This window comes from Labeo rohita, chromosome 2, assembly GCF_022985175.1.
Source record: "Labeo rohita strain BAU-BD-2019 chromosome 2, IGBB_LRoh.1.0, whole genome shotgun sequence".
Classification (NCBI taxonomy): Eukaryota; Metazoa; Chordata; class Actinopteri; order Cypriniformes; family Cyprinidae; genus Labeo; species Labeo rohita.
In genome coordinates, this window is record NC_066870.1 from 26,527,690 (window position 1) to 26,588,364 (window position 60,675).

General features: G+C 35.8%; 7 protein-coding genes across 8 annotated transcripts; 4 read left to right on the plus strand and 3 right to left on the minus strand.

Moving 5' to 3' along the window:
* The first annotated feature begins 6,362 nt into the window (after positions 1-6,362).
* Positions 6,363-16,454, plus strand: slc1a8b (solute carrier family 1 member 8b). Its single transcript, XM_051130584.1, has 12 exons — positions 6,363-6,690; positions 7,465-7,544; positions 8,105-8,320; positions 9,609-9,651; positions 9,735-9,945; positions 11,201-11,300; positions 11,695-11,928; positions 12,129-12,323; positions 14,534-14,668; positions 14,759-14,876; positions 15,368-15,475; positions 16,320-16,454. The coding sequence occupies exons 1-12, from the start codon at positions 6,523-6,525 to the stop codon at positions 16,443-16,445; spliced, it is 1,734 nt and encodes a 577-aa protein (XP_050986541.1). The 5' UTR covers positions 6,363-6,522; the 3' UTR covers positions 16,446-16,454.
* A 2,480-nt stretch (positions 16,455-18,934) lies between these two features.
* elavl1a (ELAV like RNA binding protein 1a) lies at positions 18,935-26,191 on the minus strand. Its single transcript, XM_051130597.1, is given in 7 exon segments — positions 18,935-20,253; positions 21,624-21,658; positions 21,660-21,850; positions 21,935-22,088; positions 22,577-22,680; positions 23,101-23,278; positions 26,060-26,191. Coding segments are annotated over 6 exon segments (975 nt in total). The 5' UTR covers positions 23,267-23,278; positions 26,060-26,191; the 3' UTR covers positions 18,935-19,928.
* A 74-nt stretch (positions 26,192-26,265) lies between these two features.
* Positions 26,266-29,387, minus strand: tspan37 (tetraspanin 37). Its single transcript, XM_051125044.1, has 7 exons — positions 29,160-29,387; positions 28,495-28,683; positions 28,332-28,406; positions 28,160-28,258; positions 27,936-28,088; positions 26,662-26,745; positions 26,266-26,574 (listed from the first exon to the last, which is right to left on the minus strand). The coding sequence occupies exons 1-7, from the start codon at positions 29,217-29,219 to the stop codon at positions 26,497-26,499; spliced, it is 738 nt and encodes a 245-aa protein (XP_050981001.1). The 5' UTR covers positions 29,220-29,387; the 3' UTR covers positions 26,266-26,496.
* Positions 29,388-29,909: 522 nt separating this feature from the next.
* Positions 29,910-33,605, plus strand: pex19 (peroxisomal biogenesis factor 19). Its single transcript, XM_051095235.1, has 8 exons — positions 29,910-29,990; positions 30,414-30,505; positions 30,650-30,812; positions 30,901-30,986; positions 31,325-31,495; positions 31,647-31,805; positions 32,043-32,087; positions 32,174-33,605. The coding sequence occupies exons 1-8, from the start codon at positions 29,930-29,932 to the stop codon at positions 32,258-32,260; spliced, it is 864 nt and encodes a 287-aa protein (XP_050951192.1). The 5' UTR covers positions 29,910-29,929; the 3' UTR covers positions 32,261-33,605.
* Positions 33,606-34,885: 1,280 nt separating this feature from the next.
* Positions 34,886-48,273, plus strand: copa (COPI coat complex subunit alpha). Its single transcript, XM_051134102.1, has 29 exons — positions 34,886-35,114; positions 35,561-35,674; positions 35,754-35,827; positions 36,193-36,273; positions 36,363-36,439; positions 36,629-36,738; positions 39,788-39,897; positions 40,033-40,132; positions 40,368-40,586; positions 40,671-40,821; positions 40,913-40,979; positions 41,064-41,139; positions 41,221-41,303; positions 41,818-42,043; positions 42,168-42,306; positions 42,390-42,552; positions 43,261-43,407; positions 43,496-43,685; positions 44,061-44,156; positions 44,240-44,328; positions 44,409-44,532; positions 44,625-44,714; positions 44,827-44,933; positions 45,035-45,184; positions 45,291-45,614; positions 46,916-47,026; positions 47,158-47,319; positions 47,633-47,827; positions 47,912-48,273. The coding sequence occupies exons 1-29, from the start codon at positions 35,075-35,077 to the stop codon at positions 47,969-47,971; spliced, it is 3,675 nt and encodes a 1,224-aa protein (XP_050990059.1). The 5' UTR covers positions 34,886-35,074; the 3' UTR covers positions 47,972-48,273.
* Positions 48,274-49,903: 1,630 nt separating this feature from the next.
* Positions 49,904-51,248, minus strand: apoda.1 (apolipoprotein Da, duplicate 1). The gene is made up of 5 exons (XM_051092296.1): positions 51,030-51,248; positions 50,761-50,886; positions 50,551-50,672; positions 50,373-50,458; positions 49,904-50,254 (listed from the first exon to the last, which is right to left on the minus strand). The coding sequence occupies exons 2-5, from the start codon at positions 50,869-50,871 to the stop codon at positions 50,019-50,021; spliced, it is 555 nt and encodes a 184-aa protein (XP_050948253.1). The 5' UTR covers positions 50,872-50,886; positions 51,030-51,248; the 3' UTR covers positions 49,904-50,018.
* A 1,582-nt stretch (positions 51,249-52,830) lies between these two features.
* On the plus strand, positions 52,831-54,852 carry apoda.2 (apolipoprotein Da, duplicate 2). Of its 2 annotated transcripts, XM_051093657.1 has the most exons (5): positions 53,167-53,192; positions 53,279-53,413; positions 53,621-53,739; positions 53,937-54,025; positions 54,426-54,852. In XM_051093657.1, exons 2-5 carry the CDS (start codon positions 53,294-53,296, stop codon positions 54,665-54,667), a joined length of 570 nt encoding a protein of 189 aa, XP_050949614.1. In that variant the 5' UTR covers positions 53,167-53,192; positions 53,279-53,293; the 3' UTR covers positions 54,668-54,852. The 2 variants fall into 2 exon arrangements, with proteins under 2 accessions (XP_050949610.1, XP_050949614.1); XM_051093653.1 differs by having other exon boundaries at positions 52,831-53,413.
* Positions 54,853-60,675: the final 5,823 nt, after the last annotated feature.

Consider the following 60,675-nt stretch of genomic DNA (forward strand, 5'->3'; position numbering starts at 1 on the left):
CTGGGATGCTGGTTTAAGCTGGTCCTTTGCTGGTTTTTGCTGGTCATGTTGCTGGTCAAGGACCAGCATGAACCAGCAAAGGGCCAGCATAAACCAGCTAAGGACCAGCATAAACCAGCAAAGGACCAGCTCAAACCAGCATCAAAACCTACCTAACCAGCATCCCAGCATCAAAACATACCTACCAGCATATGCTGGTATTTTCACCAGGGTGGTAGGCATGTTTTGATGCTGGGATGCTGTTTAGGTATGTTTTGGTGCTGGTTTAAGCTGGTCCTTAGCTGGTTTATGCTGCTCCTTTGCTGGTTGATACTGATTCTTGACCAGCAACATGACCAGCATAAACCAGCTAAGGACCAGCTTAAACCAGCATCAAAACATACCTAACCAGCATCCCAGCATCAAAACATACCTACCAGCATATGCTGGTTTTTTCACCAGGGTATGTAACATTATATTGATTTTACTCATAAATTCAAAACCTCCATCATAAAAACCCATAGAAAATTAAAAGAGAACCCATGGCTCTGAGGCTGATATCTTAGGCCTAGCCTATTTGTAGCTCTGACAGGCTCTGTAAGATGAAACTGTTTTACACAATCATAATCTGTCAGTATGTTACTAATCTTCAGTTTCAATCAAAACACATGCTTAATGGGTTTCACAAAATGTCTTATATACTCGGTTTAGCTGTTTATTTCAAACCTATCTGGCATTTTTAAAATTTGCCAGGGGAGGGAGCTCTCCTCTTCGTTGATAATGTCCCTATTCATCTCGTTTACAACAGCTGTCTGTGTTGGTCTCATTTTAACAATGTTGTACTTTGCTCTTTTAGCCCTGGTGAAAATGCCAGCATATGCTGGTAGGTATGTTTTGATGCTGGGATGTTGGTTAGGTATGTTTTGATGCTGGTTTAAGCTGGTCCTTTGCTGGTTTATGCTAGTCCTTGACTAGCAATATGACCAGCTAAGGACCAGCATAAACCAGCTAAGGACCAGCATAAACCAGCTAAGGTCCAGCATAAACCAGCTAAGGTCTAGCATAAACCAGCTAAGGACCAGCATAAACCAGCTAAGGTCCAGCATAAACCAGCTAAGGTCTAGCATAAACCAGCAAAGGACCAGCTTGAACCAGCATCCAAACATACCTACCAGCATATGCTGTTTTTTTCACCAGGGAGGTGCTGGACTGTTTTGACTGAACTTTGCAACGTTCATTTATAAAATTAGTTCACCGAAGAGAGGACATCAGGTAATATGACACACATGAGAGGTTTCATGATTGATTGCCCTTTAACAATAAAATGAATCAGCCATTAATAATTGCCATAAGAGTATGTCATTCAGAAAATATTTTCATTTGCCTGACTGACATCTTTGTAATACAAGTCTTTATTGAGAATATGAGTCACCTTATAAAATCTTTTTTTTTTTTTTAAAGATTACTAAAAAACAAAATTCAGTATTTTGGAATTCTATATTGTAGATCCATATTATTTCAAAATGACTTAATTTTTTTTAAAATATTTGAAAGACACTAATTTGGAAACACATTTGACCATTTTCACTCATATCAACAAGCTGTATAGCTGCTTCTATCATAAATCAAGGTTATGAATACATTATTCATAAAATACCTGTTTGACAAATTATGGAATAGATAATTTAATGAATTTTAAAAAAATACTGCTGCTTAGACAAGTATATAAGATGATTAGTACCAGTAAACATAGTCTGTGATCACCAGACATCTTATATATGACAAGCAATCAGCTTATTACTCTTTCCATATATTGCTGCGAGGAGTCAAGGTGGATAGATATCCACAAATATGCTGAAAAACAGATTTCAACTGCCAATAAGATTACATGCACTAATAAAATTATACTAATACCTTTGGGTAGATTATCATCATGGGTTTTAGCAGCACTGAAAGCTTTTGTGGTGAATTAGGATGTAGTAATATGAAATCCAGATATTAATCTCTTAAGCCACTTATACACCTGACTGACTAGCACCGTTGTTTGTTAAAATAGATAAACAAGCATAAAAAATGTAACTGATTTATTGTGGTTTAATGTAAATCATTAGTCATAACACATATTCAGGTGTGATTATTCTTATTAAAATTTTCAATACATAGGAAATACTGATTCTTCACTGGAAATGCTGTTGTGCTTTTTTTTAAGCGGTTGCACCTTTTGTTGTTATTAGGCCAGCATTAATCCATTTAATACTCCGCCCAGTATTAAAACACCTCTGGTACACGCACACCCCTGAATTTAGTTGATCTATAATAGCAGAGAGTCTGAGTTAAATGAGGCTATCATGTGTTTGCACATCTTCAGACTACCCACAGTGCCAACAATGTCACTAAACGGGACAGGCTTGTGTACCCTAACTCTTAAAAACTCATCAGACCAAATTACAATTGTTGTGCCTGCAAAGGATGTGCTAATTGTCCAGAGGACTTAATCCTCTTTTCACAGAATTGCGGAAGACTTTTTTTATCTGATCATTAGCACCACCATTGCCTGTACTTCTGTATGTCAATCTGTGCCTCATTACTGTTTAATTATTCTGTATATCTCTGAAAAGATTTAAAGCATATGTGTACATTATGATCTGAAAAGTATATAGAGTTTTTTTGACTGAGTACCTACTACTACCAGAGTGTGTTTATATAGACTCTAAGTTGTCCTTCACCTATCTAATCAAGTGACACACAGTCAGTGACTAATGATTTTTGTGTCTCCATTCCTGCGCTTTACGCAGGGTAAAATAGTGTGACGTCAAAGCAGTTCGTAGTGGATATTTAGGTTGACGATGCAGTCAGTGAATATATCCACTCCTAGTAAATGGATTAGTGTTTGATCGCACCCGAGATGCCGCTGTCGTCACCTGTGATGGTCGACGTTACATTTGGAAAAATTCCAGCCTCTGAAGTCTACTCTGATTTCCAAATGTAGTGGGTGACTTGGCTTCCTATCGAGAAGTGAATGATTTTTGCATCTACACAATAAAATAATCTATCCACCTTATTTTTGCCATCAGAGTGGGTACGGCCATTTATACATTTTATGGGTCTGGCTTCCGGTCTCATCTGCATACAAAACAGCTTGTTTTGCTGCTTGATATTGGACATTGGTGTGTCTTACCATAATAATGCATTATCTTAATTATGAACACACTGGTTTGTAATGTAAAGAGTTTTAGCGTGTACTGCACGTTGTTATTATTCTCGTTATTTTTGATTGATTATTATTGATAGTTTGTTACACTTCTCTATGCACTGTTGAGGTCTTAAGTGTTGATTTTGCATAGAGCCATTTTAAATTGATACAACTTAAAAATCAGCTTAGAATTACTATTTGCTTGTTCCGTAGTCTATCATTCATATCCTGTTTTCCATTCATATAAAAACCATGTTATTTCTACCCTTCAGAACCCAAACAAACATTCATTTCATGGACTGGAGTCCTTCTAGTGCTGTCTGGTAATTAAATCAATACCCGCAGTACACGCCAATGTCGGAAATGCCTGTAGACTGCAGCGGCAGAAATCCCATTAAGGCATGACGTTCAAACTAATAAGGGGCATGTCCTTTATCTCCGAATAGCCTCCACCCCATGTGTTCTGAGTAAAAGTAGTACAGCCATAAAAAGCTGTCAAAACTAAAGAACATCCTTTGTCCATGTGAGCCAGAAGTGCTGTAGGAAAAGGACAAATTGACAGTATTATAACTCACTCTTCTGAACTGCTCCTCTCCTTTATATGGTGTGATTATATATTGTTAAATGACAGGATGATTTAATTGTGGCTCTATTAAAGTAACATGAACTGTTGTTTTCGAGATTCTCAGTTTTGCTAGATGGACATGGGTATTATATACTACTGACTCTTTAAACTGCTTACATAAATTTGGTTTGATTACATACAACTATGTTTTAGTTTATGTTTCAAATCTTTTTAAACTCAAAAACTAATTGAAGCTGTGGTTTAGTGTTTAGTGCATATAGGTTCCAGATGTTCAGCTGCTCATATGGATTTGAGCCTGGCCTGTCATATTCCCAACACACTCTTCCCCCAGATGGCCATGTCATAATTTTATTCAGGGTCAGAAATTAACAAGAGCTTGTGGCAAAAATGCCACCAAAATGAACAAACATGCCCCATAAATTCAACACAAAGGGGCAAAAAATGCCCCTGCACAATTAAACAACATATTACGGCTATTGCGATTAAAAGAAAATGTGAAAATGAATTAAATGTGTCAATTCGTTACACTTAGATTCACTCACACTGCATCATATTGCTTTTACACTCTGTTTTGTGCAGCGTTATAGAGCCTTATAACCAATCAAAAGCGTTTCTGTTGAATTTGGGAATGCACTGGCCAGTAAGAGGCAATTAGATTAGTCAGCGCTGAAAATGCTAGAGTGGTTGATTAGTATGCAAGCTCGTGAATTCCCTCAACATAAACAACACGGTGCAGATACAATGTAAATAAAAGATTCATTTCGGAGCTTCAGTGATTATAACCGGAGTGTTTGCATAATTTGTGTTGGTTTTGGCTTACTTCATGGACCAACATGTTTGTCTATGAAGCCGGAATGTGACATGTCCAAAACGAAACAAAAACATTTGATATTTTCTATATCAGTATTAATAATCTACAGTAATAATTTTTGTCATAATATTGCAGCCCTACACTCTAAATACTGCTGGGTTATTTTTTTAACCCAAATGCTGGGTTCAACTTGTTGGGTCATTTTATTGGATTGTTTTTAATATTTTTACCCAGGTGCTGGGTTATTCTTTTTTTTTTTTTTTTTTAACCTAAATGTTGGGTTGAACTTGTTCGGTCATTTTATTGGGTTGTTTTTAATATTTTTACCCAGGTGCTGGGTAGTTTGTCTGTAACTAAGCTGCTGGGTCATTTTAAAAGCTGGGTTATTTTTTTCTACTCAGCCGCTGGGTTGAGCCTGTCTCTGACGAAACAGCCCAGCTGCTGAGGTACACTTTTTGAGTCCTCTACTGGAGAGACCGGTTCTCAGCACCGCCAATTTGGCGCACTTCTTAAGCAAATAAAGGTTTGTATACATTTTATTTCATTTATGAAGTCTTTACTGTGCTTTAAATTGTATTTTACGCAACGCAACACAAGGATGAGATGTCAGTCAGCTGCCGTCACTTCATATGATAGAAACGCCCTTTGCCTTGCATAAAATAAAAAGATTTTGTTCGTTATAGTACTGAGTTTAATTTAATTTGATGTTAAAATATGTTCTCTAATGTCAGTACTGTTTGTTTATGGGCAAGTTTTGGAGTCAGTCACGGCATCTTTCAGCTACGAGTGAAAGGCGAGGCCGTGGTCTGAAGTTTGCAGTTACCCCGGCAAACAGCAGCCCTTCACCGGCTCAGATTTCAGCAACACACCATCAAGAGAATTAGATTTCAGCAACACACCATACACTAAAATTAAAATGCTACTTTTAAATGTTACTTTTTATGTCTAAAATGCTTGTTCAACGAGTTTAAATGTCTGTAATACTGTAACTATGCTGTACATACCCAGATAAATTCAATTTGTCTTGTATTTTGTCCATGTGTTGTTGCTTAATAATAAATGTTCATCTTTTGATTATTGCTGTTGCCTCTAGTAATTCTGTGGGGGTTTTTAATTTTTTTATAAGTTCCAGCCCATTTTAAGCCAGCAATATAATAATCCTTAAAAAAAGTTGACTTAAATAAAATAACCCACCATGTTTGGTAAAAATATTTAACCCAACCAGCTGAGTCAAAATAACCCAGCATGTGTTCTGTCCAATATTTACCCAGCGGTGGGTTGCCAAATATCCTAAGTTGGGTGACATTAACCCAGCATTTTTTTGTGCTAAGAGCTCCTGTTTTATTTCATGTATAATTTAGATACAATTTAAAAACAACAGTTTAGAATGTTGATTAAAGTAATTGGGTAACTTTAATTATTTGACAATAAAGACAACGGTTGTTAATGGTTTTTATTACAATAAAGTGATGATAAAAATTGTCCTCACAAATTAAAAAAAATGCCCTTTTGAGAAATGGAAATCAATTTTGTCCCTTAATGGAATAGTTAATTTCTGACCCTGCTTTCATTGTTCTTGCAATGTAACCTTTTTTCAAAATAAACTGTGACTTTTTAAACTCGTGTTGTTTTGATACTGACCCCACACTGACCTTGGCCTTGTATTCTGGGATTAATGCTTCACCACTTTATCTTTCCACAGTCAGTGGCCTCCAGACTTTGACTAGGTTCTTTTAATACCCTTATTCCTTGTAATCGCTTCTGACTGCGCTGTCGTGGAGGCAGTGGTTTGGATCTATACTTGATTGCTTAATCTGTTGTTAGAAAAGGTTTACACAGAAAGACTCTCACAACACTTCCTGCCCACACAGGTCTTAGGATGGATGAGAACCGGAGCAGCTCGGGCCGGCGTCTTCCCAGTGCCATTCCCCTCCTCTGAGCCCCTTCAGAAGCATGGTGGAATATTTCAAGAACCTTATCAAGAACTCAGTATCTCCAAAGTTTCGAGAATGGGTAAAGGACTACTGCAGAAGGAACGGCTTGCTCACCTTATCAGTGTTAGCAGTTATGTCGGGCTGTGTGGTGGGATTCACGTTAAGAAGCTTGAATTTGTCAACACAGGTAATGTGGAACATAAAGCTTCAAATCTGTTATTGAAAAATCTGTTTCAATGGACAGATGTTAGTTTTTTTTTTAAAATAGATTTTTCGAAACAAAAAAATGCTTTTTTTAAAAGGTTTAAAAGGTTGCTCATTTAAAATTTAAATTGTGTGTGGCTTATAAAAATGAAGGCGCCAGCAACTTAACATTAAGTTCAGCCATTATAGTAATTAAATAAAAGAATGTTCCGGTTCAAAACAAGTCCAACTCTATTGGCACATTTGCACAGACAATAATTTAGACCCATCACTAAATAATGAAAAGGCTGAGTTTACAGTAGTGCACTTATAATGAAAATCTATGGCACAAAGCAGTGCACATGCAGGACAAATACACATTGTAGCCATAAAACCTTAACATTATTCATGTCTAGAATGAGAAAATCACTTATTAACCTTGTGTGTGCAATTATATCCATTTTTTTACAATATACTCAAGAGTACCTTCAGGGACCTTTGTACTTGAAGCCTGATTAAAATATAATATATTGCCCAGCCTACTGTATATGCTTCTTGAGGATGTGACATCTGACTTTTGTTATCCATAAATAAACTCCAAACAGCTTACAGCTAAGGAGAAAAACACATTAGAAAAATAAATTGACGTAACTCTCCAGGGATATTACAGAAATAGTATATATTGAAATTTTGGATGAAGTAGTAGAGTTAAAATGTTTGAAATTAATTTAAATCAATAGCAAAGTCACTAAACACCACGTTTTCTCATTTCCCTCAGGCAAAAATCTACTTTTCTTTTCCTGGAGAACTTCTAATGAGAATGTTGAAAATGTTGATTCTTCCTCTCATCACATCCAGGTAACTACGCACCATGTCACTGCTTTTTAGTTTTTCAAATCAATTCAAGACGTCTGCATTTTTTAAACCAAACATATGGACTGTATTTGACATATTTGAGAAAAAAGCTTGATCAGGAGAAATGCTTCATTTCTGACATTTAAAAACTTTTTAATAAACTGTGCGATAGTTGATTGTTATAGAAGATATGTATTATAGAGTCTAAAAAAAACCCCACTGGAAACTTATTTTTCCCCCGTAGGAATGGGCACGGCCATTTGTAAAATTTATAGGTCTGGCTTCCAGCCTTATCCGCGTCCAACAATTTTTAGCTGTACAAAACAACGTTTTGCTGCTTGATATTGCAAATCAGTGTGTCGTACCGAATTTAATGTAGTATTGTAATTATGAACACACTGGTTTGTAGTGTAAATAGTTTTACCATTTACTGTGCATTGTTATAATTTATTCCTCTCATTATTTCCCTATAGAAGCTAATGAACTGGAAGTCTTGCATTGAATAAGGTGAATATGTGAGAATATTTAAAATAATGATTGAAACACCAACACTTTCCTTACAGTTTGATGTCTGGCTTGTCTGCTATGGACACCAAGGCCAGTGGACGCCTGGGCCTTCTCACCATTACATATTACCTGTGGACTACCTTCATTGCTGTAATTGTCGGGATTATTCTGGTACTGATCATTCATCCAGGAACCGGCACTGAAAAAGAGGGACATAAAGCCTCAGGAGGGCCAGTGATGACATCTGCCGATGCCTTGCTTGATTTGATCAGGTAATTTTACAATAATAACAGAACCTACCTCTTGGTTTTTGGCAGAAACAGAATTAGGAGAAGGAGACAGACCACTATGAACAGGATATGGCAGCAGTAGGAAGTCCCGACCTTCAATTATAAAACAGCCAGTTTTCAACTGTACTTTCGCCCTCAGTTGTCCTTGGCGAGGCAGGAAAGTAATGTTTTTGAACATTTCTTCTCTACATTTTCAACCAAGCACCTTAAGTCAGTCCAACATATGTCTTGGCTGTCAAGTGGACTGGCTTATCTCAAAAGGGACTTTGTTGAAGTGTGATGTTGAAAAAAATGTAGAAAAACAAGCTTTATGTCTTGCCATTATGATTATTTCTTTAAAGCGGCCGTTGGTTTATGCTGGTCCTTTGCTGGTTCATGCTGGTCCTTGACCAGCAACATGACCAGCAAAAACCAGCAAAGGACCATCTTAAACCAGCATAAACCAGCAAAGGACCAGCTTAAACCAGCATCAAAACCTACCTAACCAGCATTCCAGCATCAAAACATACCTACCAGCATATGCTGTTTTTTTCACCAGGGTAGACACGGTGTTGATAGAAATATAACGTTAGTGAATACAGTGTTAACTAATTGACAAAAAACTGTAGACACTGTTTTAGCAAACTAGCATTAGCATTCTGTTATATAACATTTACTTCACAAAATCCAGTCAGTTCCCCTTAGTTAAAATCCAAGTTCTGCCCTGCATTATTTTTTAAATTTAATGTCTTGTATAAAACATATCTGTATTTTATTTAGTATCCCATTCAAAAAAACAAACTAAGCAGTTCATTTCTGTTTTATTGATTAGACTAAGAAGCACCTTGAACTTACATAACGGCTTTCGAGCTGTAGTCAAGCTTTCGAGGCTTAAGCTTCCCATTTGCTCTATCCTGTCACTGGACAGAAGGATTGGAATTAGGTATATTTAGAGAGCCACCCAAGAGGATGTGAATGACACGGCTTTTCCAGAGTGCGAAAGATGCTCCTGAGCCTCAGACCAGATTTAATTGGATTGTAGTCAGGGACACGGCAGTAGAATTGGTACTTTATAAATAAAGCATTAGCCGATAGTCTCTGTCCTCCAAGTCTTCAGGCTGAGATAAATCACACCTAGCAGGCTGTGACACAGCCTTGTACAATACGAAATTGATTCTAAAACAAACAATGTGTCATTGGCCTTAGAAAACATTCTGTACTCAGGTAAGTATATACTTAGGACTTTAAATTTGTGGCCTTATGTATGACAGGTTTTGTGTTTGTCCAACAGGAACATGATTCCATCCAATCTGATTGAAGCCACATTTCAGCAGGTGAGAGAAACACATGAAGAACAGAGGAATTAATTCATCATCTACACTGTTTTGTATCTAATCCTTGTGCTCTTCTGTTCCAGTATAAAACAGAGCTTGTGCCCAATTTTAAAAACAGCGCAAAATCATCACAAGCCAACTTTGTGTACATCATGCCAGACTATGAAAACCCCAACATGGGTCACCCAGTGTTTCTTGAACTCACTCCTCCTCCTGAAATCCACTACAAGATCGTACCAGGGAAAAGCAATGGGATGAACGTGCTAGGAATCGTCATTTTCTCTGCCACTATGGGTGTGTATACATATATATATGCTGGTTACTGATGATTTGGGCTCATGGTCAAGAAGTGCACAATAAAAATAGCTGTTTATCACTGGTTAAACTATAAATGGTGACCATTAGTGTTGATTTTTTTAGGCAAGCAGTAAGGAAACAAGATTTATTGTACAAATTAAACTGTTTAGAGTTTTTGCAACTCACTTGCTAAAACAGGATATTTCACAAGAATACATGGAGCTGGACCTGAATGATTAGTTCACTTCCAGAACAAAAATTTACAGATAATTTACTCATTCCCTTCATCCAAGATGTTCGTGTCTTTCTTTCTTCAGTCGTAAAGAAATTATGTTTTCCTCAGAAAACATTTTAGGAATTTTCTCCATATTGTGGACTTCTGCATTGCCCATGAGTTTGAACTGCAGTTTAAATGCAGCTTCAAAGGGCTCTAAACAATCCCAGCCATGGAAGAAGAGTCTTATCTAGCAAAATGATTGGTTATTTTCTAAAAAATGTAGAATTTATACACTTTTTAACCACAAATGCTCATCTTGTCTAGCTGTGCGATGCGCATGTGTACTCTGTCCTCTCCGGTTCAGTACAGTTAGGGTATGTTGACAAACTCCCATTTGATTTTCCATTTGAAGCTGCATTTAAGTTGCATTTTGTAAGTTCAAACTCACGCACACCATAGATGTCCACTATAAGGAGAAAACTCCTGAAATGTTTTCCTCAAAAAACATAATTTCTTAATGACTGAAGAGAGAAGAGCATTTGGATTGGAAAATCTTGGATGACAAGGGGGTGAATATTATCTGTAAATTTTTGTTTTGGAAGAGAATCCTTTAATCCATTGCATCAGGAATTGTGAAAAAGTGGTGTCTATCAAAGGTGGCTGAAAGATAGAGGGATTGAAAAAGAAGAGGGATTTGTGCTTTACATATATAGAAAGACTCTAAATACCATTCAAAGGTTTGGAGTAGGTCAAAAATGTAATTTGCATTTTAAATAAGTCTCTTATTCTCAACAAGTCTGCATGTATTTGGTCAAAATAGGCATTTATTTAATAAAAAAATATGATTACAATTTAAAACAGGCATTTTCTATTGTAATATATTTTAAAATGTAATTTATTGCTGTAACGGCAAAGCTGATTTTAGCAGTTATTACTCCTGTCTTCAGTGTCACGTTATTTTTCCGAAATCATTATAATATGCTGATTTGCTGCTCAGGAAACATTTCTTACTCCATTTTTTTGGTGCCTCCCTAGGTCTTCTGCTTGGCAGAATGGGATCCAGAGGTTCACCCCTAGTGAATGTGTGTCTTTGTATTAATGAATGTGTCATGAAGATCATCAATGCTGCTATGTGGTGAGTAGAATTGGATCAGTTCACCCAAAACTACTTGTGACTAGAGATTTGTAATTTAAACTATGAACTATTATAACATAACTGCAAGGAGTCATCGCATTTTGTCACGCAAGAAAGTGCATGTGACGGGCTAACAAATCAGAATCTCACACCAAAACAAAAGAAGAGCCAGCTGTCTCTTTAATACACACTAAAATACATCAGCGTTGTAGTTTAAAAACAACTCTAAGCCTCCTCATTGGCAGTGGAAAGGTGTTCTGGTCTGTAAGAGTCAGGCCAGCTGAAAAGCTGATTTAGTCCGTCAGTAATGCATTAATACTCTGTCAAGTGCATGCATCTGTAATAAGCAAGTTGTAAATATAAATTGTTTTAACACTCCAGTCTCTTTGTGCAGGTACTTCCCTTTTGGAATCGTATTTCTGGTTGCTGGGAAGATCCTGGACATGCATGATCCTGCAGTTCTTGCAGAGAAGTTAGGGATGTACTTCATGACTGTTCTGGCAGGACTGTTCGTCCACGGTGTGATTTTACTGCCGATGTTCTTCTTCCTGTTCACCAGGAAAAACCCCTTCAGTTATATTCGTGGCCTCCTCCAGGCTTTGGTTATCGCTTTGGCAACTTCATCCAGGTAAGGAAGCCAGTCTGGACAGCCTTTCAGCTCAATGCAACATAAACAAGATGTTAATCCATGATCTATTTCAGGGAATAGTTCGGCTGAATCACAATTTGAATTTGAAATTCAATACAAATACAATTTAAAGTTAGCAACCCATGGTTTTGTTCCTTATAAAGTAATTTGTATATTTAAATAATCCTTTTTTTCTCCAGTTCAGCTACTCTGCCCATTACAATGAAGTGCTTATTGGAAAACTGCCACGTGGATCGGAAAATCGCTCGATTTGTACTTCCTGTGGGTGCTACTATCAATATGGATGGCACAGCACTATACGAAGCAGTGGCTGCCATCTTCATTGCCCAGGTCAATGAGTACGAGCTTGACTTTGGACAACTTGTTACTATTAGGTAAATTATTTCAGTTACATTCAAAATAATATACAATACAGTCAAAAGTTTGAAATGATTAATTTTAATGTGTTTTCAAAAACTCTAGAATAAAAATGTCATCCAAGATGTTCATCTCTTTCCTTCTTCAGTCGAAAAGAAATTAGGGGTTTTGATGAAAACATTTTTAGGATTTTTTTCATATAGGGGAACTTTAAATGAGAAGTCCAATTCCAGAACAACAGTTTACAGATAGTGTACTCACCCCCTTGTCATCCAAGATGTTCAAGTCTTTCTTTCTTCAGTCGTAAAGAAATTATGCTTTCTGAGGAAAACATTTCAGGATTTTTCTCCATATAATGGACTGATATGGTGCCCCGAGTTTGAACTTCCAAAAGGCAGTTTAAATGCGGCTTCAAACGATCCCAGCTGAGGAAGAAGGGTCTTATCTAGCAAAACGGTCGTTTTTTTTTTTTTTTTTTTTTCATTAAAAAAAAAAAAAAAACATTTTAAATACTTTTTAATCTCGAACACTCGTCTTGTCTTGCTCTCCCTGAACTCTGTGTATTCTGGCTCAAGACAGTTAGGGTATGTCAAAAAACTCCCATCTCATTTTCTCCTCCAACTTCAAAATAATCCTACAATGCTGCAGAAGTACCGATTCAGTCTTTGCAAAGTGAACATGCAAAAAAGATCAAACACCTTTAACAAAAAAGTAAAACATGAAAATAACTGATCGTTTCGCTAGATAAGACCCTTCTTCCTTGGCTGGGATCGTTCAAAGCTGCATTTAAACTGCATTTTGGAAGTTCAAACTCAGGGCACCATATCAGTCCACTATATGGAGAAAAATGCTGAAATGTTTTCCTCGAAAAACATAATTTCTTACCGACTGAAGAAAGAAAGACATCTTGGATGACAAGGGGGTGAGTACATTATCTGTAAATCTTTGTTCTGGAAGTAAACTTCTCTTTTAACCCTTTAACTGTCACTCCCATTTTTTAAAACAGACATAAAAATGCACTCTCCAGACTTAAATTTTAATAACTCATGAATGAAAAAATTTTGTAATATGATTTTGATGTACATTTTCTGTGGTAATGCAATGTCTGATTTTAAAATGCCTTTTAATGGATGAATTTTGAAGTTTTGAACTGATATATAATTTCTTATGATTTCTATTGCGTGATAGGGAAAAAGGCAACGAAGAAAGTCTTTTGTGACAAGGTCAGAACTCATGTTATGATGTAGATTTTTTAACTTGCACTCTTGACATATGTTAATCTATTACTTTTCCTACATAATTTCTATCACAAAAATATGGTAAAATATCTATTTAGGAGTCTTAGGCCTTTCCAACGATGTATAGTTTGTCATGATTAGATTAGGATTTATTTGTAATATGGTAAAGTAAACTTATGCGTCCCACCTCAGGATGGTGACAGTTAAAGGGTTAAAGGGCTCTATACGATCCCAGCCAAGGAATATAGGTCTTGTTTATTGAAACAATCGGTCATTTTCTATAAAAAATAAAAATTTATATACTTTTTAACCACAAAGGCCTGTCTTGCACTAGCTCAACTTCACGCATTACGTATTCACTTTGGAAAGGTCACGTGCGACGTAGGCGAAAGTACCGTCCCAGTGTTTACTAAGTGAAAGTGCAAAGAAAGCCAAAGCCCTTTACAAAAAAAAATGTAAAACAACGTTGTCAGACGATTTTGGAGTACACAGATGAAGAACTAACCGTACATGACCTTTCCAATGTGATTATGTAGTGCAGTAAGTTGTAGAGGCTTTTTTTTTTTTTTTAGAAAATGACCGGTCGTTTCAATAGACAAGGCACTTATTCCTTGGCTGGGATCATGTAGAGCCCTTCAAAGCTGCATTGAAACTGCAATTTGGACCTCAACCTATTGATCCCCATTTAAGTCCACTATACAGAGAAAAATCCTGGTATGTTTTTCTAAAAAACGTTAATCTTTTCGACCGAGAAGAGATACGAACATTTAGGACGATGTTATCAGAAAATTATCAGGAAATTTTTATTCTGCAAGTGAACTAATCCTTTAAAACACAAAACAGAAAAAACATTTCTGAATATTAGTTTTTACTCTATTTTTGATTAAATAAATGCAGTCCTGGTAAGCATATAATTATTCCAAACTTTTGACCAGTTGTGTACTGTGATATAAAGCCGCATGTTACTTGACTACTTGATCTATTCTTAGTATCACAGCTACAGCGGCAAGTATCGGAGCAGCTGGAATCCCTCAGGCTGGTCTTGTTACCATGGTTATAGTTCTTACCTCAGTGGGTTTGCCTCCAGATGACATCTCACTTATTGTAGCTATCGACTGGATTCTGTAAGTACAACACACTTAATACACTTAAATACTACAGCTTATATACAAGTAACTCAATAAAAGTCAATCTCATGCATCGTTTTTCATCAGGGACCGATTTCGAACAATGATCAATGTGCTCGGAGATGCATTAGCCGCAGGAATCATGGCTCATCTGTGCAGAAAGGACTTCCAGAAAGACATCCCATCTACAACTACCTCAGAGAGAGTAAGATATATCCACTCTGTGCTCATTTATATACAGTATGTGACACTGGACCACAAAACCAATCATAAGGGTCAATTTTTTGAAGTTGAGATTTATACATCATCCGAAATAAATAATAAATAAGCTTTCCATTGATTTATTGTTTGTTAGGCCGAGAATCTGAGGATGTAAAAAAACTCTTAAACACCTTTAAAGTCCAAATAAAGTTCTTAGCTTATTACTAATTGAAAATTAAGTTTTTCTATATTTACAGTAGGAAATTTACAAAATATCTTCATGGAACATGATCTTAATATCCTAATGATTTTTGGCATAAAAGAAAAATGATTAATTTTGACCCATACAATGTATCATTGGCTATTGCTACAAATATACCCGTGCTACTTAAGACTGGTTTTGTGGTCCAGGCTCACATATATCCATATTTCTAACTAGAAAACAGTTGTTGCTTATTTGACAGCTGTATAATGGCCATATTTTGTCTCTTGCAGAGAGATACGGTGATATCTTTTGGAAACCAAAGCGTGCAGAGTTTACCCACATCTGAAGTTCCACTTCTGGCAAACAGGGACTACATTTTAGAGGTTGTCGGTGATCAGGTGATTGAGAGGCCGACTACCTGTTACAACCTCTGCCAGGTCTAACTGTGACAGACGATACCAAGCAGGAACAGAAGTTGCCTTGACTTCACAAAAACCCTTCATTCCACATTTGTGCCATTCTGTCTTTTACATCACAGATGTTACTGATACCTAAAGTGTCGCCTTTGGTGAACTTGAAAAATTAACATGGGGGTTTTATTATTATATATATTTTTTAAATGTTCATCTTCTAGAATTGCCTTATGATGCAATAGTTAATGACAGACCACAATAACAATAACACCACAACAAAACCACATCTAAAGGGAAACATGACACAACTAGTAAGTCGACTGGGACTCCAGATATGGATTATCAGTTGCCTTGTCATACAGTGTATGGTGATGAAAAAATGATTTGTTATGACTGTAAGAACAGAGATGGTGTCTCTTTTTATGATGTTCATAGTGCACAATCCCTGTTCAGCTCATACGGGATGGCAATTAGATTGTCATGTTTGGATAAGTTGTCGTACACTGTAATTGTTTATTTTCTTAATAAAAAATGTCAAATTTAACATTGTGTTTTGATTCATACTGTTAAAGAACAAGAACGACTGGTTATTGGTTTATACTTCACACAAATCATTAGGATATTAAGTAAAGATCATGTTCCATTAAGATGTTTTGTAAACTCCCTACCGTAAATGTATAAAAACTTCATTTGGACAACTTCAATGGTGATTTTCTCAATATTTAGATTTTTTTGCACCCTCAGATATTCAAATAGTTGTATCTCAGCCAAATATTTTCCTATTCTTTTTTTTTTTAATGTTTTTTTTTTTTTTGCATTTATCTGATAGGACAGTTGGGAACAGACAGGAAAGCATTGGGTGAAGAGAGGGGGGGCAGGATCAGCAAAGGACCTCAAGACGGGAATCAAAGTCGGGTCGTCGGCAGCACTGTTGCGCTACGTGTCGGCACGCTAACCACTGGGCAATCGGTGCCGACATAATGTCCTATTCTAACCATATGACTGGTTTTGTGGTCCAGGTTCACAAATGTAAAGAAAATGGTTAAATACCTCAAAAAAAGATCCTCCTATATTGACCAAGACACAATTTTGCATGATTTTCAATGATGCCCAATATTTTATTTCACGACTACATGTTAGACAGTAGCTCATAACAGATGTTCACTGTAGAATCAGAGTATTTCATTAAAAAATTAAGACACACTCATCAATAGCAACACATAAACCATACACAATAAGCTAAATAAATAATTCCACCATTCAGAAATCTTCCAGTATTTCCTACATAAATTAAGGCTTAAAACAAGCAACGATCCAGTAAATTCTACTTGATATTTCTCACAACTGGCATCTCTGATGACTCTTGGGTGATTTTAATCTTTAAAACATCAGGATATCAAAAAATGGACAGGGAAAAGGCTGCTATGATTACTACTAATTATGACAAAGTCACTTTTTAATACTGCACATATGCCAAAACGTGCACAAAAAGAGAATGCCATGGTTAAAAGTGTTTCATATCAATGACGTGTAACCAACAGTGGCTGTAAAGCTGCTAATAGGTTCACATGAACCGTAAAAGTAACACATGACACTGGTTGATCCAAGTATAGAAAACTGCTGCTTATTACAAACCTGACAAGATAGAATATAGTGTGTCACTGTACAAAAACAAACAATAACCAATGATATAAATATATGCACACACACACACAATACCAACCTTAAGTCTTGTAGCAGAGGGAGCATAAGAACTGTCTGTGCTGAAAATGATCATACATGAGGCATCTTGGAAAACGAATGGGGTTGTCTAACTACAGGAGAACCTATGCTATTCGGAAGACCTCAGGGAGAGTCAAAGCTGAGAGGTGTGACTGTACAACTGTAAGACTATGTGTGAGCCTGCAGTCCTGTTTCTAGCTTCACCACTGCTCATCAGTGCGATCTACAGCTGAAAACCTCTGGAAAAAGTTGATTAAGAAAGGCTAAATAAACGGCACTCCAGTGCTCAAATCAAAGTCCACCGTTGTCAGATAGCCAAGTTGTATATTCTCGATTTGGTCCAATGCTTGAAATACAAATACTAAAAGTCCTCAAAATACTCAAACGGATAGTACACCCAAAAATGAATATTCGGTCATTAATTCCTCACTCTCCTGTTGTTCCAAACCTGCCTTTGTTCATCTTCAGAACACAAATTAAAGTAGTCTACTATCTTGTCTTTTTTTTAACATTTCAGCATTTTTCTCCATATAATGGACTGATATGGTACCCCGATTTTGAACTTTCAAAATTAAGTTTAAATGCGGCTTCAAACGATCCCAGCCGAGGAAGAAGGGTCTTGTCTAGCGAAACGATCTGTTATTTTCATTCAGAAAATACAATTTAAATACTCTTTAATCTCAAACACTCATCTTTAACTCTGTGTATTCTCTCTCAAGACAGTTAGGGTATGTCGAAAAACTCTGATCGTATTTTCTCCCTCAACTTCAAAATTAATTTCAAATTCATTTTCAAAAAGCACCAACCCAGTCTTTGCAAAGTGAACATACAAAGATCAAACACCCTTAACAAAAAAGGTAAAACAGTGATGTAGGGCGATTTTGAAGTTGAGGGAGAACATGAGATGGGAGTTTTTCGACATACCCTAACGGTCATGAACTGGAGCAAAAACAGTCCAAGCAGAGTCAGACAAGACTCTTTTTGCATTTTAGAAGTTCAAAATTGGGGCACCATAGCAGTCCACTATATGGAGAAAAACGCTGAAATGTTTTCCACAAACAACAATTTCTTTATGACTGAAGAAGGAAAGATGTGAACATCTTGGATGACAAGGGGGTGAGTAAATTATCTGTGAATCCTTGGAAACTGGTAAAACAGTCCATGTGACATCAGTGGTTCAACCACAACTTTATAAAATTACGAGAAAACTTTGTGCCCAAAGAAAACAAAAATGACGACTTCATTCAACAATTTCGCCACTATAATAGTGGAAGATGTGATTTGGAGGAGAAGAATTGTTGAATGAAGTCATTGAAGTTTTGTTTTCTTTGCTTACAAAAAGCGTCCTTGTAACTTTGTTAAATTACGGTTGAACCACCGACGCCCTTACTAAGTTTCTGGGCCTGGGAACATTTCAGTTGCTTTGCCGTCTATGCAGGGTCAGAGAGCTCTTTGATGAATTCAAAAAAATCTTTATTTGTGTTCTGAAGATGAACGAAGGTCTTGGATCGACATCAGAGTAATTAATGACAGAATTTTCATTTTTTGGGTGAACTATCCCTTTAAAATCATGAAATGTGGTTACCTACTATTTCTCATGAGGTCATTAAAACCAGATTTTGTAAATATGGAAATAGTCTTGTGTTGATTTATAATGCACTGCAACTATAAATGGACAAATTAAAGAACTTATTAAAAGAGAAAATAAAGAAACAAAAAACGTGGAGCAAAACAAAATAAAATTTAATGATTGTAAATGCCATGTGAAACAAAAAAGATTTCAAAGGAAACACAAAAGCAAAAAAGAAAAGAACAAAACACAAATATCACAAGGCAGTCTTAAAAAGCATATGCATTAGTACTGGATATCTATTTTCAAATAACCAAACTAAACTTAAAGTATGTTTAAGCCTAGAGAAACAAAAAAAAGAAAACGCAAACCATAAACACAGGATGCGGATGCTCAAATGTGATTACATTTTTTACATAAATTCTCAGTACCTAGTATTCAGTTGTCCAAATCTTTTTGGAATATGCTTAGGGGTGTGCGACCTGCACCTCTGGCTGGGGGAAACTAAACCTTCCATATATGTCTTTGGTCCTTCTTATTTCTCAGTCTATTCAGAGGGTCCCTTACAAAAAGTTAACAAGTCAGTTAAAGATTTTCCCCTCACTGAACACAGGCTATTTATAGACACTCTGCTTTCTTTATCATTACCTCAGCATGCTGCATTTAAAACTCAGATTTCAATAAACAAATTAACTGTTGAGAGATGGATCATGAGCTTCCTGCAAAAGCAAAAAGTGCTACATTATTGAGGGCAAAGAGAAAAATGACATCAAATTAAGGCATCGTAAATACTGAAGAACTATGTAGGATGAAGATACTGACAAAAAGACAAAAAAAATCTGAGTTTTAAATCCAGCATCAGGTGAATGAGTTGTCCGACCACATATGGCACATAGCGACAATATCAGGCTAACATCAGAGACAAAAATTTTTATCAAATGCGAAATTGGTCAAATATTGGGATAAACCAGAACGCCTAAAACACTTGCATTTGAAGCATCCAACAGCTTGAATCTTAAAAGAAACAAAAACGAGATGTCTAAACATGAACATTTGCGAAGACTTGATTACACTAAAAATACGTTTTCTTTTTCAAAACTGCACAGACAACACCCCTCTCCTTCATTTTCCTAGCAACCCTGCTTTCTACTTGTGCGACTTGCTCGTTTTGAACGACACTTGTAAAATCTTGTCCCCGAGGCGGTAGCCGTTGAGGCTGGCGATAGCCATGGCTGCCTCTTCATAGTTTGTCATGGTAACAAACCCAAATCCTTTGCACTTGTTGGTGTTGAAGTCGCGGATCACTTTGACATTTGTGACGGCGCCGAAGGGCCCAAACATCTGCCACAGGATGCCTTCATCTGCATCCTGGCCCAGGTTGTAGACAAAAATACACCAGCCTGATGAGGAGTTCCCAGGCATGTTAACACCAGACATGCCACTCATGTGGTCCACACTCATTGGAGAGAACCTGAAGACAGAAAATCACCTCTTTTAGTTTATTAGATGTGCAAAAGGTTTTAAAAACTGAAAGAACATTCCAGGATTTTTCTCCATATAGTGGACTTCAATGGGGGTCAGCGGGTTGAAGGTCCAAAATGCAGTTTCAATGCAGCTTCAAAGGGCTCTACATGATCCCAAACAAGGAATAAGGGTCTTAACTAGCAAAACGAGCTGTCATTTTCTAAGAAACAAAAATGGATATACTGTAACCACAAACACTCACCTCACAGTAGCTTGACTTCAAGTCAAGTCAAGTCACCTTTATTTATATACCGCCTTTAACAATACAGAATTGTGACAAGGCGGCTGTACAGTATTAAATAGGAAACAGTACATCAACAATGCCAAAGGCAACATTAAACACTCACATTATAGGTAAAGGTAGTTAATCAAAAACACATTATGTAATCGCGGAAATGTGACGTAGGCGGAAGTACCGACCCAGTCTTTACAAAGCACGGATGTTGCGATTTTTAGATTCTATTCGAGTATTTGATTTTATATTGATTTATATTAATTAACCGGCAAAATACCAGAAGTGGCACATTTCACAGACGAGACTCCATGAAACGCATTAATAGACTTTTCCAAGGCTGCATGATTAATTAAACCCATTTAAAAATCATAATTAAGCAAAACTGTGAATTCACAAATGCTATAATTCAATTAAATGAAAGCAGGAAAAAATTAAATGCAGGTTAAATATACGAGTTTAATTATTTGCACATGCGTCTTTTGATGTCTACATATTCAAGAAATTTCAGAGACTGTAGCTTTCTGTCTATATATTAAAGATGAAGCAGACATTTGAATTAAATGTTTGGTCAATATTAAACAAGGATTAGATTGCACAGTAAGGTGTAAACAAACGTCAGGCTGTTGGCACCCTCTGCAGTCATTTGTTATAAGGCATAATATACATTAGCTCTATTGTTTATAATACATTATGTATTTTAACAGTGTTGTTCAATGATTACTTGCTTTTGATACTTTATCTGAACTAATTATTGCCTCATTGCTATTATATATGCATTTTAAGTCATTTTAAAGGCTACTGTTCACTTAAATCTATTTTTATTACCACAAAATTTGAAATCCATTTTATTTTCACATTTCGGTTTTCACATTTCCGATCATTTCGCTAGACAAGATGCTTATTACTTGGCTAGGATCATGTAGAGCACGTTGAAGATGCATTGAAACAGCAATTTGGACCTTCAACCTGTTGGGCACCATTAAACATCTTAGATGACATGGGGGTGAGTAAATTAATTTTTTTATTCTTGAAGTGAACTAATCTTATGAGAGATGTGGCAACAAATCTCTGACTTCATTCACCTGAATCTCTGGGCCTGGTGGTGGACGGGCCCCCCCAAAGCGGCGAGGCTGTGTGTGGTAAATCGGTGGAATAATTTGCGAGTTTTTCGCTTGGTTGGGAGTGGCAGCAAACTTTACAGTGATTGCCTCTACAGCGCCTGGTGGCTTCTGCCCGTTCAAGTCCTTAATTGCATCCTCTGCCTCTGCTCTCTTGTCAAATCGAATGAAAGCCACACCACGGGAGAGTCCTGCAATAAGGATAAATTGTAAGCACTTAAATGCATACTAGGACAATGATAGCATGACAGACGCAACTATGCTCATCTACTAACCTGACCCTTGGTCGACAAGGACACGGGAGTTGATTATTCTGCCGTAACGACCAAACATTTCTTCAATGTCCTTCTGCGTCATCGTTTTAGGCAGCCCGCTGATGTAAAGGTTGGCATCCTTTATGGTGTCAGAGCTTGGCCTGGCATATGACACCTGTCAGGAAGAACAAAGATCAGGATCAGATCTTGAAGAATCACCTCCCCGGAGGGGAATCAATTAAAAAACTAAATGTAAAAAAATTTAGTAACAAACTTTTTTTTTTTTTTTTCCATTTTGAAATTTTAAAACTGTTTTGTTTTTAAAATAAGGAATTATTTTATTTTTTACTATGTTTTTTCCTTACAAAAAATTAAACTATTTTATAGAACTATAAAATATTAAAAAAAAAAAAAAAATTCTATAGAATTCAAACTGCATTAAAATCAACCCGTAAAAAAAAACATAGATAATAAAATAAAAATTTTAAAAAATTGATAAAACTAAATATTGAAAAGCCTGATAAAAAGGCCACAACTAAAACTAAAACTCCATCAGGTCTGAGCAATTGAACAACTTTACTTCTCGCTGCCTCGGTCTCAAAACCGGCGGTCTGAATCAAAGACACATTTAACTTTACACAGGAGCACCTTTTGTCACATTACCTTGATAGTTTTAGACTGTAGTCTCAGTCCATTGAGAGTACTGATTGCTCTTTCTGCATCACTAGGGTTAAGATAGTTAACAAATCCGTACCCTAAACTGTGGCCTAGAGAAAAAAAAAAAGGAAAACAATAAAACAAACAAAACAAAAAAAAAAGTTGAAACGTTCCAAATACAAAGGAAAAAAACATCCTAGTATCAAATGTTAAACTACTTGGAAAAAAAGTTAATGCCACCAAACAAACAAATCCACATTGACTTACACATGTGGGAAAGCCCTGAGAAAAGAAACTTAAACTATTTTTTTTTTTCGTAAACACTGAAACGAAGGCTACACAATTGTAAAGAAACAAGTGCGTCTGAAGTCGCAAATCTTTTAAAAACTTTTTTTATGTGACATCACGGCTATAGGCAAACCCTGCAAATAAAGACACTGCATCTCTAAACCAACGAACACAAAACATTTTCTCAGATCTTCCTCTCAACAATTTTTTTTGCATGATTTGAAAGCAATGTAAATACTTGCCTGCTACTTTGTCCCGAATAAGTTTAGCAGACTCCACCTCCCCAATGCTGCTGAAGAGACTCCGCAGCTCATCTTGGCTCATATTCTGAGGCAAGTAGTTGATGATGAGGTTGGTTTGGGCATCTTTAGCCTCATCGGCCATGTGATCTTCGTAACCGTTCGACATGTCATAGACGTCCTGGAAAGAATAAAAACAGGTTAGTAAGGGTTATACACAAAGAAAGCAGAAACTAACATTTCATTGGATTATTTAATTGCAACTCATTTTAAAACTGGGAAAATGCTGTAAATAATTTTACTCATTACTTGCTCTTGACGCCTGACAGTTTTCTTGCCTAAATCTCGCTTTTCAATAAAGCTGGCATGTCAGTAACAGAATGACAAACATGCAATTATAGAAAATTAAATTAAAAACATAGCTATTCATTTGTGGGAGATTACATTAATATTCTAATACTTAAATGAAGGCTTTTCATTAATAATGTAATGTCCAATTAATTTTTTTTATAAATCAAAGAAAAACAAAAAACACTGTTTTATGGCTAATTTGTGAATTACAGGTTTTATATTTTATTAAATAATTTGACTACAAGCATCTGCAAGACAGTTCTTCTTACAAATGCATCAGTGATTACACAGAAAACAGATATTTTATTAATTTACATTAATAAAATTAATTCCACATTCCCACTTTACATGACACAAATAAACAAAAACATCACTCCTCCACATCCATAATTAAATATCTTCAACCAGGAACAGGGACAATATTATTCCCTTTCAGAGCATATTTATTAATATGTAACCTACAAAATCTTACAATCCAGTCTGTAAAAAAGGCCGATATACCACAAAAACTAACTATGAGGGACAACAACATATACCAGGGTAACAAATGTGAGCAAAAAGACAAAACTGCCGAGGGGACTCACTGTACTGCTTTTATTTCACATGCTATGATCAACACTGCCTCCACTGGAGTCTAGCTGAAACTGCACAAGACTGATTTATTTGAAACAAAAAATTATGATAGGATACGTAAAAAAAAAAAAAAAAAAAAGCCCTTGGATGTATAACAGCACCCCATCAATGCATTTTAGGCAAAGATGAAGAAAATGATCACTATGGTGACTCTGATTATTCTGATATCGGACAGTGCGTCCCATTCATGTAAGAAGAGAGGTCTTATTGTGTGTATTTCAAACGGGTAGCCAGTCAACCTTCAAGGCTGAAACAAACAAGCATTATTACAGACCCTCCTACAACCCAACATTGGAGATTTTGATAAAGTGCTCCGAATCGCTCACAGACAATTCAGGTCACTCTCTATCGGATCAGAAGCTTTTGCCAGGTCAAATACCTTCAGCTGACTTTATGCAACACCTAATAAGATGTCTAGTGCGTCTAGTTAAAAGCCTACCTCGGATGAGAGCATTAAACGTTAAGTATGCCTTGCTTATAACACAGGCTACAGCACTACTTGGACGAAAACAGCCTACAAGCACTAAACACTACTAACGCCAAATTACAGATTGTGTATAACGAAATATAAATGGTTTAAAATCCACATTCAGTCCCTGATGGACGCAAATTCTACTCACTTTTAAGTATCTAACGTGTCCCCTTCTGATTGCCATGAAGAGCAGTCACAGATCCCGACTCTGAAGATACCAAAAACAAAATAAGGTAATAAAAATACACGCTGACGAGAAGGGGTAAGTAGGGAAGGCAAGGTTTGGGGGGGTTCAGAGTAAAATAAATAAACTAAAATAAAAGAAGGGCAAAAAGATAAGATGAGCCACCTTCTGATATAACCTGTGGAAAAAAAGAATAACAACCATCGGCCATTAAGAGTGGTGTAGCATCAGCGTGTATTTTTAGCACCTCACTTTGAGTCTGTCCTGCCTTCAGAAAATCTGTTATTATATAGGTGATGTACTGGTTACATTTCTTCATACTCCATTTTTGAATAAACATCTTTAATTTTAGTAATTAAGAAATTGGGGAAATTAAAAAGAAAAACATTAAAATACTGCATGTGGAGTTTAGAGTTTGAAAGCAAAATTTCCTGTACTGCACTATTCATAAGAGCTCATCCAAAGATGAAAAATGTTTAATTTTTAATTATCTTTTTAAACACAAATCACCATGCCATAAAATTTAATTCTGAGAAACTATTTCCGCCTGCACAAATAATAATGACTAAAAAAAACCCACATTTTTTACAAAATGGACGATTTAACTCTTACTAAAAGCCTTACTTTTAAAAAAAAAATGTAGTGCAACAATGTTACCACTAATTGATAGCATACAGGTCGAAGAGCTACTGTTTAAGGGACATTTCCGTATAATTTCACACATTTCACGAATTTCATTCATTCGCGGCAAAATGTCTGCCTTCATACCACAAAAAGCGCGGTTGAGCTTACCAAACGTATCAAAATGTAACGTGCTACGCCATAAACACTGACTACACTATTCAAGCGTTCGTAGGCTGTTGGAAAAAAAAGAAAGAATAAAAGATCGTTGTAATTCTGCCTAGTCGTGGGGGCGTGAAATTTACAAGTAGCCCGCAGAAGGACATCGCTCTTCCGGTCATGCTTGTCTGGATTACCTCGCCATTGTTACGGTTTCGTATCTTAGCTACAGAACAACAACCTCGCGGCATTACACAGCAGCACGCTTGTAAAGAATCATCGATTCAAAAATAGGTCGAAAAATAAACTAGCACACAACATGAGGCCTCGTTTCCCACACACCGTCCCCATATTTTCGCGATGGCTCGCCCTGTAAATCCCATACAACTCTCGAGTTCAAACTCGAGCTGGCTGCGCTAAGGGGCCTAACCCAAATAAAGCCAGGCCTCGAACGTCGAATGGATTTATAAACGTTGCTAAATCCTACTAAACACGTTCAATATAACAAAATCAAGTGTTTAAATGTACATCTGGCGACTTACCGACTTCAACGTCTCTCTGATTCTGTAGTAGGACGAACGCACGCGGAGCGTTAGCAAAACGTGGCTGTTTGGCGCTGCGCTCTCGTGACACAAAAAACACGCCACAAGGGAACTCGGACCGAGGAAGCGGAAGTCTTGACCCCTCCCACTTTCATAATCCATTCAGATCAACAGTCGCTAAGAATAAAACCAGATATTTCATTCGATTGTATCAGTTTTATTATGCAAAGTAAAACGCCCGTACTGTGCGTGCATATAAAATATTCACAGAACAACAAATAACGTTATTGTGAAGAGACACAATAGTTTGTATACATTTAAGACGTTAACTGGATATGTCAGAGTAATTCACAATGAAATCTTTGTTTATTTAAAAAATAAATGTGCAAGCATTCATTAGAAAAGTCACAAGATTTTTATTCCATGAGGGTTTTTTTTTATTCTTGGTCCAGGATTCGATACTCTTGTGGGGGTTGATGCCTCATTAGCTGTGCCACGATAATCCAAGACATTATCTGAAGACAGAAAGGTCAAAGATGACATTATAAATCTGGCAAAAGATCAGGGCATAAATGAATTATAATTCAAGTCACAGAGCTCACCAGTAAAAAGAGAACCACTAAAGATGTGATAATGATGACATCCACTGAAAGTAGCAATGTCTTCTCAAGTTTAATTTGACAGCCCTAGAATAGAAAAAAACAATGTGGATTCTTGGTCAAAGCACTCGGATACAAACCTATTTTATGAGACTTTAAAAAAAATTAAGCTTGATTTAGCAGTATTTTTAAAAATATTCCAGGTTTCCATAGTTTAGATATGCTGAAAGACATCTGTAACCATTATGTGTTTGTACTGATTTTATAGTAATCACACAACTGTTAAGATGTTTACTTGTTTGTTTTTACAGTCTGAGATACAAGATTCGATTATTTTCTTTTACAATACCTGTCAAAAGTTTTTGAACAGTAAGATTTTTAATGTTTTTTAAAGGAGTCTCTTCTGTTCACCAAGCCTGCATTTATTTGATCCAAAATACAGCAAAAATATTGTGAAATATTTTCACTATTTTAAATAACTGCTTTCTTTTTTAATATATTTCAAAATGTAATTTATTCCTGTGATCAAAGCTTAATTTTCTGCATAATTATTCCAGTCGTCAGTGTCACATGATACTTCAGAAATCATTGTAATATGCTGATTTGCTGTTCAAGAAACATTTTTATTATTATTATTATTATTTAAAACAGTTAAGTACACTTTTTTCAGGATTCTTTGATGAATAAAAACATCCAAAGATCAGCATTTATTTGAAAAAAATATGTGTTCTTCTGAACTTTATATTTATCAAAGAAACCTGAAAAAAATGATATACAGCTTTTTTCAACATAATAATAATAAACATTTTTTGAGCCGCAAATAAGAATATTAGAATGATTTCTGAAGGACCATGTGGAGTAATAATGCTAAATTCAGCTTTGAAATCACAGGAATAAGTTACATTTAAAAAATTATTCAAATCGTTATTTACAAAAATGATTCAAACAGTTATTTTGAAATAGTAAAAATATTTCAAAATTTTACTGGTGAGCAGAAGACACTTTTTTAAAAAAAATTAAAAATCTTACTGTTCAAAAACTTTTGACTGGTAATGTAGCTAACCCATAATACTCATTTTACGTGACATACATCTAAACGTAACAGATTATTCAAAATAATTCAAAATTAGATAAATATAATGAATTTACAAAATACAGAGGATGAATTTACATTTCATGCTGACTGTAATGAATGGTATAACCTTCTGTAAAATCAAGCAGGAAAATATTAATATAATATCTCATGAATACGATAGCTCAACTGTAAGTGTCTGTACCTCATTATAGAGCAACTGGGGTGAGTCTAAAGTCCCATTGCATGAGTGAAATGTTTTGTTGCAGCAGCTCAGAGGAACTTCATATTTCCCACTTTGATTAAACCAGGGTGTTTCCAACCAGTCTGTGTAGTTCTTAAGACCACAACACCGCAACTGTAACAAAAAAGTGTAATGATTTGATTTTGCCAATCACATAGAAATCCTAGAGATTTCTGTGCAAATACCTCACGCTGAAGGGCATCCACAGCTTTGGTATCAGGATCTCGGCTGTTACTACTGTAGTTCTGAAACACATCTTTAAGGGGAGCCAAGTCTGCATCAATCTAAAAAAGAGTGTACATTTCAGTGTAACACACTTTACCTGTATATAGCCAAATAATATAAAATTTCAATTACCTTCCCTTTATGAGTATATGCCAACGCAGCAGTAGTACAAACAATGCACCACACAATAATAAGAAGATACACCAACTGAAAGACAAAAAATATTCAAATATGAACACCACACCACAGTTAAATTATGTATTTTTGCTTAAAAACAGACTTTTTTTCATCTTACCAATCCGTGTCCACATGAAGGTTTTTTGTTAGACACCAAACAGCCAGTGCATCCACTGATTAAGAGAATGACTCCTCCAGCCACAGCCAACTTTGCAGGGAGAATTATATACAAGCTGCTAAAGAACACACCGTACGTTTTGTATTTGTGCAGGAAGTATGAACCACCCAGTCCCGTAATTCCTGCCAGCTGTAAAAAAATTAAAAAATGGAGAATGAAAGAGTGAAATGAGAGAATGAAACTAGAGGAACCAAAACAGCTGCCTCTGGTCATGTGCCTCATGTGTCAGCAGTCATGTCATTGTTACTAAAAAACAAGGGCTAGTTGTGACACTTTACTTTATTAATATGTCTCAGGGACATTTATGAAAAAAAAAACTTATGATAACACAGTTGAACACTTCATTTTCAGCTGACTTTTGTCTGAATGTATGCTAGAGAATTTTAGTGTGCTTCCTTGTTTACCTAAAAGCTATTACAAAAATAAGACAATAGTGGAATTTAGTTTATAGAATTCTCAAAGCTAATATAGCATAGACGTTCTAATGTTTTAAATCGACATAGAAAACCCCCTTTAGACCAAATACGTAATTATATAAGTCATTAGAACAATTGCATTAGAATTATGACCAGAACAAAGCAGTGCACGATGATGTCAGAGCTCACCATCAAAATTAGTGAAGCAATCCTAATCAAAATTCTGAAACCTCTTCTCGTTAGAGCCATGACTCTGCCTCAATCGATTTCCGTGAGCTCGAGAAAATCTATACACACATGTTTAAATCGCGGTTATGTCAAAGTCTGTCGGTCCAGGTCAACTTCAACAGTGGTAAACACTGATATGAAAGCGGATTTGATTTTAAATCGAAACTATAAACCTGCGGAAGTGACCGAATTAACGAGTAAGCAAGTAGGGGGCACTGTACCAAACAAATAAACCATTAAGACGTGTAAAGGGAAATTGACTTATATATATATATATATATATATATATATATATATATATATATATATATATATATATATATATATATATATATATGAATAGATAGATAAATAGATAGATAGATAGATAGATAGATAGATAGATAGATAGATCATTTATTTACGTATGTGTGTGTGTGTGTGTGTGTGTGTGTATGTATGATGTAAGACACATTAATTAAAAATTAAAAATAATACGGCTTTAAAAACACAAAAAAAAGAAAACCGCTAATAACCATGAAGATTATTCTGTTTTATTGTTGTTGAAATTATTGTTATTATTGTTGAAAGCGAACGCTTTTGTGATTTTGCAGCATACTGTTATAAAATGTCACATTTAGTTTGCATTCTAATAAATGGCAAAAAATTAAAAAACAAAAAACATAAAAGCTGTTTTTATCGGACGTCACTATTTTGCGACAAATCAGCATTTCTTGTCATTGAGAAGCAAGATGGCGTCAGCATCAGAACATCAGGGTGCTCCAGACAGCGAACTGGACGAATTATTAGACAGTAAGGTTTGAGGATGGCTTAAATATGAAAATATTAAGTTATAATGTGTAAATGTTTTATCTTTTTATTAATGTTACGCTTTAGTGAACTAGCGTTTAGGAAACTCTTGTCACAGCGCAGTTACTGCTACGCTATCAGGCTGGTGCTTACGCGTGTCTCAGTGACTGAAGTTTAGTAACGTGAAAACATTAGGTGTGCACCAGTTAATTAATTAGAGGTAGTCATTCTTGTCTTTTTTTGTAGTCATATAAAAACTCGCAAGTTGTGTCTAAACGGAGCTTATGGTGTGTTTGCACTGGACCACTAGCTAGTTTTGCTAGTCATGCCGTGCGATTGGAAGAAAACGGTCACATGATAATATACTATCAAAACATATATACATATACCACTGGTACTCCAATGTAAGTGTTTCCTCAACTACAGGTGCTCTTGATGATTTTGAAAAGACCAGTGTGCCTCCTACAGCCCCTGAGGCCCCCACTGCCCCTGGTGCAGGAATGGCAAGTGATGAGAAGGTAATAAACACATTTTCATTTTAAAATCAAGCCATGAATGATCAGAATAACACTGTATTATCTTTTCACATTTTTTAGACACTAAGTTGGTTCAGTTTTTTTTGCTGCTGGTTAATATTTGTTTTCTGTTCTTTTCACCCTCAGCCTCCTCTGCTGGAGGACAGTAAGTTTTTCGAGTCTCTCTTTGATGGTGAGATGGCCAATCAAGCACGTGAGGAGTGGGAGAAAGCCATGGCTGAGTTAGCGCAAGAAGAACCTGAGCTTCTACAGCATTTTCATAAGCTGTCTGAGGCAGCAGGTAAAGTAGGTGAGTGATCTGAAATGGAGCAGTTTATAAATGGTTCAGTTATTAGTCTATTTTCCAATTATTTTGACCCTTTTGTTTTTAAATTTAGGCACAGATGTAGCTTCACAACAAGAGTTCACCTCCTGTCTTAAAGAAACCCTTAGTGGTTTGGCGAAAAATGCAGACAACCTGCAGGTAATCCCACAAATAAAAAGTGCAAAAGAACAGCATGTTGTGAATCTTTACTCTCAGTTTTTATTAATTGAAAGCATCCTTGTTGAATAAAAGTTTGAAATAATTTCTTTAAAAAATGATTACTTAACCTAAACATGTAAATGGTAATGTACAGTAGTCAACATTTGAAGTGGATCAAAAAAAGTTCATCAAAGTTGTCCTAAGACAAGAACAGGTATTCTTTTGGTTTTAGGACAAATTTAATGAAAGGTTTTGATCCACTTGAAATGTTGACTACTGTATGTCAGAACATGTGTAAAGAAATGTGATGAACATTCGTAGTTTACCTCTAAATGCAGAATGCAGGACTGGCTGGAGATGATTTGGTAAAGACCTTGGAGAACCTGGGACTGAATGAAAATGGAGAGGGAGGAGAAGATGGCAATATTCTCCCAATTATGCAGTCTATCATGCAGAACCTTTTATCCAAAGAAGTTCTATACCCTTCTCTTAAAGAGATAACGGAGAAGGTGAGTTGTTTACAGCATCTTAATGACTGTCCTACTGTTCTGGTCCCAACAATAATTAAACATTTCTTTTCAAATCTTGCAGTCTTGCATCCAATCAAATTTATTTAATATTTGGGGAAAAATGTACTAATATAATGCAATTTGCATTTAGTACCCTGAATGGTTGGAGAGCAACAAGCAGTCCCTTCCCACAGACCAGTTCACGCGGTATGAGCAACAGTACAAAATAATGGGAGAAATATGCACCCAATTTGAGAAAGATGGAGACAAAGACAGCACCTTTGAAAACATTCTGGAACTCATGCAGAAGGTAGAAAGCGTATATTTTTAAAGTTAATGAAAAAAAAAATTAAAGGCAACATTTATTCTGTTTACTGATTATGTCGATTTTTATTTTTTGTATTAAATTAAAAATGCATGAATTAATTTTTTCTTGTACCATTTTTACTTAAAAAAAAAAAATAATAATAATAATAATATTACTCAATATGGTCTTTCAATAACAGCACTATTAATTTTTTTTTTGTTTTAATGTCTTACCCCTCAGCTGCAAGACTTGGGTCAACCTCCAAAAGAGCTTGCTGGAGAGGCAGTGAGTATTTTCCTTTTTTTTTTCTTTCTTTTTTAAATATTAGCTATGTTATATTTACGTCATTAATCAACCTCTTGTATTTTCAGCCTCCTGGCTTGAATTTTGACCCAGAATCTCTGCACCTTTCTGGAGCGCAAGGAGTCCCAGGACCAGAGCAGTGCTCAATCATGTGATCTCAATGAGGTCAAGTTAATGTATGTTTGAAAACAAAACAATTTAGAGCTAATTATCTGAACCTGAGTTGGACACAGTTGATCATGCTCCCCTTTTAAAGGAGTTTGCTCCTGTGTCTGCACTGAAACTGTGAACGTTCACTACATTAATTTTACTCCGTAGTTCTTGTCCACAGAGGTTCTTTTCATATTCACCCCTAATCCGTTCACTGTCCTCACTGCAGAGCAGCTCTTAGTGTGAGTGAAGCTTGATATCTCAGTGTGCTTGGTGAAAATCAAACTTTTGAATTTTGTAAAGGTTTTACACTTTCGCTTCAAGCACATTTGACAGGTAATTGTGGTGGATTGTGTTCTGAATAAGTAGAGACAAATAAGCGGAGCTCAGATGGACAGGAAAGGTATTTACGGTTTAATTGGTTTACTTTTAATTTTAGATCTCAGAAGAATGGTCAGGGTCTACAAATAGCTTCCATCAGATTGATGTATTTTAATACACAGTGTAATGTCCATTTATACTCACACTATATCTCATATACTATTTATGTGATTTCACAACTAATCAGTGACCAAAATGGATCTCTTAGATTCAGTCATTTCAAAAACAAACTGCAGACACTTCAGATGCAGGATTATTATATATTCATAACATCATTCTTTGACCCATAGACTGCATTTGAAATTGAGTAGAATAATTCTCTCTCCCTTTATCTTCTAATAGTTACTGTATGGATCTGCATTTTGGAGCAGTGTTGCCATGTCAATTTAAATAATTCCCATCATTCCTATGGTGGTTCCTCTGTGTGATGTGCTATTGTCACAATATTCCTGATTTGCTTTGAATATTGAAAAAATAAAGGAATGTTGTTTCGTTGTTTAAAATTAATACTCTGTATTAACATTTAAAGAACATCATGTTAAATCCGAGGATACTTCAAAAGTGGGTTAAAGTTTGCAGTCATTGCTTTTGAGGAAATGTTTACTTGGTTCTTTTATGCAAACAGGTTTAAATGCATAGAGATTGTATACTTTCACAGGATCAGCTGTGGAATTGGTTATAAGTTTGCTTTCTTGACACATGCCATTGGCTATATGTTAGTGTGGTATTATGTGGCCAATTTAAAGATTATGAGAAAGACAGAATGGGCGTGCAGATAAGCTGGACAAAAATATGTAACGGTTACAACACTCAGGGGTTGCTCAAACACCCAAGCACTTAAATCAGCTCATCAATATTATTTATCCTGTTAACCGTTCCCTTAGATGTACAGTTCATTGGTCTTGTCATACCTCACCTATATGAAAGAACTGCAATTCTCAAAAATCTAAATAAATGTTACAAAACTTATGTTGTCTTTATTCTTAACTTGCCTAATTTTATTCCTGTTACATATCAAATTAAACTAACACCACTCTACACACAATTATCTGATATATTTCTGGATTAATATTATTTTTATAAAAATATGGTTAGCATTTTTCTCTTTTTTTAACTATTTTACAATATTTTTATAGCTGTAACACTTTTAAAATCACTTAAGGAGACGACTTGTGATGTGATTGTGGTGCTGTTATGTATGATTTTTGTAGATGAATTCTAAGTTGTGTTGTGAATGTTTAATTCTACTACATTTTATGAACCAAGCAAAATATAAAATTTGACATTTACAGCATCTTAATGTATTTGAATTATTTTAGTTTGTTTTAATTCAGTTAATTCAGTTAATGTTTTACTTAGTGCTTTCTAATGATTAATCACGATTAATTGCATCCAAACTAAAAGTTTTTGTTTACATATGTGTGTGTGCACTGTGTATTCATTATGTATATATAAATACACGCAAATGCATGTGTATATTTAAGAAAAATGTTGTTTATATACTAAACTATTTTATATAATATCAGTTATATGAATATAAATATATACATGCAAATATTTTAAAAATATATGTACTGCATGTGTGTATTATATATATATATATATATATATATATATAAAGTACAAAAGAACAGCATGTATTGAATCTTTACTCTGTTTTCATTAATTGAAAGCATCCGTTGAATAAAAGTTTGAAATAATTTCTTTAAAAAATGATTACTTAACCTAAACATGTAAATGGTAATGTACAGTAGTCAACATTTGAAGTGGATCAAAAAAAAAAAAAATCATAGATTGATATCACGACAATTCAGCATTTTTTTTGTTTACATAATATATAATATGTAAACAAAAAAATGCTGAATTGTCGTGATATCAATATATGAACGAGAAGTTCCCGATGAAGAGTGTAAATGCGACAGTAGTGGCAACATTGGCACAACTGTAAAATGAATTTATTTTCTCTAGATTTCCACGGAGATCACGAGACAAATAATGCATTATATGTCATGATATCTGTTGGCAGTAATAATTACAATAAAATGACTAAATTAACAGTAACTATGCAATTAGCTGTTATTTATTTCTATACTCCGTCTTCTTCATTATTATTTCCCGTTTATTGAAAATATGATTCAATCATAAAATATAACTGACTGATAAAATGCTTTATTTTTTTATAATACGGATGACGAAGTCTCTATGACGTGGACTTTGCGATGTTGGCATTTGAATCGTCAAACTTTATTTGTTCGGCCCGGAAACACGGCCCGGGTTGAGTGGATTGAGTAGACGTGTCAGCTACGGAAGTGGAGCTGCAGAATTATACACGCAAAATCCCTTCCTAACGGGGAATGAGTTTAGGATTTAAATTCACGTAAACTTAGCTATATCTTCATACATTACGCATTCCTGTTCGGATATTATTGTCATTGGAAATGTTGACCAAATTTGAGACAAAGTCGGCCCGAGTAAAAGGTAAGATAACTCTTCTAGCTAGCTTCACTTGACCGCTGAATAATAGAATTATTACGAACGCTTTTATACATTTGTCAGATTTTTTATCTGTTCGTAGTTCGAAATAATTGTAAATATAATGTACTATTTCTTTAGTATGGATTCAATTTATATCTTACTGAACAGTGTATGTCATTCGGCGTTAGCACAAAGCTATTATTTGTTAGCCATTCAGACGTTGCAGCAAATATTCTCTGCTCCGAAGTTTCAGTATTTTTGTTTCACTGAAAACGCGTTAATGACATTAACCTGACCAAGTTGTTATTATCAATAAAGTATTAATGATAATAATTTTTTTTTCAAATTAATGTCATTATTATTATGTACTCATAAAACCATCGTATTGACTGTCTTCTTATTAATAAACACCTGAATTATTGTTTTCTTTTTTTTTTCTATTTCTGTAGGGCTGAGTTTCCACCCGAAACGGCCCTGGATTCTCGCTAGTTTGCACAACGGCGTCATCCAGCTGTGGGACTATCGCATGTGCACCCTCATTGATAAATTTGACGAGCATGATGGTATGAAACAGCTGATCAACATTTTCAGTGTGTCTTGTCATTTTCTCCTGAGCCCTCATAATACTGTGAATTCATTTAGGTCCTGTCAGAGGTATTGACTTCCATAAGCAGCAGCCACTGTTTGTGTCAGGAGGAGATGACTACAAGATCAAGGTTTGCTTGCTTCATTTTCAATACTGACGTTAAATAAATTGTCACCCGACTAGTGCTGCTATATAACTTCATATGAATTTGTGGTAGTTAACAAGATCTAACAAAAATGAAAATGTTTTAATCTTAATGAGAATTTCCACTGCTACTAATGTATTATTAAAATCCAAATGATTAACTTTAAAAATTAGATAGTGAACTTACAGGGGACAGTTTTTATTTTGTATTAACAAACCACACCAAAGATTAATAAATGCATTCCCAAGTTATAGCTCATAATTTATGCAATGCATTAACTAATGGGACTTTATTGTGTTTTCTTTTTATGCATTTTGATTTGCGAACCTTTATTTTACTTCGATTATTAGGTGTGGAACTACAAGCTGCGTCGGTGTCTCTTCACTCTTCTTGGACATCTTGACTACATTCGTACCACATTCTTCCACCACGTGAGCCCAGCCAACTTTGTGATGATCGGTCGTCGTTCTTTTCATAATGTTTATTTAATCAGTGAAACTAACTTAGTTCTCATTTTCAGGAGTATCCCTGGATCCTGAGTGCCTCAGATGACCAAACCATTCGCATTTGGAACTGGCAGTCCAGAACATGTGTCTGGTGAGTCTTTATATAGGTTATGAATTGGTGAATGAGCACAAATATTTAATTTTGTGATTAAATAAATTACTTGAAAATGCTCAAATTGTTTATCAAAGCATTTTCTCTGTCCTGAGCTGACTTGTATTATTACTATTAGCTTAGTGAGACTAAGTTGTTAATGTTCTCTGTACTGTTTCTTCTCTGTAGTGTGCTGACGGGGCATAATCACTATGTGATGTGCGCTCAGTTCCATCCATCTGAGGACCTGGTGGTGTCGGCTAGCTTGGATCAGACTGTGCGCGTGTGGGATATTTCCGGTGAGGAGGCATGGGTGACAGGATTGAGTAGTTTGGGAATGCTGGGGAGGTGGGAATGGAGAGAGAGAATGGAGGAAGATACAGGCTGCCTAATGGCCTTCTCTTCCTCATGTCCTCTCTCTACAGTGTGTACAGAACAAAACTCTGTGGGCTCGAAGCAAAAATACCTCTCACAGTCATGTCTTAAGCATCAAGCATTAGTCTGGTGATTTGTTAGCCATTTTTTTTTTTTTTTTTTTTTTGGGAAGTCACTTAAACCAGTGATTCCCAACTGTGTTCCTGGAGGCCCACCTGCACATTTTGCATGTCTTCTTTGTCTGACACACCCATTTCAGGCCTTGGAGTCTCTACTTATGATCTGATGATCTGAATCAGGTGTGTTTGATTAAGGAGCAATGGAAAACATGCAGTGTGGAGGCCTCCAGGAATGTGGTTGGGAACCACTGACTTAAATCACTCGAAGGTAATGTTTAAAGGATCAAAGAAGTCATGAAACATTTAAAAATAAAGATTTACCATATTGTCACCTGTTTAAATAAAGTAATTTTTTTTATAGGGATAGTTCACCCAAAAAGAAAAATTCTCTCATTAATTACTCACCCTCATGTTGTTCCAAACCCGTAAGACATTAATTCGACTTCTGAATACAATTTAAGATATTTTTAATGAAATCCAAGAGTTTTCTGACCCTCTGGAGTATTGTTCTTGGCACCTTTCTGGACCTTGAACGTGTTGGGACCCTTGCTGTCTATGGAGGGTCAGAGAGTTCTCGGATTTCATCTGAAATATGAAATTTTTTCGAACTTGTGTTCCGAAGATGAACAAAGGTCTTAAGGGTTTGAAACAAGGGGGAGTAATTATTGATAGAATTTTCATTTTTGGGTGAACTATCACTTTAAGATAAGTTGAATGCGAGAGGTATTTTTGAGATTCTGCATGTTTTAATGATATTGTCAATGTCTATGTCCTTTGCTTTCATTGTTGAACTTCTTTCTTGCTCATTAACCCTTTAAACTGCTGCCTTCTGCACTGACTGAGAACAATTACTCATTAATTAAAGCTTAGATAGTTCTGTCTCTGTCTCTTTCCCCTTCCCATAAAAATATGAAATTAATATATATTGCTGCATGGGTAATGCACAATTCATATGTAATTGTATGAGATAGTGAAAGCTAAAAATTCTTGTTGCATTTTCTTTATTTTAGCATAGTGGTTCTCAACCTTTTTGACTACAGTGCGCCCCCCATTCTCCAGCATAATATTCAAAGGCCCCATGACATTTCCATTCATTCATGATTTACTGGTTAAGGATTATATACAACTTTTTTAAAATATTTTTTTAGAGGATGGAGTTTCTATCCTTTACGTAACTTGAAAATGTGTGTTCTTTATATATATATATATATATATATATATATATATATATATATATATATATATTTTAATAGCCTGCATTTATTTGATCCAAAGTACAGCAAAAACAGTGCAATTTTGAAATATGTTTACTATTTAAAATAACTATTTTCTATTTGAATATATTTTAAAATGTAATTTATTCCTGTGATTTCAAAGCTGAATTTTTAGTATCATTACTCCAGTCAAATGATCCTTCAGAAATCATTCTAATATTCTGATTTGCTGCTCCAAAAACATTTTTGTTGTTGTTGTTGTTGTTGTTGTTGTTATTATTATTATATTGAAAACAGTAGAGAGTAGAATTTTTTTCAGGTTCTTTAGAAATTTTGTTCTAAAAAAAAAATAATACTGACTTCAAGCTTTTGAATGGTCTAGTGTATAATGCTACAAAAGCTTCTTATTTTAGATAAATGCTGATCTTTGGATCTTTCTATTCATCAAAGAATCTTAAAAAAAAATTTCAATATTAAGAAGAATAAATGTTTCTTGAACAGCAAATCGGAATATTAGAATGTTTTCTGAAGGATCATGTGACACTGAAGACTGGAGCAATGATGCTGAAAATTTTGTTTGGTTTTAGCTTATTATAATGGTTGTGTATTTATTATTTTGAATCACCTAAGTTAGCTTGAGGTCCTCTGGTTGAGAACCACTGATTTAATATCTTTTGTATGAAGTCTCATCAAAACTATAAGCAATGTATAAGAAACTGGAATCGGGACCTCTAATCCCTGGTTCATTTGTGATAGTTTGTGAATTTGTGAAATTCACGGAAGTATGCAAAGATTTTCTTTTTCCTCACATCTTGCATGATGGCATTTGTCATCCGTAGATAATGTTAAAGTTGATCTATCTGTCTGAATGCAACTTTGATCAGTAACATGAACATAGATTGTCATTTAATCATTTAAAATCTCTTAACACCACTTGAATGCATAATGGAATCCATCTCTTAATGCATTACAGTATGCAGTAACAAACGCATGAATTAACTGGAGTCTTCCTCACTCCTTTAACATCCAGTGCCCTTCCAGAGAACATTTTTACACGCTCCACCCCCATCAATCCACCATTCAGTTCCATCCCTGCTCACTTCCTGTACAGCTCCTTTGCCCCTCTGGAAACATCCACATCCGTACATTGGTTTCTAGTACAGCTTTTGTTGGACTTTTATTCATTTAGCAGACATTTAGAGTGCTGAGATCTCAGACACACATTCTGTTCTCCTTCCTTTTTCTCTGCGTCCTGACCTGAGTTAAGCTGATTATCTCTCTGTCATTGATTTACATGCATCTCACCCAATCTCAAGTGATTTTGATCTCTCCGTGATTGTAATTTATCTATGTTGTGTTTTAAATGATTGAATGTGTCTTTGCTCTTAATCTGGTGGTTAGGTTTACTATACTTCCTTAACTCAGGTTTAGACCTAATGGAGGACATTTGTTGTGTTTGTGTTCTCGAGTACCAGCGAATGTTTACCAGCCCAACAAAATGTTTTTTGTGTTCATTGTCACATGTGTTTTTGAGTAGCAGTTGTAATGTTGTTCCTCTCTCTTCCCTCCCTGGTATGTGGGTGTTCCTGTGTAATTTGTAAACGGTCCCCTGTGTGTCGGACTGTAAATGTTGCTTCCAGGTCTGAGGAAGAAGAACTTGTCTCCGGGTGCTGTGGACACGGAGGTGCGCGGCATCTCTGGTGTCGACCTGTTTGGGGCCTCTGATGCAGTAGTGAAGCATGTTCTGGAGGTAAGAATGTAGTTGTAATGGCCTGAAAAAAAAACTTGAACCGAATCTTTGTGTTGTAAAGTATGGTTGGGGTTGAATGAATGAAGTTTGTTGTTGGTTTGAATGAAAGTTTGCATTCTCTTGCTCTGGTCTCAGGGTCACGATCGAGGCGTAAACTGGGCAGCCTTCCATCCCAGCATGCCTCTCATTGTGTCAGGAGCAGATGACCGCCAGGTCAAGATCTGGAGGATGAACGGTACATGTTCTCATGGAAAAATGACTGACACTGTTCTGATTTGAACAAAACATTGCAAATATAAAATATTTAGTCCCGTTTCAAAACTTAGTCAACTACTGTCTTCATGGACCCTCATCTAAACTCTGAAAAATTTGTGCTAACAATAGTAAAGCCTAGACATTTTGATGTATTTTGAGCTTTATGGATAAGTTCTAATTTTACCCCCTTTTTTGGCAATTATTCCTTCATCTAGAGTCAAAAGCATGGGAGTTGGACACCTGCCGGGGGCACTACAACAATGTGTCCTGTGCTGTGTTCCACCCTCGTCAGGAGCTCATCCTGTCCAACTCTGAGGACAAGAGCATCCGCGTGTGGGACATGTCTAAGAGGACAGGTGTCCAGACCTTTCGCAGAGATCATGATCGTTTCTGGGTGCTGGGGGCTCACCCCAACCTTAACCTGTTTGCTGCTGGTAGGTTGCTAGCAAAAATTAGTCAAGCAAGTGGTTTTGTCGATGAAATGAGATGCATTGAAGTGCAATTTTGTACCTGTCCAGGCCATGACAGTGGGATGTTGGTGTTTAAGCTGGAAAGGGAACGTCCAGCTTACGCCGTGTACGGTAACATGCTGTACTATGTAAAAGATCGCTTCCTGCGTCAGCTTGACTTCAACAGCAGTAAGGATACTGCCGTCATGCAGCTGCGCAGGTGTGTGGAGTCTAAAAACCCTAAATGTGCATCCACAAAAGGTTTAGTGAAGTTAAACTTTTCAGTTGAACCTTTTCTTTTATATTCACAGTGGATCCAAATTCCCAGTGTTTAGCATGTCCTACAACCCTGCCGAAAATGCTGTGCTCTTGTGCACTGTGAGTATTGTAGACTCTTCAGTCTGCTTAGTCAAATCAATGTTAATTTGTGTATTTGTTCATTTCTTCCTCTTTCCGTTTCAGAGAGCTACTAACCTTGAGAACAGCACTTATGATCTATACTCCATTCCCAGAGAGAGTGACTCCCAGAATCCTGATGGTAACATTTTATCCTTTCTCCATAGAATTCCATAATCTAATGTGCAAAATGGAATTGTTCACTTTTTCTACACGCTTTCAGCTCCTGAGGGAAAGCGTTCCTCTGGTCTGACTGCGGTTTGGGTGGCCAGGAACCGGTTTGCTGTGCTCGACCGTATGCACTCAGTAAGTGAATCAAGCATTTATTTGATCAAAAATACAGAAGAAAAACAGTAATATTGCAAAATGTTATTACAATATAAAATATTGGTTTTTATTTAAAAATACTTTAAAATATAATTTATTTCTATGATGCAAAGCTGAATTTTCATCAGCTGTTACTCCAGTCTTAAGTGTCACATGATCCTTCAGAAATCATTCTAATATGCTGATTTATTATTAAAACAAGACAAACAAAACAAAAAAAACAACTCCGGTCCTGGAGAGCCGCAGCCCTGCAGAGTTCAGCTCCAACCCTAATAAAAACTCACCGGCCTGTAGCTTCCTAGTAACCCTTCAGACCTTGATTAGCTTGTTCAGGTGTGTTTCATTAGGGTTGAAACAAAACTATGCAGGGCTGCAGCTCTCCAGGACCGACGTTCGCCACCCCTGCTCTATAGTTTCAAAAAAGGAGCATGGCAATGTATACATGAACTCAAACAAACCCAAAGGCTCATTCTCTGTTCTTACCCTGCTCCAGCTCCTGATAAAGAACCTGAAGAACGAGATTGTGAAGAAGGTCCAGGTACCGAGCTGTGAGGAGATCTTCTACGCTGGAACTGGGTCTCTCCTGCTGCGTGACGCTGAAGGAGTCACTCTGTTTGACGTGCAGCAGAAGCGCTCCCTCGCTACGGTCAAAATCGCTAAAGTCAAATATGTGGTGTGGAGCTCCGATGCCAACCATGTGGCCCTGCTGGCCAAACACGGTACTGAAAACTAACCAGTGCTCACCCTTTAGGGTTGTACAGGCGTGTTTGCCTTGTATCAAATAGAATAATCCCACATACTTATATTATCATGCACATCTGACTCTCTGCTTTTGCTTTTCAGCCATCATGATCTGCAACAAGAAGTTAGACAGCCTTTGTAACATCCATGAGAATATCAGAGTGAAGAGCGGCGCCTGGGCTGAGAACGAAGTCTTCATCTACACCACCTCCAACCACATCAAATATGCCCTCACCTCCGGGTACTGCGCTAGCATCCTCATAAAGAAACACTAATGTTTTGTTAATAATGAAATATTAAGTTTTATATACTTTTTTTTCACAGCGATCATGGTATAATCCGTACATTGGATCTACCCATCTACGTGACAAGAGTCAGGGGCAACAGTGTGTACTGCCTGGATCGTGAGTGCAGACCACGAGTGCTCAACATTGACCCCACTGAGTACCGTTTTAAACTGGCTCTGGTCAATCGCAAATATGAGGAGGTATATTTTTGATTTACTTACTGAGTGCAGTTGTTTTAGATTAATCTCAATTAATCACATGCAAAGTAAAAAATTTTTTTACATAATATACATGTGTGTACTGTATATTTATGTATATGTTTATATGAATATAATTGATATTATATATAAATATTTTTAATATAAACACTTTTTTTTCTGAAATGCAGTATATACGTGCATGTGTGTTTATATATACATAATAAATATACACAGTACACACATTATGTAAACAAAATCTTTTATTTTGGATTGTGAATAATCGTTTGACAGCACTGATTCATTTCAATCATTTTTATTTTAATTGTATGTTTTTAGTTAGTTAGTTAGTGTGGAGTGCCACACATAAAATATTCTTATAACTATATATAAGTTAAATACTTAGTTAATACTAAGTTATAGCCAGTAACAATCAGTAAAAATCTTTGATTTGCCTTTAATAACCATTATTTTGGTATTCTTTATATACTATTATAGAATTTATTATTATTTTGACTATTTTTTTGTTTTGTTTTGTTTAATTGTACATGCTTTTGTTGTTTTTATTTCTTTTTTTTATTTTGCTCTATTTTTATACATTACTTTCTGCTTTAATTTTAGTTTTTTTATTAATTGTAATAACAGTTTTCATTTTAGTTAACAATAACAACACTGTTAAAAAGCTTTTTTTTTTCTACCCAACACCCTCAGGTTCTTCATATGGTGCGTAACGCTAAACTGGTAGGCCAGTCCATCATTGCCTACCTGCAGAAGAAGGGCTACCCAGAAGTTGCACTGCACTTTGTCAAAGATGAGAAGACTCGTTTCAGCCTGGCTCTGGAGTGTGGAAACATTGAGGTATACAAGACTTGATATTTATGGAGGATTAAGTCTTCAAAACTCCTACTTGACCAGGTGTTCATTCTTGATTTGTTTGTTCCTGCAGGTGGCACTGGAGGCTGCAAAAGCCCTGGATGAACGAAGCTGCTGGGAGCGTCTCGGTGAGGCTGCGCTTCTGCAGGGCCATCACCAGGTGGTGGAGATGTGCTACCAGAGAACCAAGAACTTTGACAAACTCACCTTCCTGTACCTCATCACTGGCAACCTGTCCAAGCTCAGGAAGATGATGAAGATAGGTGAGTGAAGAAAAAGCATGAGTACAACACTGTTTTTGAAAGATGTCACAACAAAAGGCCGCATGAAGTGGTATCATATGAGTATTTTATTTTATTAGTTGTGTTGTGGTAAAAATAGCAACAGGTAGCGTCAGTAGCTCATCGAGTGCAATCATTTCACGTCATCAAAATAATAGCGCCCCCATATTCCAAAATATGTATAATACAATGTTGATTTTTTTTTAAATAACGTAAACCTTTATGGGTTTTCTGCTACGTATTTCAGTCAGAGACATCATTTATGCTATATGAAGCCATAGAAGTCTTACAAGGTTCCCTGTAAAGATAATTCATTCTTATGGACTGTTTAAATGATGTTTGTATTTTGTGTTATAGCTGAAATAAGAAAGGACATGAGTGGACACTACCAGGGTGCTCTTTACCTGGGCGACGTCAGCGAGCGTGTGCGAATCCTGAAGAACTGTGGACAGAGTGAGTGCTGCAACTTATGTTGTTTGCACGATTGTTTTAAATAGATTTATGTAAAGAAAATAACATTGGTATGACATTCTCAGAGTCTCTGGCTTACCTGACTGCTGCCACTCATGGGATGGATGAGGAGGCTGAAGCCCTGAAGGAGACCTTTGACCTGGAAAAAGAAATGGTATGTTATATTCACCTTACTAAGAGTGATGTGCTAATTTGTAGATGAATGATTGAACAATGGGTTCCGTCCATATGCAGGTGCCAGAAGTGGATCCCAATGCCCAGCTGTTGCAGCCGCCACCTCCCATCAACCCCTTGGACACCAACTGGCCTCTGCTTACCGTCTCCAAGGGCTTCTTCGAGGGAGCCATTGCTGCCAAAGGTGAAGTTTTGTGATACTCAGTACTGGCTCAGAGTGGGTAACCAGGATCTCATTTTGAAGTATAACATGCATTTTTGTGTTTGTTTAAATAGGACGTGCTGGCCAGATGGTTGCTGACCTGGACATGGATACTGCAGGAGGAGAAGGCTGGGGAGAAGATGTAGAACTTAATCCAGATGAAGGTGTTTACTTAATATAGGAGGAACCTAAACCAAACTTAGATGTGTTTTTTTTTTTTTTTTTTTTTTTTTTTTAAATCACGATTGAAACACTAATCACTCATCCTTTCCTTAGATGGATTCATGGATGCTCAAGAGGGACTGGGCGATGAGGGAGCGATTGGGAAAGAGGAGGGAGGAGGCTGGGATGTTGAGGAAGATCTGGACCTCCCGCCAGAATTGGTAAGTATTCTGTAGAACTGAAATGAGAAATGACTACTTTTGTGACCAGGATTTATAGAAAATCTTTATATGCAACCTCATATCTCTCGTTTAACCAACAGGATGTACCTTCTGTTGGCGGAGGAGGCGCAGAGGGTGAAGGTTTCTTTGTGCCGCCCACCAAGGGCACAAGCCCCACACAGATGTGGTGCAACAACTCTCAGCTGTCTGTGGATCACATATTGGCTGGATCTTTTGAGACCGCTATGAGGGTAAAGGCAGCTAACTGAGATTTAGGTTTTGAGGCAGGAAGTAAAAACCGAAATGGAGCAGATGTTTGTTCGCTGCCTCTCTAATGTTTTTCATTCTGTTTTCTAGTTACTGCATGATCAGGTTGGTGTGGTTCAGTTTGGACCCTATAAGCAGCTGTTCATGCAGACTCTGTCCCGTGGGCGCACCTGTTACCTGGGCCTGCCATCTCTGCCCTGCTTGCACAGTTACCCCCAGAGGAACTGGAAGGACAGCGGGGCCAAAGGGGGTCTGCCAGCAGTGGGTCTGCGTCTCTCTGATCTCATTTCACGCCTGCAGCAGTGCTATCAGTTGACCACAGCGGGGCGCTTTGAAGAAGCCGTCGAGCGTTTCAGAGTCATTCTCCTCTCTGTACCACTGCTTGTGGTCGACAACAAACAAGAGATTGCAGAGGTGTGTTTTCATTCAGGATGAGTGGTATATGTGACCCTGGACCACAAAATCAGTCATAAGGGTATATTTTTTGAAACTGATGTATGGTTAGGATAGGACAATATTTGGCCAAGATACAGTTTGATTTGAGATTTGAAAATCTGGAATCTGAGGGTGCACAAAAATCAAAATATTGAGAAAATCTTTTTAGCAAAAAAGTTCTTAGCAATGCATATTACTAATCAAAAATTAAGTTTTGATGTATTTATGGAGTTTACAAAATATCTTCATGGAACATGATCTTTACTTAATATCCTAATGATTTTTGGCATACAAGAAAAATCGATAATTTTGACCCAGATAATGTATTGATGGCTATTGCTACAAATACACCCGTGCTACTTACGACTGGTTTTGTGGTCCAGGGTCACATATTGTTTTATATATTGGCCTGGGTCAGAAATAAACTTTTCCATTAAGGGGTAATATTAGCCCCCTGGAATTGATTTCCAGGGGCATTTTTTTTTTTTTTTTTTTTTTTTTTTTTTTTTTTTTGTGACAACAATTTTTATAATCACCTTATTATTCTAAAAACCATGCAATGTTGTCTTTAATGTGAAATGCTTAAATTTACCCAATTATTTGAATCAATATTTTAAACTGTTGTCAATAACAATAGACTGTTTAAAATTGTATCTAAATTATATATGTTAAAAACAGGAGCTCACAGGGCTGCTATATTATGACCAAAATGATTATTGTAGATTATTGCTCTTTATATAATATAATTGCTCTTTACATAATAATGATTATTAATATCGATATACGTTTTGGGCATCACATTCTGGCTTCACAGACAAACATGTTGGTCCATAACGTTAGCAAAGTCTAGCACATTATTCATATAATCACTGAAGCTCAAAATTCATCTTTTATTTTCATCGTATCTTCATTGTGTTGTTTATGATGAAGGAATTTGCGAGCATGTGCACTCAACAACAGCTCTGGTGTTTTCAGTGCTGACTAATCTGAGCACCTCTGATTGGCCAGTGCATTTTTTAAGTTCAACAGAAACGCATTTGATTGGTTATAAGGCTGAACGCTGCACAAATCAAAAGCAGTCTGATGCAGTGTGAGCAAATCTAAACGTAATTCTGTGAATTGACACTTTTCATTCATTTTCACATGCATTAATGTAATGCATTAATTGTGCAGGGACATTTTTTTTTTTGCCCCATCATCTTGAATTTATAAGGAAATAATTTTTGGCCAATTTTTGGCCATAGGGGTTAAGTACTAAACCTTTCTTTACTTTCACTCAGGCTCAACAGCTTATCACTATCTGTAAAGAGTATATTATTGGCCTCACCATGGAAACAGAGAGGAAGAAACTTCCTAAAGACACTCTCGATCAGCAGAAGAGACTTTGTGAGGTATGTGCATTCTAAAATGTTTAAATAAGCTTTTACTTTATTTAAAAAAAAAAAAAACCTTTACACAAACATTTGAGTATATGCACTGAAACTTGTCTTTACATGCATTAATATTTCTGTGTGTGTTTCAGATGGCAGCGTATTTTACACATTGCAGTCTGCAACCAGTCCACATGGTGTTGGTGTTGAGAACAGCACTCAATCTTTTCTTCAAACTGCGTAACTTCAAAACGGCAGCAGGTTTCGCTCGCCGTCTGCTTGAGTTAGGTCCCAAACCAGAAGTAGCACAGCAGGTAAGCGGATAATTGTCATTTTTTTTTCTTAGCACTGATTTACACAAGTACCCCCTAACCTGTGGCTGTACAAGTCAGTTTTTCTCATATTTAAAAGTTAGTATTTAAAATAAATTAATTAATTAAATTAAAATAAAGTGTAGTGAATTAAAATAAAAAATTGCATTTAAAAATACAAATGTAAATTAAAAGGCTTATTTTTAAAGCTTGTTTTTAGTTTAAATCATTTTGATGTATTTAATTATAGATTTTAAGCTATCTTGTGTTTACATTTTCATTCATAACCTGTTGTTCCCTGTCTTTTCTTTCTCAGACACGAAAGATCCTTGCAGCATGTGAGAAGAGCCTGACAGATGCTCACCAACTGAACTACGACCCCCACAATCCCTTTGACATCTGCGCAGCCTCTTTCACTCCCCTGTACCGTGGGCGCCCCGTAGAGAAATGTCCCCTGTCTGGAGCCTGCTACTGCCCCAAATACAAAGGAGAGGTCTGCAGGGTCACACAGGTTAGTTGTAATATTGTTAAGTTGTTTAATTATTGTTAAAAGTGAAGGATCGATTTCATTGGCTGTCTCTCTGCTGTTTCCTAGGTAACCGAGATTGGTAAAGATGTGATCGGATTGCGCGTCAGCCCACTGCAGTTCCGCTGAACATGCATTACATAAACATGGATGAAAACAGAGATGTGCTTCTCTCACATATACTTTTCCTTTATAAGATGAAGAAAACTGTAAGATGAGAAAATTCTAGAAAATACCTTGTTACATGACTAATCTCTCTGTGACTGTGCTTGCTATTATTATATCTGAGCTTTCCACAGTGTATATGCTTGTTTTATTCATCTGAATAACTAAGTGTACATCTGTGATCCTGTCGATCAGTGCAAAACATTTTTTCTTTCCTGTGAAACACTTTAAATATTGAAATAAAATTCTGGTAAACAAATGTTTAACCATGTGTTTTTCTTGTGTTATAAGCTTATTAAAGGAGTAGTTCACTTCCTGAACAAGAATGTACAGATAATGTTCTCACCCTGTTGTCATCTAAAATGTTCATGTCTTTCTTCAGTCATAAAGAAATTGTTTTCTGAGGAAAACATTTAAAGATTTTTCTCCATATAGTGGACTTCTATGGTGCCTGCAAGTTTGAACTTCCAATTTGCAGTTTCAATGCAGCTTTAAAGAGCTCTAAATGATCCCAGCTGAGAAATAAGGGTCTTATTTAGCTAAGAAATAAAAAAAAATTATATACTTTTTAATCTCCGATGCGCGTCTAGTCCTGCCTGTACTCCGCATTCCAGTTCAGTATAGTTAGGGTATGTCGAAAAACTCCCATCTCGTTTTCTCCTCCAACATCAAAATCATTAAACATGAATGCAGAAGTACTGACCCGGTGTTTACAAAGTAAATGTACAAAGCAGGTCAAATGCCCTTTACAAAAAAAGGTAAAACGGCGACATAGGACAATTTTGAAGTTGGAGGGGAAAATGAGATGGAGGTTTTTTTTGACCTTCCCTAACTGTTTTACTGGACTGCATAGATTATGCATGCACATGTCACTGTCAGAGCTAGACAAGACAAGCATTTGAGGTTAAAAAGCATGCAAGTTTTTTTTTTTTTTTTTTTTTTACAAAAAATGACAGATAATTTCGTTAGATAGATCCTTATTCATTGGCTGGGATTGTTTGGAGCCTGCACTGAAACTGCATTTTGGACATTAAAACCCACGGGCACCACAGAAGTCCACTATATGGAGAACATTCCTGAAATGTTTTCCTCAAAAAACAGTTTCTTTACTAATGAAGAAAGACATGAAAATTTTGGATGACAATGAGGTGAGTACATTATCTTTACATTTTTGTTCTGGAAGTGAACTAACGTTACTCCTTTAACTAACACTTAAACCATTAACGTTACTTGAAATAAAACATTTAAAAAAAATCTTATTCCAGCTAGTTGCCAATGCAGTATTTCACATTTTCATGTATTAAGTGCTAAAATAACTAAAATCAAAAACAAACTGCATATTGATATTAACTGTCTAACTGTCCACCATATTTTTGCGTAAGAGCGGGCATTTTATGGATCTGGCTTCCGGTCTCAACTGCGTCCGGTTATTTTTAGCTGTATAAAACAGCTTGTTTTACTGCTTGATATTGCAAATTGATGTGTCTTACCAAGAATAAGGTGGATACATTAACAAACTCTATAAAAGTATATGATACTGAAATAACACTGCTAACATGGGGGATATTGTTTTTACTTCTATATCTTTCCAAACCTCCTTACTAAGGAGTAAATGCAAATTGAAAGTATTTTTACCTCGTTTCATGTTCATGTTTTTTCCTTTATGACCACAAGGAGGTGCCAAATGCACAGCAGTCACTGAGAATTAAGCCAAGCAAGTTCACATGGTTTTGGTTAGTGCTCTAATTTATTTTGATCAGCTGGAAACTTGTGCTTTCAATTCTATACAGTACCACTCAAAGATAGATTACATTTCTAGTTTGCAAACCTGGAAAAATAATGCAATAAGTCCAAGACTCATGTCTATTTAGTTAAAAACTTAAATAAGGATGTTCATAAACCAAAATGTGTTTTTATTAAAAGGAATAGTATGCTACTTTTGTAGTCCATGGGTTGTTCAAACCCAAACATCTCAATATTAAAAAACAAGACTTTCCAGTAAGACAGTCATTTAAAGTTCTTTATCACATCCTTCCTGTCTGCTTAAGATCATCCGACTCACATCGATGTTGTTATTGATGAAAACCTCTTTTCCGTGGTCAATGGTGGCATCAGGCAGAGATCGGGTGCGGCCCAGAATCCAAGCAAAGTCTACGTGGAACAGTCTCAAGACATCAGTGCATGAATACACCAGCGCTGAATTCTCATAGTCAGTCGACAAAATCCAGTATGGAGTGTAGGGCAAAACTGTCAATAGTAGAGATGCAAACACAAAATATGGTTTAGGCCTACATGTTGTTTCCTGAAATAGAACTGTCATTACTCAAGGCAAAGCATTTAATGTTCAAAAAAGAAAACCGTGTACCGTAAGAGAAACTGATTCCAAGCTTTGCTGGATTTCTTTTATCTTCCACCACAGCCGTCCCTTCAATTGTTTTTAACTCTCCTTTTCTAATTAAAATAAAGTTTATGGTTTAATTACTACGTCTTATATAAAAGCCTAAGGGATTATAATAAACTGTGATTTAGGTGTTGGTACCCACAGAATTTCAGAGCTCCTTACATGAGCCGTTCCATCAAGCTTGAGAGTGAAGTTAGTCTCAATGCATCTCCCTCGCTCAAACTGTGCTGGAAGTTTAGCGATCTCGAACCACCTGCCCATAAACTACATTAGGATACAGACAATCAAACAATAAGAACATTTAAGAGCAGAGTAAAAGACTAGATAATAGCATAAGCTGTAGAACAGTTACCTTCTTTAGGTTAAATGCAGGTTGAGTAGCAGGCTCTGGGCACGGCCCCCAGTGAGGAACCTGGGCATTTATAATGGGCAGAAAGAGGGCAAAAACAACTAAGGCCTTCATTTTACTTGCTTTGCCCTTTGCCGAAAGAAAAGAAAAAAGAACAGCAATGTAAAATATTAAATAAAGTTAGACAGCATACATTCCAAGATGTACATACACTACCATTCAAAATTTGAGAAGTGGACAGTTTGACCAGAACAAATTAAACAAACCCTTACCTCTTAAAGTCGTGCTGAAAATGAGTTCAACTGTGGAGCTCAGACTATTTATTTGAATAACTCTCCTCTAGGATCATGTGACTGCAGAAGAGACATGTCACGAAGGAGTCTTTGTGAGACCTGAGTTTATTTCCGACGTGAAGTAAGTGATTACGCAAATTGAAGTCATGAGAGAATGTTCCGTTGTGAATATCTAAACGAAACTAACAATGTAACAAGTCTTTCAAACAATTTTTTCTTTCTAAACATTCCATTTGCGTTTTTCAAGTTCAATCTATTTTTGACATATTCTAGTTTAAGGCAGTAAGTTTAAGTGATCTGTGACGATGAACCTGTTTTTTAAATGTCTGTAATGGTGATGCTGACAGTCAGAGGGCGCTATATTAAGGCGAATGCTCACCTTTCTGATCACAAATGTTTTGCTGGGAAAAAGAATGTGACATTTGTGATTTATTTTTTGTTTCTGAAACCGTTTTTACGTTATAATTTTACGTTAAAATATTAAACACATATTTAGTTTCTGTCGTTATGTCATGTTGGGCCTGAGGGCTGATTAAACTGAGGAATTTTCCTCTTACTCTTAAAAATAAAAGCTCCAAATGGTGTTTTTGAGGTGATGCCTTGGAACCTTTCAGTGAACAGTTCTTAAAAGAACCATTTTGAAGAACATTTAAAAAATTCTAAAGAACCTTTCCTCCATTTGAAAGTTTCCATGGATGTTCAAGGTTCATCATGCAACCACCGATGCCAATAAAGAATCTTTATTTTTAAGAGTGAGGCAAGGCCTGTCATAAACTACTCATTGAGCTCAAAGGAAAGGGGGGAGGGTCCCACACTTCACAAATTTTTCAATTTTTCAACTTTTTTTATGTTTACAAAAAACTGCCACATGTATGTTTCCCCAACATTACTGTAGTAAATCTGTTTCTTTACATAAGGACCTTATCCTCACGTGTAGCTGAGTGTTTTGCATGTTGCAGGTGTTTGTGGTAAGTTAAACAGCACTGGTGTGATAAGAACATGAAGGATTCACGTGTGACATGACCACTTTGCAAACCCCTTTCATAACTAAACGAATGGAAGAAAATTGTATAACATCTTATATATGTTAGGTGAAGAACTTTAAACTTAAAACATCAAAAAAAAAAAAGTAGGAAGTTTTATTTTTTGGCCACAAGCAATCAAATAAAGAAGTAAACATACATACATATACACTACCAGTCAAAAGTTTTATACATTAAAGATTTTTAATGTTTTTTAAAGTCTTTAGCCAACCAAGCCTGCATTTATTTGATCCAAAGTACAGCAAAAACACTAAAATTATGACATATTTTTACTACTTAAAATAACTGTTTTCTATTTGAATGTATTTTAAAATGTAATTTATTCCTGTGATCAAGCAAGAATTCTTTATATTGATTATAATTGATTATAAAGACATTAATGTTACAAATGATTTCTATTTCAGATATATGCTGTTCTTCTGAACTTATTGTCCATCAAAAAAACCTGAAAAATTTCTACTCAGCTGTTTTCAACATAAGTTTTTTGAGCAGCAAATCATCATATTGGAATGATTTCTGAAGTATCATGTGAATGGAGTATTGATACTAAAAATTCAGCTTTGAAATCACAGGAATAAACTTAAAAAGTTTTTTAAATTGCCTTTAGCTAAAATGATGTTAAGTTGACAGATATTAAACTTAGATTGTCACAATCACTTTTATTAAAGCTTTTGTGTGTCCAGTCGCATCAGTCAGAATTTGTGACTATTTGTGACAGAATTTTCTTTTTCCTTACGTACAAATGCATTGTACTATCATATAAAATAAGTAAAATAACTGATTATCAGCATGCACATATATCCTCTGGGAAACCTTTTGAATACCTTAAACAGCTTTAGTTTTAAAGATGTAGAAAGCTGTGGTGACCCATTCATGACTCAACCACCACCTTCTATATGGTTCAACTCAAGGTGTGTTTATTTAACCTTCAACATCTCATTGAGCAGATGCCCAGGTTCCCCAAACCTGTTCTAATGAGTTAATTTTAGTTGAAGGGGTGGAGTTAGTGATATAACAAACAGATGTAAAGCTCTATAAATACTGAACTCCGTCAATGTTCTTTACCTTCAACGCAAGTTTCACACTTGAGACCAAACAGGTAAGATGCTCAGCATTTGAATCTCAACTATCCAACTCTTAAAGCCAAATTTCTTGTTTTTCTTATTAAATATGACTCTTTTTCAGGTTTAAACTAAGAGAATGCAGGCTCTTCAGATTTTGTTTCTGACTCTGCTGTCTGTGCTGGCGGTCAGTGCTCAGTCCATCGGCTCTGGGAAATGTCCACAGCCCCCAGTTCAGCAAAACTTCGATCCTACTAGGGTAATTCTTAATCATCAGGAACATTTTATGATCATCTTGAACAACTTTAACACAATAAGGCAAAGAGGAAGATGAGAAACATATAAAAACAGCACACTGATAAAAATTACAGAGAAAATTTCTTCATATCAAACTTCTTTTTCAGCTACAAATTATCTGCATTTTCAAACCTGTTGCATAGTTTCTCATCATTTTGTCTTTTCCTAGTACACGGGCAGATGGTATGAGATCATGAAGTTTCCAACCCCGTTCCAGTTGGGAGAGTGTTGCCAGGCCACTTACACTCTGAGTGATGGTATTGTCCTGGTTCGAAATGATGAGCTTCTGTAAGTAAATGAACCACAAAGTAAATAAAACAAAAAAATAAAATAAAATAAAAATACTGATGTTAATATTCAGAATATTAAAATTATTTGTGCAATCTAAAAATGTTTAAAACTAAAAAAATTGTTAATATTTCAAATATTCAAAATAATTTTGTCTTCTGAAATGATTTAAATTCAGTTTCTCTATATCTTAACAGTGCTAATGGCACTGTCAGCTTCATTGAGGGAACTGCCAAGATTGTAGATGCATCAGAGCCTGCCAAACTTGAAGTCAGCTTCTTTGAAGGTAAGTCTAAACAAATCGTTCTTTTTTTAGGCTATTTCATTTTATGATCGTTGTTTTTTGTAAAGATGCAGTCTATACATTTTTGTGTTCATAAATGTATATAAGTTAGTACATCAAGAGTCCATTTTCCAAACCGTGTTTTTGGCTTATCCTGAATCACTAGGTACACCTATAATAAGATTTTATATACGGACTAGTTTAGAATCTGCTGCGGAATAGCCCAGTACCTGCATGACTCGTCATAGACATAAGCAGAGAGAAGTAGCTCCGGCTAGAATGTTCTTCCACAAGACGCATGCAGTTCTATATAACTGTTATCGCTAGAGAGCCAAAAGTTACGGACTGCAGTTTTAAGAATCTGTGATTTGCTTTGAGTTTTTCATGATACGTCCTTTTTCAGATGCTCCTCCTGCCCCCTACTGGGTTCTGGCGACTGATTATGACAACTACACCCTGGTTTACTCTTGCACTGATTTCGACAATCTCTTTCACGCTGAGTATTCCTGGATCATGAGCAGGACCCGCACACTTTCTAAAGAGACCGTCTCTGAGCTGTTAGCCATCCTCACATCCCATGGCATCGGTACTGATGGTTTTACTGAGACCGACCAGAGACCGGAGCTGTGCAGCGTCATGCCTTAATAGAGTTGTCTCATATAATGAACGACTGAGAGATGTGTTGTGGTCTAGTTATGTTTTTTAAGAACAACATAAATTTAAGCTCTTTACATTCCTTCAACATACTTTCTCAGTCAGTGGTCTGAGGCATAAGAATGTATATTTTCAAAATAAAGTTGACAGTATTGAATCGTAGGTCGCTATGTAATCTAAAGCTTTTAGTTTAATCCTATTTATGCATTTCTGACGTCATTTTTCTTTCTTCAAACAGCTGAATGATACAAAATATCTACTGTGTGATAAATCAGAGTTGTTCCTTATTCAGAATGGATCTGATTTTGAATAAATATTAAAATTGTAAAATGCTGTCTTTGATCATTTGTTCTTATGCACACAAAAATTGTTTTAATTGTGTCTGATTGCTTTGTATAATTATCACCAGTTATTTTGCTTTTTGATCAAAACAGTAGATTTAATAAGGGAAACACTTTCGTTTTTAGTCAACATTGTAATGTTAACCAATAGTTATAGGCATTGTTTTAGGCTATTCCTGCAAGCACCTTTCTTTTACAATTTCTTTCCAATAGTTAGCTAAGAAATTTAACATAAGATGACATTAATGGATACAAGGAGATGCTCTTCTTCAGCATTCACATTTTTGTCTGTGGAGGGAAGTAGTTTTCTTCAGTCTAAACTTGTTTAATTCCTTTTTGTGTTTATGAAACAAAATGAAATTTTAAACATGGAATAATGTAAATGTATAAAATAAAACTCAGTTTTGTTGCTATAGCTAATTTCATAGCTAGCATTTTATGTGAGCACAGTTAAATAATAATTTTCTGTGTTTTGCATAGAACAAATGTAAAATATTTTCATATTTGGCTGCTATACATGAAATTCATACACTGTAGCAAGACAGAATATAAACCTGCTGAAGATGATCCAGTTTTGTCACTTAACTTACATGAACATGATTGCAAATCAAACCATCAGATGTTTATAGAGTACGTCCTTTCATTTTTTACATGGGTAAATCCTTAAATCTTTTATGATAGGTAATGTTAGTTAAAACATGGAGCTTCAACACACTTTTTAAAAACATTTTAACTTTTTTTCTTACCTGCAATTGACAAAGCTCAACATAAACGTCATGGTAAAAGAAAACCTCAAAGAAAATATAGACTGCAAACATTGCACAGGTGTGTGAATTTAAAATCGGAGTATGAATTCAAACAGACTTCAGTGTAACCTAGGTTTACACACAGTTTACACGTAGCATTAGAAAAGACAAAATGTTCAGAATAACAGTAAAAGAACTAGGATTTATTGTAAAGCAATCAAAAGTTTCTTATTTTAATGCACAAATTTACTCTTAATCGTATAGCCACGTGGCTGATATCTAAAAATGGCTTCGTTAAGGATTGTCCTGTCGCATTCAGTTATAAATAAGATAAATCACCTAAAATCAAATATGTGGGTATACATCATCTAAAAGCTGAATAAATCAGGTTTCCATTGATTTGTGGTCTGTTAGGATAGGACAATATTTGGCCGATACAAAATTATTTTAAATTCTGGAATTTGAGGGTGGAAAAAAGTCCAAATACAGAGAAAATCGCCTTTAAAATTGTCCAAATTAAGTTCTTAGCAATGCATATTACTAATCAAAAATTAAGTTTTCATATATTTACGGTAGGAAATTTACAAAACATCTTCATGATTTTTGGCATGAAAGAAAAATCGATAACGATAACCCATACGATGTACTGTTGGCTACTGCTACAAATACACCCGTGCTACTTAAGGTATATATTATGTGTCTATATATTAAAGTCGTCGAAATTTAACAAAAAGTCGAGTAGTTTAACATTTCTGTCGACAGTAATAGTTCCATTAGCCTAAACATATATCCTAGTGTCTGCAACCAGACACGTTTGTTTATGAAAAAAAGATCTCTATGCAACAGATCTGGATTTACATAATGGGTTTACATGATAACCGTGTCCTCACGTGTCGCTGTATGTTTTGCATGGTACAGGAGTTCGTGATAATAAATCAAAGAACACACTAATCAAAGTGTGGACACGTGTTCACGGGTGACAGTGAAGGACGCATGTTCTCAACCTCTTGTTCAGGACACAACACATGCATTAAAAAGAAGAACTAATAAAAACGAATGACTATTTACTCATTTAACATTTAAACAAGAATCAAACACACAAATATTTTTAAGACAAATTCAAAAGTAACATACAGGAATAGGTTATGCTTCAGAATAACACGAATTAACGTAGGTGTAACGTTAGCTTTAAAGGCAGACTCATAATAAACCTCATAACTACACTTAAACGTAAAAAGTAAGGCATTTAATGCGTCAATATCACGAATAGAGTGACATCTAGTGGTACAACCCGCTAATAGCACAGCATCCCATTAAAATTACCAACAGCTGTTTAGTGTTTCCATTTCTAATAACCTATTTAATAAAGTTTAAATAAACTACTCCTATGTTTTTTTCTTTATATTCTGTCTTTAGTAATTAAATACAAACATTTTTGCATCGGTCTTGCTTTTATTGGTCTAGTTGTGGGCCTAGTTGTGAGTCAGACTATTCAAACCTATTCGATGTGGCAGAACATAGTCACATGTAGAAAAAATATATATCCATCCATATCTAATTGCACAACTAACATCAAACATTGTTTCTTTGCAATCTTTGACCGATTTATGAATTGCTCTTATTTTAAATGAAATGATGCATTACAGCCCTTAATATATTTGTCTATAATCTTACAAATTCCTCTTTGTAATTCAGCTGGATTCAAAGGTAGGGCATGAAATGTTCTAGAAAACTTTCTGGATGCATGCCAGAAAAGTTTTATGTTACACAACATGCAAAATGAACTTACGTAATGTATGTTTACATTGCATTACATAAAATAGTAATGTTTCAAGATATTCTGTGAGTTTTATTAGAACTAGATGTCATTCATTTATTTATTCTCCAGTGTCAGTTATGTTAAGATTATAAAGAATTAGATATTTTATTTCTAGATGTTTTGTAAAACCTTATTAGGTAAGAAATTTGAGTAGTGTGTTTAACATAGTGATCACATGGTCCTACTTGGACATTGGACGTGATAAAATTCATATAACCAGTTCTTTTTTAAGACTACAACTGCATGTCATTCACCTTATAAGTGTATTGGAAGAATGATTAGCCAAGTGTGTTTGAATGACCTTTTTGTGTCATAAGCCCCCTGTTTGAACAGATGTGAAGAGCCTCAACCTTCCCCAACAAAGAGATCATGTAATTATAGTCCAGGAGGTGGGGTTTACAGCCACAATTCATTCAAAAATTACATCATGGCTTATATATCCATCTCTAACACTAACACTAATCGTACCTAAACCACAGGTCAGAACAGGTAAGATGAGGTTTGAAGGTCCTTTTCTGTTGCTTTTGCACGGATAGAACAGTTCAGTGATTTAATAATGTAACAAATGGTTTTGACTAAAACTGCTGTTCTTTTTGGTGTTTATATCTGTTCAGGTGAAATTGAGAGAATGTAGGCATCCATGCTGGCGGTCAGTGAAGGCTGGAGGTTGTCATTAGATGTCGTTTCTCAAAGTTTGATAGTCAAAACAGCTCCCTGCATGTTGGTCACCACACATTTGATTTTGGCAGAAAGAAGATTTTCAAATATTAACAGCTGAAAAATGGAACGAATAAATGAATATTATTTCATTTGAATGTGAATCATATTATTTAACTTTAAACAAATGAATATTTAAATGTATTTAAAATATTTATAATAAATAATATATAAGAAATCATAACATTTTATATTTGCTTCATTGCCTAGCCTATAAGTCAAAATTACTTTTATTTCAGAAACTGAAAACTGGTCTGTCATAGATAGACTTGATAAATCCACTCAAAAAAGTCACATAATTGACCCAAATTGTTTTAATAAAACAAAATAAAATAGACATCATAAACTAAAGGTTTTTAGCTCATAGATGTTTTTGAGATGTCTTGATTTTCAGTGGCAGTGTTTTTACTGCATAAAGAATTATTAAAATAATCCACCTCATTCTTCAACGCGGAAGCGAGACTTCCGGTTCATCAGGAAAATAACGAGAGGAATTATGCCAGTGCAGTAAACGGTAAAACTTTGCTCTACAAACGTGTGTTCATAATTAAGATAATACATTAAAATAGCATGTTAAAACACACTAATTTGGAATATCAAGCAGCAAAACTAGCTGGACGTGGATGAGACCGGAAGCTAGACTCATAAAATTTACAAATGCCCGCGCCCACTCTTACCGGAAAAATAAGGTATATACTTTGAAACTTACCCATGATATGATATCCATCAAGTCTAAAAGACACATGTGACCTTCATACTGCAGGTCTATGTGTACTAATAACAGCATGACCCTTAGGGGGCAGAGGTCTATTTCACATGCCTGACTGTATGTTTATCATTCACATGTCTGTTTATGTATCTGTTTAATTTCCACATAGAGAACCCTCATCCTCCGGCATAATTCAGACTTCGCAAACAGAGTCTTTACCAAGTGGTTTTGGGGTTAAACCCCACATTATCCCTTTGCCTCACTGTGACTCTATAATACAGTGCACAAACAGGCCCGGGCAGAAATCCCTCTTAAAAAGCTTACTCCGCACAGATTCTTAAATTAGTGGTTTACATGTCTTAATACTCTGCTCTCTCTAATGTCTAAGCACTTTATTCGCGATTCTCTCTTTTTGGCTGACATGAGTCCACACCTGTGCAATTTTTTTCTAACCATGTCTACGTTATATTGTGCGAAGTGTCACTTGTTATTTAAGTTCACCAAATTAGGATTTAAAGCAGCCCACACTATAAATCATCTGACTGATTTATGAACAGACAAATCACATTAAAATGCTGTTAAAGACTTACTTTTTTATGGTTTGCTAGGAATTATACTATATGTATATTGTAGATATTTCATGTTAAAACTGTTCATATATAATTATTAAACCTGTGTGACTGACTTACACAATATCTTAGGATTAATAAGCAATAGTTTATGTTTTTTTTATCCAACTTATTCTTCAACACAGAAGTAAGCGACACTTCCAGTTCATTTGCCGCTATAGGGAAATAACGAGAAAAATAACAACATGCAGTAAACGGTAAAACTGCTTGCACTACAAACCAGTGTGTTCATACTTAAGATAATACATTAAAATAATATGGTAAGACACACCAATTTGCAATATCAAGAAGCAAAATGAGCTGTTTTGTACAGCTAAAAATAGCTGGATGCAGACGAGGCCAGAAGCCAAATCCATAAAATTTACAAATGGCCACACCCACTCTTGTTTTCACAACACGTTGAACGTAAACAATGCCACTGAACCGAACAAAACTTGTATATTTTGCTGATTATTGCTGCTGAAAATGGTTTTTCATGTTTTGGGCTGTACTAATCGGTCAGATCAAGAAAAACATTTGGAGTATTATAGACTGACAAAAGTTATAACAAATCAAGGAGAAGAGTGCAAAAAAACTGTCTGAGGAACAAAAGGCGTTTGTGCTTGGCAAATCTTAACAACATTTGTGTTTGTTCTTATCATTTCCTGTCAGGTAGGTGAAATATTAGGCCAATATCTTAATTAATACTGCTTGTACATATCTTTACCACCTATTAACTTTAGTTTGTCAAAATATTGCGCCCTTTCCTGCTTACTAAGTCCTTCTCTATATGATTTAACAGCTTCCACGCGTTTTTTCCATGGTTTAGACAGCAACAATTAGCAGAACAACGTATTCAGTAGTACATTTACCATGCAATCCATGCTGTTGTTTACATCCGAGTATCACCAATAAGGCCGCGCATCTGGGTAACTGACCAAATCGTGATGTAGGTGCAAACCCTCTATACAGTTGTAGAGCATTTAAAATGCTGTTCAAAAGTTTGGGTTTTTTTAAAAAAGGTCTGTTATGTTCAACAAGGCTGCATTTATTTAAATA

What these genes read in the sequence shown, in the direction of transcription:
- slc1a8b (XM_051130584.1), top strand. Translation starts at nt 6,523, where the DNA reads ATGGTGGAATATTTCAAGAACCTTATCAAGAACTCAGTATCTCCAAAG. An exon ending in CTTCCTCTCATCACATCCAG is followed by an intron (nt 7,545 to 8,104) that starts GTAACTACGCAC and finishes CTTTCCTTACAG; the next exon opens with TTTGATGTCTGGCTTGTCTG. An exon ending in TAGAGGTTGTCGGTGATCAG is followed by an intron (nt 15,476 to 16,319) that starts GTGATTGAGAGG and finishes TTTATCTGATAG; the next exon opens with GACAGTTGGGAACAGACAGG.
- tspan37 (XM_051125044.1), bottom strand. Translation starts at nt 29,219, where the DNA reads ATGGCTCTAACGAGAAGAGGTTTCAGAATTTTGATTAGGATTGCTTCA. An exon ending in TTGCTTCACTAATTTTGATG is followed by an intron (nt 28,684 to 29,159) that starts GTGAGCTCTGAC and finishes ATTTTTTTACAG; the next exon opens with CTGGCAGGAATTACGGGACT. An exon ending in TAGTGGTTCTCTTTTTACTG is followed by an intron (nt 26,575 to 26,661) that starts GTGAGCTCTGTG and finishes TTCTGTCTTCAG; the next exon opens with ATAATGTCTTGGATTATCGT.
- pex19 (XM_051095235.1), top strand. Translation starts at nt 29,930, where the DNA reads ATGGCGTCAGCATCAGAACATCAGGGTGCTCCAGACAGCGAACTGGAC. An exon ending in GAATGGCAAGTGATGAGAAG is followed by an intron (nt 30,506 to 30,649) that starts GTAATAAACACA and finishes TTTCACCCTCAG; the next exon opens with CCTCCTCTGCTGGAGGACAG. An exon ending in TGAGGCAGCAGGTAAAGTAG is followed by an intron (nt 30,813 to 30,900) that starts GTGAGTGATCTG and finishes TTTTAAATTTAG; the next exon opens with GCACAGATGTAGCTTCACAA.
- copa (XM_051134102.1), top strand. Translation starts at nt 35,075, where the DNA reads ATGTTGACCAAATTTGAGACAAAGTCGGCCCGAGTAAAAG. An exon ending in AAAGTCGGCCCGAGTAAAAG is followed by an intron (nt 35,115 to 35,560) that starts GTAAGATAACTC and finishes CTATTTCTGTAG; the next exon opens with GGCTGAGTTTCCACCCGAAA. An exon ending in AAATATGCCCTCACCTCCGG is followed by an intron (nt 42,307 to 42,389) that starts GTACTGCGCTAG and finishes TTTTTTTCACAG; the next exon opens with CGATCATGGTATAATCCGTA.
- apoda.1 (XM_051092296.1), bottom strand. Translation starts at nt 50,871, where the DNA reads ATGAAGGCCTTAGTTGTTTTTGCCCTCTTTCTGCCCATTATAAATGCC. An exon ending in CTGCATTTAACCTAAAGAAG is followed by an intron (nt 50,673 to 50,760) that starts GTAACTGTTCTA and finishes ATCCTAATGTAG; the next exon opens with TTTATGGGCAGGTGGTTCGA. An exon ending in GTAAGGAGCTCTGAAATTCT is followed by an intron (nt 50,459 to 50,550) that starts GTGGGTACCAAC and finishes TATTTTAATTAG; the next exon opens with AAAAGGAGAGTTAAAAACAA.
- apoda.2 (XM_051093653.1), top strand. Translation starts at nt 53,294, where the DNA reads ATGCAGGCTCTTCAGATTTTGTTTCTGACTCTGCTGTCTGTGCTGGCG. An exon ending in GTTCGAAATGATGAGCTTCT is followed by an intron (nt 53,740 to 53,936) that starts GTAAGTAAATGA and finishes ATATCTTAACAG; the next exon opens with TGCTAATGGCACTGTCAGCT. An exon ending in TGAAGTCAGCTTCTTTGAAG is followed by an intron (nt 54,026 to 54,425) that starts GTAAGTCTAAAC and finishes GTCCTTTTTCAG; the next exon opens with ATGCTCCTCCTGCCCCCTAC.